The sequence below is a fragment of the Lampris incognitus genome, chromosome 18 (genome assembly GCF_029633865.1).
Source record: "Lampris incognitus isolate fLamInc1 chromosome 18, fLamInc1.hap2, whole genome shotgun sequence".
NCBI lineage: Eukaryota > Metazoa > Chordata > Actinopteri > Lampriformes > Lampridae > Lampris > Lampris incognitus.
In genome coordinates, this window is record NC_079228.1 from 26,034,105 (window position 1) to 26,106,193 (window position 72,089).

Consider the following 72,089-nt stretch of genomic DNA (forward strand, 5'->3'; position numbering starts at 1 on the left):
TGAAAAAGGAAAACAGGGAACTGACACAGAAACACATGCAGCTCAAGTGGGAACAGAAAAAAACCACGACAAGGTTGCCAGGAGTCTAAAACCTCTTACAGAACATGACGTGGTCAGAATCGAAGAGCCCTCTCTGCATGGAACAGAAAGGCAATGGTCCTGAAAGAAGTAAGTCCAAGGTCATATACCATTAGGACTGAAGATGGACAGGTACTGCGGAGAAACCGCAGAAGTCTGCTTAAAACTCAGGAGACATTTCAGTAACAGGCAGGTGCAGAAGTGACACCTCCTGTCATGCATCCTCCTGACATGCACCTGACTGAGTTTCCTCCAACTACCCCAATGACTGAAACACCAGTCATGCGCAGGTCTAGCAGGCCTAGAAAACAGAAAGTTATAATGGACTTGTCGGATAAAAAAAACCCCAAACAAAACAAAACAAGAGACTTTGAGTTTGGTTGGAGATATCCTATAAGACATCGGGGTGTGGAGTTATTTGAAAACTTATCAGAGAGTTACATTGAGTTAGGATACTTGAAAAGGAAATAATGTGACTTACCTGGTTTGTTATATATTGTTTATATACCTGTACTGAAAAGAAAAGTGTTACAAATATTGTTTAATGTTTAAATGACTAGGTGTGGCGATAGTTTAATGTGACTTAACTGTTTGTTATTTTACCTGAAAAGCAAAGTGTTAAAATGTGGTGTAATGTTTAGATGACTAAGTTTGGATATAGCTTAACAGTCTCTAGTATTAATACTTACCTTGTATTCTTATTCTTATTATTTTTTGTATTAACTTAAAAGGAAGGAGGTTGTAATGATATGTGCCCACCAGGCCAGTAGGTGGCAGTATTGGTGTATGTTGTTTATTGTAGAGGGTTAAGGTTCATGCGCAGAACGTTCTCGGGTCAGAACATGTGACAGCCATGGAGCAGACAAGACGTGATTAAATACACAGAGACAAGATTTACTTTTCAGCTTGATTTATTACATAACTGAACATTACAGTCTCTACAAAGTCCGGATGCTTATGATAATTGGCAATTCTGGGCTATAATCACAAGTATTTCCATATTGCTAAATCAGATTGCAAAGTATAATTTGATTAGGTCATCCACTGCAGGCATAATGCATAACAAGCGGCGGCATCTGTGGTGTGATGAGGTTGATCCAACCTTGCAAAGTGAAGCGATATGGTTCCTTGACAACAACAAAAAAGAAAAGTTTTTCTTTCGTAAATTTGTGACTTTAGTATCAGAAATTCTGAGTTTTTTCTCGGAATATTTCCACCCGTCCTCGGCTCCATAATTTCCTTTTATATTTTTTAACCTACGATGGCCCCAATATGCTGTCGCATCTGTCTGTAACATTGTGTGTGTAAGATTGCATGCACTGTTGTATGTTACATAGCCTCAGATCCCTGTGAATAGTCATCAATAGCCTGGTTCCTATTACAGCATGAAACAGTGCTGACCAGGGCTCAATTATTATTCATATGACACAATTTAACCACATATAAATTTCAGTGACCTACATTTTATCACACATCTTATCAACAGAGCTTTAGAAAGTAAGCAATATTTTCCACAAAAACAATTTTTCATATTGATTTGGTTCCGGTACGTCTCTAATGGCTCTACATTGGAAAGGAGCCATATTTAAGAGAGACATTCTGCAGGCAAAAACATAACTATGGGATTTATTTTTTTTAGCTTAAATTTACCTGTATGAAAATGTTTCTGTTATGACAGAACTCGAATTCTTGCCACTAATTAAAATGAAGGCCAAAATTCCAATCACTGTTATTTTGTAAATGCCTGGATAATATCAAGATGCGCTATTCTCCCAAGTTTTAATCAAAATCAGGTATACTGGGAGAAGGATGCTGAATATGGAGCTGCCAGGGAAGAGGAAAAGAGGAAGGCCAAAGAGGAGGTTATGGATGTGGTGAGGGAGGACATGCAGGTGGCTGGTGTGACAGAGGAAGATGCAGAAGACAGGAAGAGATGGAAACGGATGATCCGCTGTGGCGACACCTAACGGGAGCAGCCGAAAGAAGTAGTAGTAATAGTAAGAGACCGGTGGTGTCTGATTTTATTTAATTAAAAGTGTGAACACAAGATGGCAGTATAGCACTCAAGTAAAATTGCCTGGCCTCGTTTTGAAGAAAAACTTAACCAAAAATTAAAAATTTACATATGGCATTTCTTTGATTAAATCTATCCTTAAGTCTGATTAGAATAGGATTAAAAAAAACAGATGACAATTTTAAGCAATCATTTCTCATTTCTTCTTTCTGGGGATGTAAGAATTACCATGCTCAGACTTGAGACTGAAAGTATGTGATGGTAATTATGCTGGGAGTAGAGACAGATGGTTAAGTATTGTTGGTTGATGGCTTTAGTGGCTGAACATAGTTGAACTCCTACAGAACTACGTTGGAGGGAAATTTGAATAAAAGACAACATAACAACTAATTTCTCATTAGGGATTATTCATTTTAATATGGCCTCGCGTTAAAAAAGTTTGGTTTAGTTTGCCCCCTTTCAAACAAACATGCTTCTGAAGTCTCTTCAGAAATTTGACCGCAGCTATTTTCCTATTGTTTTAGGGGAACTGGCGTCACAAAACCAATGAATCACAAAATTTGGAGATGTATAAAGAATAGGTTGGTGCAAAGTTGCTAACCATTGCCTCACAATAAGGGACCTGAGTTTTGGTCACATCTACAAATTAAGGTGCTTTAATTGTGTTGCGCTTGACCCAGTTTTGACATGACCTCCATAAAGATGATCAGATCATAACATTGAGTAAACATTGTAGAGTCAAAGTATTATGTTTATCATTTTATGAGCACACCAATAGCCTTCATGTAAACACGCTCTGTATGGTATTTGCACTGGTTTCCTTCAAGGACTTTGGAACGCCACAAATATATTTGACTGTTGGCTATATTGTTTTGTTTGCTACAGTGTAATGCAACAAATCACAGGTTGACTCATGGTTTTTAAAATAGAATTCTATGAAAAATAGAACAACAGTAAGAACAGTAAGTATATTTAGCATTTTTATTTGAATTGAAACTACAAGGGCCTTGCAGTTTTCTTTTTAATTGTAAGGTACTGTAGTACCTGCTTTTAGCCTTCACAAGACTTGGGGGGGGGTGCACATGCATGCATTTGTTTTAATGCAACTACCAGCTCTTTTCAAATTTATTATTTCTAGTTGATTTCCTTTTCAGAAGAAATTCAGATTGGCAGTTTTATACCAGTAACACATTAGTTGTGTAGAAATAAATGTGATGCACTCAGATCTGACTGAGTACATTTCAAGAGCTACTGTGTGCAGATGGGGCCATTTTAAGAGAGGAGGCCCTGTTGAGCTCAGAAGCTGTAATTTCTCAGCCTGCAAATACTTCACAGGAAATGGCTGTGGTAAGCCAAGGAAATGACATCGACTCTCCACTGCTCTTGTGACTCTATATATAGTGAGAACCAGGATCTCTCTTCCACTCCTGTGCTCAGGTTAAAGGTATTGCACCACGTTCGCTCTGAAATGACCCTTTGGTGTTTGTTCACTTGACAGACTGGCCAACAGCTGACTTTTTAATGGCTGTTGAACAGCTCCTCTTGTATATCACTGTAAATTTCCATCCAGGCAGTCCCACACCTGTTTGGTGTTTCTTGCCTTGACTAGACAGCATCTTCCTGTGGAGATTCGAGACTGCTCCAGGGAACGGAGGCAAAAAGGAAAAGTTAAAAACAACTTTAAACTTTCTGCTTTTATGGCACCTCGCTTGACTGTTTCTAGCATGGGGCTGACGTAAACCAGAGGCAGACATTTATGAGATATTTGGGATGCTGCCCTGTGTGAGAGACAGAAGCTTTTGCTGCTGTTTTGCTCCACTGATGAGTCCAGGACCATTCGTCTGTTTCTTGGTGGATGTTGCTGCCAGCCTTTAAATAGCTCATTGATTCATCAAGCTCTCCCCAGGTTGCATGCAATAACTCCAGCCCAAGGGCCATTTCTCTCGCTTGTTTGGAGTCACAGGTTGCTCAGTTTCTGTTATTAGCAGGGAGATAAATCTGAGAGAGATTCTTCTCAGCATTGTCTGGAATCTGAGTGAGACATCTGCTGATTTACTATGTCTAGCTGCAACTTGGGTTAAATGAGCGCCCCATTAAAAGTCATTCCAATGCAGATTCCTTTCTCTCTCATCTCCCAGGAGAGCGCTGGAAGGAATGCAGTAGATAATAAAAACAGTTAGATTGCTTATAAGTGCCAGCCTGCATGTGTGCTCAGTGGATTTTTAATGAGTTTTTCCGATTGGGGGCTGATGGGGGGTGGACGTCTCCTTGTGGTCATGGGCATTTCTTCTTCACCCAGTCCCATCTATCTATAGAGCAGCTTCTCCGCAGGGAGAGACGATATTTCAGTCAGATTATAATGAAAGAGAGGAAACAGGGGCAGGCAAGTAGGAGGGGAAAGAAAAAGGAAAACAATGGCCATTTTGAATTGTGTGTTACTGCCAGTTTGCAGTGCACACCCAAACCTCAATTTACTTTCCCAAGGGTCTGTTGCACAAGACGCCCTGCCATTCTAAATGGTTAATCAGTTTAGTACTCTGAATAAAAAATATGCTTTGTTTTTGTTAGGGTAACACTGGAGACATGGTTTTCAGACTAAGATCCAGAGGGCACGTGGACCACATTCTCCTGCATACTCACTTCCTGCACTTTGTTACGAGGCAGCATGAAGAGTTTGTTGGACATCATGGTCACCTTTCAGCAAGCCCTATACTGCTAACTGTTAAATCCTTTCAGCCGAAACTTTAACCCACCCTCTCTCAAGTTCATAAAGGTACAACTAACACTTCAGAAATTCAGAAATTAATTGAAAGTGTCCCACATAAGTTCACAAGATAAAATTCAACAATAAAACCATGCATGGTTATTCCAGCCATCTATTCAGTGAGTTTTTAGACGTAGCAAAAATGCTGAATGCAATGATCTACCTGGCAGAATAGCAAACCAGCAAAACTGGTGGCACCCAAAGACCGGGTTGAAAATAACTGTCGGAGCTGATTGATGTCCTCATCATGTTACCGCTTTGAAAAGCATCCTTCTTGTTCATTGGAAGCAATCTCTCACTTCAAAAAACACCAAGAGGCACAGCCATATGGTCAAGAACAATCCTTTACTTTGTCTGTGGAGAGCCCCATCCCCCGCGGGGAAAGAGTAAAACTGACATCAAATGATTTACACAGAGATCTACTGTCACATCCAGCAGTAGGGGTGCATCAACAACTTTCTACGGGTGAAAATGAAAAGTAGGACATCTCATAAGGTGCTCAGTAATATGCAACGGGAATGTTATGAAAATATGTCCAAGCCCTCCAACAGAGACACGGATACTGCATCTATGCATTCATCCTATAATCATATAAAACAATCTACACAAAAATAGAGCAAATATTTACAGAACAGAAAAAAAAGTCTATTTACAACATCCAAAAACACTTTAAGATTAATGAAAAGCAATACATATATATATACATACACATATATATGTATATATATATAATAGATAAATGTACACACAGGTGTCACAGGTGGTGAAATAGATAGGACCCGATGGGTTATTCAGGTCATGACTGAAAGTCACAAAGCGGCCATTTGCCGTAACTGCTCTTTGAACTGCTGTGCCTGGTGTGAGAGATCAGTGACTCTGTCCACCATTTCCTGGACGGCAGCAGTGTTGGGGTAGTTCAGAGCGGCCGTCTTGGTTGAGCCAACGACAGTTTTTAGCAAGTCACATAACACATTGCTGGAGTTCATGACCCTGTTGGCCACCTCTGATGTGGCCGCTTGCCTGGACAGGGTGTCTCCAATGAAGACAAGTTTGTGGGCACTGAGGATGACGAACTTGCTGTGTGCCACGAAGATGCGCGGGGGCTGCCCGGCACCGACGCAGCTGAAGAAGGCGTCCACAGCGTTGAGGAGCGTGACAAAGTGCTGCTCGCACTGCTCGGAGTAGAAACCCAACAGCTGCCGGTCCCGCCCACACAAATGGGCCCCGCCTCCACCCAGGGAGGGGGAGGGGGAAGAGGAGGAGTCTGAGGGGGAGGAAGAGGTTCCGGCCAAGTGTTGGTGGGAGATCCACTGTGTGATGTCATTCTCCACCGGTTTGATGACCTCCTGCTCCAACTTCTTAAACTGGTTAATCTGTTGAGGGTGAAAACATGCAGGATGATTTTCAGTTCATATTTTTAGATGGGTAGCTCTTCATGCACCTGGCTTCTAACACACTAATTCACTAACTCACTCACAAACTGACATTTATTAATAATGATAATAATAATGATGATACATTTTATTTAAGAAACCCTTTTCAAGAAACTCAGACACTTTAAAGAAAGAAGTCTCATGTCCACATAACTGCACCATCTGATTCGGATGGGGGGTACAACTCCAAAAAAGTTTGTAAGAGTGCATTTAAAAATATATATGCTATGGTAAGATGTTAAATATTTTTCTTTTATTCTCTAAATAACATACTCCTCATTGGTAAGAAAATTAGCAAAATATATTTTTTCTGCACCCCCACCACTATTCTCTGTCTCGCCCTCATATTCCATCACTTATTATTGACCATGCGGTTTCATTTGAGGTAGGATTTCACAGAAATGCCATCAACAGAAATGCAAGCAAGACCTCTAACATGCTCAAACAAATCAACCTTTTGCTAAAAGGTTCTAATGAGCTTGTCTGGGTTGTTGGTTCGGCAAAAACATGATTCAGATGAGATAAATTTAGTTCTCTTGAACTGGTGCAACGAAAGCATCCAATCAGTACGTGTGAAATAGACATTGGCTCCTCAACCGACAATGTGCAGTCAATACTAGGCCTACCTCCAATTACTAACTTAAGACAATGATCCCTTATCGCTCTGTTCACAACCAAGTTACACAACAGTTGTGTGTTGAGTCTGACACCATTGTCCTTGTGGAATTTATTGTGTACCGTATCGTTCTAGCTTTGCGGTTGTGTGAGTGAGATAACAGTCATAGCCACCACGCACACTGCAAAAATATGACCAAGATTAACAACGTGCCCTTTGCTGCAGTACTATCAAAAAGTGAATTTCATTTCCATCAACCAACAGAGAAACAATTGTCAGGGAGTGTGAGTGAAAAGGTTAATGTCACAATTCCCTTTTCCATCTCTGTGTGTTATGAGGTACAATCTAACCAGGGCCACAAACAGAAGGCCCCAAGTGTTTGAATCCCTTGCCTGGCTTTGTTTTCAGGGATGTTTGCCCTTGTACCTCTGATACAAACGTCGACAACTTTATGTGTTTGTGATTGTGTTGTGAATTGTAAATCCATGAGTATGTATAACTGTGGCGGATGGAATGAAAAATTGAACACAGGCAACAAACCTCCCGCTCGCCTCACCATTGTTTAACTGAGGATATTAACAGAGAAAACTTACCTGTTCCTGTCCCAGCTGAACTTTGCTCTGCTTGATAATGTTTTCCTTCTCCAAAAGCTCTTTCTGCTGACGTTCAAAGTCCTCCTTACCCTGTCGGAGAGGATGAATATGTGTGAAAAGACAGCTAAACACTCTTTGCCCATGCAAACACCTACACACACACAAAGTCTTTCAACCTGGGATAATATGCTGTGGTTCTGATAGAGAATGTGTTTGCTTTGCGGGGTATGTAAACCTGCTAGGAAAAAAGCAATTCTAGTGGGTCATTATCCTTTCACAATCTGGGTTAACAGATTGACTGTACAAAGCTCAAAATGCAGCCAGTAACACTGCCCTGTGTCTCTGGGTTAAGCACTCTGCCACCATACAAAGCTAGCAAAACTACCATCTAGGGATTTTGATTCAGTCTCTCTGGGAAGGATAAGGGATCATGTCATGACAAAATAATCCTGGATGGATGTTGCAGAATTGTGGTTTTAGTGCATAATTGAGACCTACTTGCAGGTGGACGTAGTCGTAGTCCTCCATCCAGCTCTTAACACACTTTTCACTGTGGTTCATGTTGTCTTTATCTTGGCTGGACGGTACAGGGAAGGGCTTGGTCTGACCGCCATAGCTGTCATCTGAAGACGGGGAGGTTAGCGGGTTTTCATCAGGCGTGCCTCCTCTGGAGAAGGACCCGTCCATGGGTGCCCGCCTGAATAGCAGTTCAGCGTTACTGCCTACTGTTGAGGCCAGTTGCTTAGTGTCATCTGGCACAGTCCTGGACACCATGACAAAGCGATCCAGGTCGTCGCTCTTGTTGTGGTGTTTGGCTGAGCCCGAGGAGGCCAGAACATTAGGGGCCCAGCCACAGTTCTCCAAGGCCTGGTACGTCTGTAGCAGGATCTGTTGGGAGTCCTCCAGCCGTCCCAGCTGCCTTCTCAGCTTACTGTGGAGGCTCGGGTCTGACAGAGCCGTGGCATTGGCGGCAGCGCCCCTTCCAAACACCAGGAAGTCTGCCAGGGCAGCCCGCACCCTGTCCAGTACTGTGCGGATGTCGTTGGTGTGGCGGTCCATGAAGGGGTACGTTCTCCAGTGTGGGGAGGCTACCAGGGTCTGCAGGGCCCCTACCGAGGCCTCCACCGTCTGCTGGAGGCGGTAAAGCCTCTGGACAGCGGTGTCAAGGTCCAGGGCGAGGCGGCCCTCGGCGCTGGAGCCCGTGGAGGAGGAGGAGGTGGACATGCTGCTGCGTGTGCTGCCCGTGCTGGAGAACGACAGACGATTCACACTGTCAGTCACGTCCGCTATAGCACGGGCTTCCAGGGGGGGGATGTCGTACACACCCTTGTTTCTGTCTCTGTCAGCAGGCAAGGCTCTGTGCTGGGAGGGCTGCATGCCCCGGGGGATGTCGTAGAGATCACTGTGAGAACCTGCCCCTGACTGAAGGGCGGGCGGAGGCACGTCGTAAATGCCTTCGTTGTCACTAGGAATAGGGTGGTGGTGATGAGCAGAGGGCTCTGAGCTGGGGGGAAAGTCATAGTTGGATTCGGGGCTTGGTGCAGGCTTGGTGTGAGTGGGCGGTGGTACGTCATAGATGCCCTCCTGTTTGTGTTTGCTTGGCTGGGGGAAGTCATAGTTGCCCTCATGGACAGCAGGGTTGGCTCTGCAAGGCGGGACAGAGTACACCTGTTGGGGCGCAAAGGGGAGACAATCATTAGGTTTTATACACCATGCAAACACACCCACACAACAGACTATTAACATGTCATCACAGGAATTGAATTTGAGTTTATTTATTTTAGTGTCTTTCATCGTAAGATGTTCACCCACATGGGCTTACAAGACACTACCAGTCGAAACAAATGTGAGTGTGACACTGCATAAAACCCAAACAGAACAAATATTCAATATTGGAAATGTATTAAAATAAAATACACCCTGATGTACCCGCATGGCCTATTAATGTGCACACCCATATGAACATATAAATATCACCAATTACAGAATTACTAAATAGCAAAAGCCATCTCTAATTACAGAAATACATAATGTATATATGCATGTATAAATTAAGCGAAAAGTCTATAGTCTTTTTAAAAAAAAATTCTCCCTTTTTCGCCCCAATTATAAACCCGGCCAATTACCCCACTCTTCCGGGCTGTCCCAGTTGCTGCTCCACCCCCTCCGCTGATCTGGGGAGGACTGCAGACTACCACATGCCTCCTCCCATACATGTGGAGTCGCCAGCCGCTTCTTTTCACCTGACAGTGAGGAGTTTCGCTAGGGGGACGTAGCGCATGGGAGGATCACGCCATTCCCCCCAGTCCCCCCCCCCCCCCGAACAGGCGCCCCGACTGACCAGAGGAGGCGCTAGTGCAGCGACCAGGACACATACCCTCATCCGGCTTCCCACCTGCAGACACGGCCAATTGTGTCTGTAGGGACGCCTGACCAAGCCAGAGGTAACACGGGGATTCGAACAGGCAATCCCCATGTTGATAGGCAACAGAATAGACCGCTATGCTACCCGTTTTATTTCTAAAGCCTCCTTTCCCTGGCTTTAGAAACAAAATTTGCTGTTTTAAACACTGCATGTTTAAACAGCCACTCCATCTTAATATTTTCATCAGACCATCTCTGTTCATGTTCCCTCTTCTGACACGGGATATCCTTTGTTGAACTGAATGTTAAAATTTCAAGGAAGTGAAAGGCCTTCTGGGTGAGGACAGATACTATATTTGCTAACCTCAAAGGTTTGGTCCCCAATTCCTTCCCCTTGACGCAGGGGCAGTCAGAAATATTAAGTGTCAAGCACCAAGGAACTGAAAAGGCCCTTGACAGTGTACAGAAAATGTGTTCTGACGTAAATGGCACTGAACACTGGACAGCAATGGGATGAATAAAATGGTGGCCTGCAAGCAATTTCCATCAGACTAGAAATCCACTCTCTGCAGCTAGACAAGCCTGCCCAAACTGTAATTTGGAACGATGCAAATAACAGGTCCCGGCATATTTCAGGTTATTACAAACAAACTGATGGCCCTAAGCCTGGCTGGGTCAGGAAGTCTGGTGAAATCTTAGAGGGTCTGGAAAGCGACCATTTATGTCCTTGACTTTTCCCCTGCTAGGGAGTTCACAGGCACACAACCACACTCGGGGAGGTTTGGTTGAACGCTATTGGCAGGCAAGGCCTTCATTTAGTGCAAACACAAGAATGTCATAAATATGATCCTTTGACATATTATTCATTTATTACAGCCAATTAAGATCAGCACTAGGAAAAGCATCAATACGCACATTGTAACTTTTTCCGGACATTAAGTGGCTACCACTTCCCTATTTTGACTTTATTGGAGTGACTGACTGATGTGCCCTTTCATTGTGGTGGTAGTTACACTAGTTTTGTTGACAGGCTCTTTTACCCCTTGTGTAGAAGGAGGTACGTCGTACACCCCTTGTGTCCTGGGGTCCATCTGAGATGGCGGTACGTCATAAACCCCTTGGCACCGGGGGCTGCCGTGATGTCCAGGGTAAGGCGATCCCATCATTTTACCAGCTGGAATATCATACACCTGAAATATGAACATTACATGTTAACAAAGGTGAGGAGGACACGAACTTCCAACTGTGTGACTTCCAGTCATCCATCCATCCATCCATTATCCAAACTGCTTATCCTGCTCTCAGGGTCACAGGGATGCTGGAGCCTATCCCAGCAGTCATTGGGCGACAGGCGGGGAGACACCCTGGACAGGCCGCCAGGCCATCACAGGGCCGAAACACACAACACACACACATTCACACCTAGGGACAATTTTAGTAAGTCCGAGTCACCTGACCTACATGTCTTTGGACTGTGGGAGGAAACCGGAGCACCCGGAGGTAACCCATGCAGACACGGGCAGAACATGCAAACTCCACACAGAGGACGACCTGGGATGACCCCCAAGGTTAGACAAACCCCGGGGTTCGAACACAGGACCTTCTTGCAACGAGGCGACCACGCTAACCACTGCACCACCATGCCGCACCAGTAGTTTTAGTCTTGTTTAAATTTTCCTTTACTCATTGTATAGCATAATGTATGCATAAAGTATAGCAAAAGGCAACAACCCTGTACTGATTAAAAATTCATGACTAATTACTGTACCGTGTGAAAGTATTATAGGATGTGAGATATGATAAATTGATTACATGAAACTTTAATCGTCCCCCTGGGAAAATTCAGTCATTACAGCTTTACAGGGGTGGATTTAGAAAGAAAATAGTCAAGGAGAAATACAACGTACTGAAAATAAGATTAATACTACTTGTTGGTGCTGCTGTATTTATTTGAGCGCCTGGAAAACTTGACAGAATTCTGTCTGTGTTGACTTTTGACACATTTACAATTTAATAGATATCTGCAGTTCAAATCGGACTGAGAGAGAGCAAAGTGGCTATCCACATTTAAATCTAAATACCAAACGTGCAAGCATGCATAGTTAGCCGTATGAACCGTGTGCAGTGTAAGCAGGGTGGTAAAACTGAACGGGTGAATTGTGTGTTGTGGGACGTCCTACCCCTTGTGCTCTGCTGGGTGGGACGTCATAGAGGTCCTGTTGGTTGTGTTGGCCTGGGGTGTAGGTATAGGACTGTCCCGCTCTGGTCGGGGTCACCACCTGTTTGTGCACAGCAAGAGATGGCATAAGGAAAGCAAACAATCAGTACTGATGTCTAAGGTGACACCTGGTGCATGACAGCTCTGAACAGACACTCGCTATTGTCACAGACACACTGCTCTTGCTCCCGACTGTAAAACTTGTGTACATCTGCCCTGGCTCTCCATGCCCTCACCTGTTTCCCATTCCCGGTCCTCAAGTGACCCAGGGAACCGCTAAGTCGACTGCAAGAAAACATTTGAAAGCAGCCAACTACAACTATGCTCTGTGTATTTTTCGTCCTTGTTTTTTTGTTTTGTTTGTCACATTCTTCCTCCCACTTACGGGTAAGTGTTAATCAGTCCACCCACATCTCTCTCTCTCTTTCCAAACACTCCCCACGACTCCCTTCCTTCCCAAAAACTGCGTCTCAGTCCGTCTGCTGCGTCAGACGGACTGAGGAATGTTTGGTATGCTGTTTTCTGAGCCCCCCCCCCCCCCGCCAATTCTTGTAGTCAAGTCAATTTTATTTGTATCAATAGTAATAGTAATAGTAGTACAAATAGCAGTCAGTTATGGTCTCAGAGAGCTTTAGATTCATGTTATATCCAACTCACATTTCTACAAAAGTGTGCAAACACAGGTAACCATGATGTACGGCACCCCCTATCCTTAGACCCTTAATATGAGTGGGGAAAAATCTGCCATCGCCGCAGTCACACTGCAATGAGCTGGGTTCATTAACAGGCTTGAAAATAGGAGCCATACGCATGGCTTCCTGGCAGAGAGGACCAAGTCTCCAGGGAGGTATGAGATGTCACCCCCCACACCCTCCCCTCTCCGCCACCCTTCTCGTCCTATACGAGTCCACATACAGCCATGCTAATATCCTAATACACCCCCTTGTTCTACGCTAGCATAATAAGTGTCTAAATGATGAGGGCCGTAACCCTAGCATAAGATAATTAAAAAGACCTGATCATTTTCAATGAGCTTAATGTCTCTGTGGAAGGAGGGAGAAGTGGGGGCAGGGTGTGAATAAAAAAAAAGAAGAGATTTATTGAGGAGAGATGTAAGAGGTAGGATGGGGGAAAGTGTGAGCGAGCACACAGCCTAGTAAGGGAAGGAATGCCATTCATCTGAGTGGAGGTACCGAGGAGCATCACTAGTCCATGTGGTTCTCATAAGGCTAATCTGAAAACCCCCATCACTGATTTAAGGTGTTCATTGTTGGCATTCCAGTGCGTACATACATCATCCCAGAGGGCCCATAGGGTCAACACTGAAACATAGACTAGGCCAAGGAGCCTACTGGGCGCTCAAAGAGGGACACACACACACACACACACACACACACACACACACACACACACACACACACACACACACACACACACACACACACACACTTCCCCCCCCCCCTAAATTTGTGAGGACCCTCCTTGATGACATTTCATTCCCTAGCCCTAACCTTAACCGTCAGACTACATGCCTAACCTTAACCCTTACCCCGGACTTAACCTAATGCTAATTCTAAATTTAATTTTAAGGCCAGGTCCTAAAATAGGACCGGCCAAAATGTCCTCACTTCATAAAAAATGTCCTCACTCTGATAGTTAAATAATCAAATTGGTCTTTACAAACATAACACACACACACACACACACACACACACACACACACACACACACACACACACACACACACACACACACACACAGAGGCCTCTGGTTGCGTCAAAAACAAATTCCCAGCACATGAAACCCGACACATCAGACAATGAGCTACTCTTGTAGCAAGCAACAAAGGAAAGGTCCGGAATAAAAGGTCCCTTTAGCCTCTCTGCTCTACTTGTAGCATGGGTCCGCATGGGAAAATATCAGGAAACACGCACACATGGGGATCTCTGGTTTTGGATTAGCCCTTCCATTGCAGATGGCGGAGAGGGCTCCTCGTCCTTATCCACAGGTACATGTCATTCTTGTAAAGTCGTGCTCGTCCCATCAGCTGCTCCTCTCACTTGCTGCCAGACACACACCACTCATTTATTTCCCATCTCCACCCAGGCTGCGCATCCAGGCCACTCGGCACTCCTATAATCTCTGAAGGGTAACTCTTTACTGCGGCGATGAGTTATGCACTTTTTTTTAAAAAGCGGCGGTGACATCATTAAGAGCCAACTGAGCAAACAGTTGTTTCTTTCCACATAGGTGACAGCCTCACAGGATTCCTCCGTGGAAGAGTCACAGGGCCGCGTATGACTAAATAGGGATCAGGTTCAAACTAGTGCCCCGAGGAGCCAAATAGAGGTATTGTTAGGAAGCCTCCTACTATGATGGCTATAGAGATATAGTGAGTGACTCAGGGCTCTTTCAGCAATACCGTGTTTGCTTAGCATGCTAGCCAGTTCTCTTTTTTTGGCAGGTTAGATTTTTTGCCCTGTTGTCTTAGAGGTGTTATTGTCGTAATGTCAAGTGTGAGCTCACGACTTTGGTATATAAACGCTTGCTTAAACTGGATTTGCGGTCTAGAGTGTCTACGCTTTGCCAAACTACAGCCATGTGCCATTACTGTACATCTGCCTTTATCGTATCATATGGGGGGGGGGGCTGCCCTTAAAGGGAAAGAGTCATGATTTTCAACAATGATCTCTCGACATATGTATGCTGTAGGGATAATACTCCTTTAGCAGCCATAATGCTTAGTCGGCTGTGTGTCTCTGAAACGCTGTTGAGATGGTGTCCACCAGTGAGGTCACTGGCAGACAATCAGTGTTTGCTTAAACACTTTCCTATACGGCTGTATGTACGTAGTGCTGTTATTCACAATTTCTGGCATTACTGGTGGGCATTTTTCTATGCAATTTTGGCAGCGCTTCAGAGACACACAGTGCCAAGACTGCTTAACATTATAACTGCTAAGAAGGGAGGGTTAACTCTGCTATCTATCTATCTATCTATCTATCTATCTATCTATCTATCTATCTATCTATCTATCTATCTATCTATCTATCTATCTATCTATCTATCTATCTATCTATCTATCTATCTATCTATCTATATTGCACTCATTAGTTGAGCACTCACAACATCATTGACGGTTTCAGAAAAAACGCTATACATATACATACATACATCCATCCATCCATTATCTTAACCGCTTATCCTGCTCTCAGGGTCGAGGGGATGCTGGAGCTGATTCCAGCAGTCATTGGGCGGCCGGCGGGGAGACACTCTGGACAGGCTGCCAGGCCATCACAGGGCCGAGACACACACATACGCACACGCGCACACACACACACATTCCTAGAGGCAATTTAATGTGGCCAATTCACCTAACCTACATGTCTTTGGACTGTGGGAGGAAACCAGAGCCCCCGGAGGAAACCCACGCAGACACAGGAAGAACATGCAAACTCCACACAGAGGACAACCTGGGATGACCCACCAAGGTTGGACTACCCCGGGGCTCGAACCCAGAAACCTTCTTGCTGTGAGGCGACAGCGCAAACCACTGTGCCACCATGCTGCCCTATATATATATCTATATATATATATCGTGAGAGAGAGTGAGTGAGAGATAATGTTGAAAATCGTGACTGTTACCCTTTAAACCTGGTACACAAAGTTTAAGCCTGCATGTAAGAAAGCATCCACCCTGTCCTTGAAAAAGTCACTGAATCCCTTACGGATTCAGTGACTGGATTCTGCAGCTACTCTGTAGTAGCTGAGCCGGTCGTCTGACCTGCCCAGAGGGGGCGAGCGACAGAGGATTTCCCTGCAGGGAACAATAAACTATCACATTAGGCAGCATCTCAGCAAGATTTGTGTGTTTGTTTTTGTGTGCGTGCACAGGCTTTAGGGCCTGTGTGTAGAAAGAGGTGCCAGGAAATCATCATTTCACACCTTTTTATTGGCGACAAACACGCAGCACAAACGACATGGTGACATAAATCAAACACCCCATCCAGTTAGCCACCAAAGATCAGGTTGCAAGAACCCGGTGACAATGACTCTGCTGGCAAGATGGCAACTGAGCCCCATTGAAATACCTCCCATTCATCCTATCTATCCACTCTCTTCCATGCGCCCATCCTCCCATCGCTCTTCTTGTATTGCCGTTACCACTGCCCTCGAATTCATCACTGTGTGTGTGTGTGTGTGTGTGCACTGACAAAAGTCCAAGACATCCATCTCTCATTATTCCCACCCTCCCCCTCCAATCTACCATTTGCCTCTGTCAGCACAATGCTGTTGTTTCAGCTTTGACTGGCGGTGGGTGGGCAGCAGGGAGACCTGTAAGAAGAGACACCGGGGTACAGTGAAGGTGAAATCTGATCCCCTTGTGTACTATGCAATTCACGAAACGGCTATCTTGTTAGTTGTTTTTTTTCTTTTAGAATTTGTTGCTATTTCTTCATTTTATTTGCTTCACTGTGATCATTTTTACCATTGAGCGGCACTTTGGCACCCCAGCTACACCGGAAGCTGCTTATGGAGATCATATAGGCCTGGTTCCCAGTGTGCATAAATAAGGTTACTTCGGCATGTTTCACTTCTTTAAAAATTCGGCCCTGCCATCTGTGCTGAATCACAGTACGAAGATGGCGCTTGATGGACCATTTATCCCCGGCCCAAAACACTTTGCTGCAGTGCTCCTCAGAGCTGCAAGATAATATTGCCCTCCTCCGCTCGGAGCCGAGCTGGTCTATTAACAAGCCAAACTAATTACTGCAGGTAATTAAGTTTTGAATCCTGTGAGGCCCTCGCCGTCTCAGTAGCGCCACCGAGCCAAACCCAAACAGAGAGTGGGTTTAATGAGGGGCATTAAAGGGGAACACGCTGCTTCCAGCACTAATAAGGATCATTTCTCATTCCCGCTGATCAAAGAGACTTCTTAATCCGCGGCACGGCCAAGTTTCCTTTAACGTGATTATCGGAGCAAAGGTGATTCTGATGATGCCTCCGTCATTCGGCGCATTTACTTACAAATAAAACACCTATTTAGACACAGTCCCCTGAGATGTGGGGAAGTGTACGTAGTAAGCATTAAAGACGAGAGCTGAAAAATTTCCCGGCTGACCCCCGGCTGCATAGATCTTACGGGGGGGGGGGGGAAATGTTACCTTTCAGCAAAGCATTTCCTCTCCCCTCTCCTCCATCTACTTCTCCGCTACGCCCTCTCAGCCTTTGCTCCATACTTTTAAGGGTAGGGGCCTTCTCTCGGTGGGCAGACGGCAGAGCAGAATGCCTCCGATTCAAAGGATTTATGACCTTGCCCCCTCGGTCAAATCTCACAGGCCGGCAATTCATCACGAATGCAACAATGGTGTGCAGACGGGTGTCTGAAGGGGTCGGCATGCTGAAGAATGGCGATACTTCCCTAATCTGGTGCCGAGACCGCTCCGCACGTGATTAGAGGGAGAAAAAAAGAGCCCTCAGCTCAGTAAACAGGACATTAATTACAGATAACTCGGTTACTTCCAAAAGCCCAGTCTTATCAAGGTAGTCGGCACTCCCTCAATAGTCTAGCCCATAAAAATGTCTCAGGGTACTTCCTTCAGTTGTGTGGGCGTTTATTAGTCCTCCCGTGATTCCCCTACGTTTTTAAGGTAGGGCCAGTAAGATGATTGGATCCATCTATGACTCAATGACAGAGGAAATGCCCATAGAAGGAGTAAGACCTCACAAGGCAGGAAGTGAGGAATAAAAAGACCGCCTGGAAGGAGTAGATAAGAGGTTCAGTGAAGGCCTTTGAACTCTGAACCCGTCCCGTGTTTGAGCTCTGTGACCTGTGCGCTTGGCTCAGAAGGGGGTAGTGGATATGAATGAACAAGGACACACAGTGTCATTCATATATGTGAAGCACACCCATTGTGTGACTTTATTGTGAACAGACCGATACAGGCTCGCCGTCTTCAGTTTGTATTTGGAGGTAGGCCTTGTACTGACTGCACTTCTTTTTTTTGGGACCCCCCTCCCCTTTCTCCCCAACTGTACCAGGCCAATCACCCCACGCTCCGAGCTGTCCCGGTTGCTGCTCCACCCCCTCTGCCGATCTCTGCAGACTACCACATGCCTCCTCCGATACACATGGAGTCGCCAGCCGCTTCTTTCCACCTGACAGTGAGGAGTTTCACCAAGGGGACGCAGCACGTGGGAGGATCATGCTATTCCCCCCAGTCCCCCCACCCCCGAATAGGTGCCCCGACTGACCAGAGGAGGCGCTAGTGCAGCGACCAGGACACATACCCTCATCCCAGCTTCCCACCCGCAGACACGGCCAATTGTGTCTGTAGGGACGCCCGACCAAGCCGGAGGTAACATGGGGATTCGAACAGGCGATCCCCGTGTTGGTAGGCAACGGAATAGACGGCCACGCCACCCGGATGCCTTGACTGCACATTTTTAATTGAGTAGCTAACGTTGCATATCATGTATACTACATCCCATTGGACGCTTAACACTGACATTGTAAAAATAGATGCATTTGCACCGGTTCAATGGCACTGAAGTTAGCTTGTCTGAATACTGTTTTTAGCTAACCAACAACAAAGAAAAGCAAGCGGACATATCTGTCTTTATGCATGCTCAATAACCCAGGTAAGAAAATCAGATGAATCAGTTCATCTGACATATCAGAAATCCTTCAAAACTTTTCTCAAAAGACTGATTTGTTTGGGCACGTTTGAGCCCACTGACAGAATACAAGCGAGGCGCTAAGAGAGAATAATGGTGGGGGTGCAGAAAAAATATATTTTGCATATTTTCTTACCAATAAGGATTATAATTTTGATCTAAAAAAAAGAAAAAGCAAAATCTTTCAGATTCTACAACAGTATACATTTTTTTTGGAGGGGTCGTGCCCCCCCCCAGATTCATGAAGTGCTTTGACTCTAAAGCTATAGAATGAAACTTGAGTTTGGGAGAAACAGGCGTACCTTTCAGAGCTGTGAATAAAGAATAAACCAAGGGCAATGTCAGATGAGTGATGGGACTCCAACAACAGTTTGATATAAGCGGTACAAGGCTTCTCCTGGCTTCAGTGTGAGGAGGCTCTTTGTGTGGCCGAGAGCCTCAGGCATGTGTCCCACACTGGCCCGGCTCTGGGGCCTTGAATAGGCCAGCTGTGGGGCTCTTTAGCTCACCCTCCCTGGAGGGTCACACAAGGACATGGACGCGGCACCAAACCAAACAGCTAGAAAGGCAGCGAGTGCCAAACCTCAGTGTGCCTTTATATACCAAATCCCTACACCACATGAATAGAAAATAACCAGTCACCAATCTGGATTTGCACAGTGGCATTGGCATGCAAAGCTGCGGACACACACTGGAGGATGTGCTGTGCAGACAAGAGTACATGTGTGCATGCACATGTGTGCACACTACACATGAGGACACACACAGAGCGGGTGAAGGACGTACGGGAGGGGACGAAGGCTTTAGGGTAACATGAGAGGGGCTTATCAGTCTAGGAAGTCTGTCATGTCCCCGTAATGATTTGGGAAATGGGTTGCAGCATCTTTACATGTTCGCGTGTGCTTATTTGCATGGTGCACTTGACAACAGGAAAATTACTCCTTTCCGGTCCACTACATCAGCTCTTAGCGCAGTACAGCACAGCACACCGGGTATGGCAGAGCCGTCCATGTGCAGCGCCTGTTACCAACGGTGCCCCGCAAAGGCAAAGAGCAGCAACTCCTCTCTTGAGTGTTTTTGTTGTTTTTTAATTTATTTCTGATTTTTCTCTTTTTCTCCCAATTGAGTGACCAATCGCTCCCTATTCTAATTCAAACACCCACCCTCGTACTGCATGCGTTCGCCAACTGCATCTCCTGCATCTCACTGCTTTTTCCGACACACCCAGAGACACATTCATGTGATGAACACAAGCCGACTCCGCCCCCCTCCTGAAGACAGCATTGCCAATTATTGCTGCTTCATCGAATCCAGCCATAGTCGGATCTGACGAGACCTAGGCGCGAACCCCGGTCCCCAGTGGGCAACTGCATCGACACAAAGCCGATGCTTAGACCACTACACCACCGCGGACCCCCCTGAGTGTTTTAATACAATAACTGTAACAGAAATCTCATTAAATGATATACTTTCTACTCTTGTAAAAATAGAAAGGAACAGAAGGAGGTGTTGTCCTCGCCACCCCCTTCATTTACTTTCACTACTTGTACATGTACTGTTATCTGGAGTGGGATGGCTGCAGCCATGGGGACCAGCGACGCGTCTGGCGAACTACTGACGTCACACAGTCGATGGAAAACAACAGAAGCCTTGTCAGGCCTCCTGGAAGACAGACTCATACTCAGAAATGTGCGCACATGCATGTACCTTCACTCATGGGCACTTGGATGCACAAACACACAAAACGCACGTACGCACAAGTGAACAAACAGAAAGGCGCACACACTCCCAGCCGCTCTCTAATGGACAGAAACACAGCTGAAAATTGCACCACTTTGATAACCACAGATTGGAGGGTTCGTTAAATGTCCAAGACTTAATTTAATCTCTCAAACAACAAAATTATAGACTACGAGCACAAGAAGTGCTTTCATAACAGCCACATTTCATTTTTCCATGTTATCACAGAAGTAATTTTAATACCGTGCCTTGGTTAAGTCCTGTGGGCTCTTAGTGAAGAGGAGAGGTGTTGGTTGGTAGGACTGCTGTTTATGTGTGCGTGCAAATATATGTGTGTGTGTGTTGCTTGCACTTGTGCATAGGCATAGACGTGTACAGGGTGACTGACAGGTCTCCCATCACCAGTTCTGACCCCCCCCCCTCCGCCCCCCGCCTGATGGACTTATCAGAGCTGTTTCCATACAGTGGATTTCTCAGCCTCCTAAGCTCCAGGCGCCTGCTTCCCATTTAACCTACAAAAACCCACAAAACGCACACCTTGACTCATTTCCATGACAGCTTAAGCTATCCTGTTTTAAAAAAAAAGAAAAAGTACCCCAGGATATAAAAAGCTTTACTGGGGTATAATTACTACACGTCTCCTATGGGGGATGATCTTGTTGTGAGGTGCTACTGCTAGTTAAGCTGTTGAATAAACGGGAGTCTTTTTCCCTTCTTATTTTTCACATGCGCTCATGTCTGGACACACCCTCGCCAAGGACTTCCATGTGTTGAAACAATTTCCCTGCCTTTGTATGGGAAACGACGGGTAGCTAAAAGGGGTGACTAAAACGACTCGTTTCTTTTAGTGCTACTCCAGGCCACAATTTCTGCGACGGTTCGGGACGTACGGTACCGCTGATGATGGGACTGTCCAGTTCAGATCTATGAAAATATACATGACGGACACGCTTCTTGGAGGGTACCGTAAATAGCCGTACACTGTAAATGACCAAGCCAAATTCTATGGGGTTTTGCTGGAGACCTATGTACAGGATATGAATACAAAGCAACCTACATGCAGGCTCCACCAAAAAAAAAAAAAGAAGCCCAAAACAGCCTTGTGCTGTTTGCTTTTCCATGATTTCTTCCCCTGTTCAGTGCTGTTCTGTGGCTTCATCGGCTTTGCTGCACAGCGTGTGCCAACGCACAAGCAGAGCCAAATGGGAGCCCTGCATAAAAACACTACCCTGCTCTGTGGCCAACGCCAGCGGAGACACACCCTGTCCACAATGTACATTGCAGACCCACAATCCCTCTGGCCTCTGGATTCTGTCTGCACAATCGGACTGATGCAGTGTCGTGGCAGACTGGCAGGATAACAGGTCGCTGTGTAAACACGTAAATGCCATGTCCTATCACATCTAATACCCACACATGTCAAGTCTAGGCCACACCCACCTGCATATGCATGTTCTCCTCCCAATCCTTTCTGATCCCACAGCTCTTTTTTTCCTAATTGTAGGTCAGTGAACACGCTTCAGATGAACAGTCTGTTTTCTCGCCCCCATTCTGTGAAACTAGGTGGTGGGTGATATGGGGGGGGGGGGGGATCAATATTGGAATATTTTTGTTTTTTTCCGTGTATTGCAATATTAAAGAATCAAATGAAGTTATATAATTTTACCAGATATATGAAGCTTTTAAATTTAAAAACTCAATTTGCAAAGAATTCATCACTCAAAGACTGATTAGGTTGATTCTACAGGGAGGAATAAGACAGCTGTCCAAGAAGTCATTAAATCCGACAAAATTATATTGTTTGTCAGATGTGCCAGAATATTTTTCTTCAGGAGCGGTCATAAAAAGCGGACCTTGCAAGATTTCGTTTTCTATCAAGCAATAAGTGTGAGCATGACTGACATGGATAAATTTGCCTTACATTGCATCCTTTGCAGTGGGACTATTACATGTGTGTATATTGCGATGTTGATTCAGAGACAATAGATTATTCAGCCCTAACACAAACACACATGCACACACATAAGCCGATATATATATATATAAATATATACACACACACACACACACACATACATACATATATATATATATATATATATATATATATATATATATATATAGCTCCACGTACGTATACATAATGCTAACACTCCCTGTCATCTCACCTTACTCGATGGGCTATCAATAGCAAGAGCGTTTCTCTGGGGCACTTGGTAGACCTCCTGCCCAGGCGGGACCTGGTAAATTCCTTGCTGCCCCTGTGGGCTCTGAAGAGACTGGGGTACTTGGTACAGCCCCTGGGACGCTGCTGCCTTCTGCTGGTAGGCCGAGCTCTGAGTTGGGGATTGGGCGGTGGTGGCGGCAGCGGCAGCCTGGGACTGAGCCTCGAACATGGGCCCAATCAGTAGCTTCAAGCGATTGCCGGGTGCAATTCCTTGGCGTCCGTGCAGAGAGCAGAGCCACCAGCCCTCCAGACCACCTGTGTTCTGCTCAATGACGGTCAGGATGTCCCCTTTCCGAAAGGCCAGCTCCTCGGGTGACTCGGGCACATTGTCGTACAGCGCCTTTGCCATCAAGTTCTGCGGAAACAAAGAAAAGAAAGTCAGCGGTTAACATTGTAAACCCTCTTTGGTAGTAGTGATATTACAAGAGGACAACCAACTTGTAAGCGACCACCACATACATACACTATTGCCTTTTGAGAAGAACATGATGAATGATACAGCTCTGGCTGAAGTTGAGATTATCGTGCAGAATTGCATTAGCATCCAGCCCCGCACCAGATGTTCTTTAAACTGATTTGAACCAAATAGGATTTTCTCGGCCTGTACCATACTCCAGGGTACAGCTATCTACCAGGCTGGTGAGTGGCTAGATATACGTAATGACTCAAAACTGCAGATGTGGTGATAAGAAAGCCCTGGGGGATGTCACTTCCCCGTCAGAGGGAGGCACTTGTAACTAATTTCCTCAGTAAATGACGTCATCTCTTTGCGTAGCATGAGGCTTTGATTACAAAAAAAGGTGGGACTTCACAAGCCATGATTGCTCTTTTTCAGCCATGACATGCTGAAATAATAATCACACCCACACAGTTACATAAATGTATGCCCGGAAGCTGCCCAACACGACCACATTTTTCCACTGTTGACCAACAAGCTTCTCCACAAGAGCTCCTGGTTCAACCGCACCTCAAAGGAAGGAGGGAGGAGAGCTTGTCCTTCATTCTCCCTGCTCAGGCTTTCCCAGTTTGTGCAGGATTTGAGACAATGACCGTCTTGTCACCAACCCACCCACCTCTCTCTCTCTCTCTTTCTCTCTCTCTCTCTCTCTACATTGTAGATAACATTAAATATGCAACGTGCCCTCTTTTCATGCACTATGATTCTGCTTCTGCATTAAATTGGTGAAAGGGTTCCTTGTAGCATAACAAGAGACCAAATCATAGAGGGACCGTGGGATTGAGGCTGCAGTGATGGTCTGCAATTAGTGATGCTGCTGTTAGACCTGCTTTTCGATTTTGGATGAGCTGCTTTTCATAAAATGTGATTCCTAATCTGCTACGATAACATGCACATTTGGAGCAATAACAGACTTTTTTTTTGCAGAATGGGGATGAACAAGAAAAGCATCTAACAAGATTTAGTATGCTTAAAGAGGTCAGTGGTTAAAAGTCCAAATTAAGGTTGCCTGCAGAGATGAATATATTACGTAATGACTTTTCCAAAAGTACACTTATTTCTCCTTTTGGGCCACCTTCTACTCTCTTTTGTGCAGTATGTTATCGAGACTTTCTCTATCTCGCTGTGGGAATCAGGAAGCCGACACGGTGTGCCTGCTACTGGGCAGAGCCTCTCATGTACGTTCACTGGCCTTTCCCTTTTCCTACCGGGACCCACTCCAAAAGGTTCCCATGTGAACCTCACTCCTCTAGTAACATCCTTATCTCCCAACGAGCCCGGCCTCTCAGGCCATTGTCTCAGTGCACTGTCATGGCCATTAGCCAGCAGTACCCGACACACAATTGAATCCCCACAAAGAGCCCCCCGCTGGCTGCTGGCTTGCCCGCAGGACCACAAAGCGCTTGAACCTGACCCCGGAGGTCGCCGTGGGAGTGGCTCCCAATGGCTGTTGATTTCAATAACGAGATATAGGCTGGCAGCATTGCTATCCAAGAGGAAACAAAATGTTGATTATTTTGACGATGACCAAGCAATTCTGCTCCCTTGGTTTACAATGTAGTGATACATTTACCTTGTGAAACGAGGAACAGGGCAAAAACAAACCCGAGACGTTAATCTGTAACTGTCTGCAAGGCAGCGGTTCACTGTGACCTTCTGGTTGCATGAGACATCAGTTTGTCAAGAGTAACTCCTTAATTCTTAAGACTCATGAGAGAAAGTGGTTCAATTACCCACTCCACAAACACAAACATACCACTAATACAATGATCACTATAATCAACTGTCAAAACATCACACACACACACACGCACGCCCCCCCCCCCCCCCCCCCCCAGGGACAGCTAAGCTCAGTACAGCCCTGGTCTAGACTTTGTGAAGATGGGAGCTGATGCTGGACGGTTTTGAAAAACACTAAATATTTCACAAAACCACACTGCCTACTCATGTCTACTAAGCATTTTTTGATGTCGACGGCTGAACAACATATTCACCCAAACATGCTCTTGTACTTTGCAAAACTTTGTAAATTATAAATCAAACGAACATGGAAAATGATGCACGTTTTTTTCCTCCCCCCCTTTTCTCCCCAATTGTATCCGGCCAATCACCCTACTCTTCTGAGCCGTCCTGGTCGCTGCTCCACCCCACCGGATCCGGGGAGGGCTGCAAACTACCACATGCCTCCTCCGATACATGTGGAGTCGCCACCCACTTCTTTTCACCTGACAGTTTCACCAGGGGGAGGATCACACTACCCCCCCCAAACAGGTGCCCCTACCGACCAGAGGAGGCGCTAGTGCAGCGACCGGGACACATACCCACATCCGGCTTCCCACCCGCAGACATGGCCCATTGTGTCTGTAGGGACGCCCGACAAAGCCGGAGGTATCACGAGGACTCGAACCGGTGATCCCCATGTTGGTAGGCAACAGAATAGACCGCTACGCTGCCCAGATGCCCAAAAATGATGCATGTTAATATGAAAGGAACACAGATCAACCCCAAAGTAAAAATCAATATGGTAAATTTACTTCCACTAGAAGTAGTTGACACGTTCAGCTCGTATCTGCCGTGCCAATTAGTGCAAATCAATGAAATTAGGTCTACAAGGACCACAATCACATTAGCAGAGTGGCACTCGCAGACGTGACAACATCTGCAGTCAGTGGATAAACCACTTTTCATCTGGTGGCTGGACATTTGCAGAAGTGTGACATCAGAAAGAACAAGTTTGTGGAAAAAGTCTGTGTCAAACATGAAGAAATTTCATCTTCTGCAGTTTGTCTTTGGACCACAAAAAGAATCCAGAAAGGAACTGGTGGACTCACATTCACACATCGCTTTCTCTCAAAGGTTGGGCTTTGTGGGATTGAGGCTTGTGGATAAGGAAACAACAGGAAGTAGATCATGGAAATGTGAACCACGTTTGCTTTAGGACTACAGAGAGGATCAAAGAGTGTTACACGAGGTGGGGGATGAAGTTAACATCCACTTTATTTACTGAAATCCTGATGTTGAAACACTGATTTTCTTGAAATCAATAAATGGACTGTGCAAATCTGACAGGCCATCTGAGCCATTAAAAAGAATCGCAGGTATCAACTTTTTTTTCTCCTTTCAAATATCTCATTATCGAGAGTCCAATTGAACCGATCTCTCACAGGTTGCTAACCATAATGGAAAACAGAAACGTGAAGATCCGTTTGAAGTAACGCAGGGGCAAAGAATCAGCTCCTGTTTGCTTGTTTTTGTTTGCTTCTGACCACCTCGCATCTGTGACCAGGGAAGGTGAAACTGACTATTACACCAGGCGTCAGAGCTTTGGAATAAACACTGGTTAGTCATAATGAGGTGGCTGCATTGCTTGCCACTGATCCCGATGTAAACACATATGTTTGCCATTTGTCAAAGGGCAGGGAGGGCCCCCGTGCTCTTGTCTCACCCACAGATGGGTAGGAGCTTCCAGGAAGTTGGCTCCCACAGGCTGCTGAGCATCTAGACAAGATTTATTCCCCTGCCTCACCAGAGACCAGACGACGGGGTGTTTTTGGCTTTTCTCTGAAGTATGAATGGTCTATGCAAGTGATGGAGGGAATATTTACCCCATGCATTCACAAACAAACACTCATATACAGACAGACAGCACCTGCCATTGGCAGATATGAGGATGACAAACATGACGTTGGTAAACTGTAGGCCAGGTAAAAAATAAAGATTGGGGGCATCCAGGTGGCGTGGTGATCTATTCCGTTGCCTACCAACACGGGGATTACTGGTTTGAATCCCCGTGTTACCTCCGGCTTGGTCGGGCGTCCCTACAGAAGCCGGATGGGGGTATGTGTCCTGGTTGCTGCAGTAGCGCCTCCTCTGGTCGGCTGGGGTGCCTGTTTGGGGGGGATAGAGTGATCCCTCCGCGCGCTACATCCCCCTGGCGAAACTCCTCACTGTCAGGTGAAAAGAAGTGGCTGGTGACTCCACATGTATCAGAGGAGGCATGTGGTAGTCTGCAGCCCTCTCCAGATCAGCAGAGGAGGCAGAGCAGTGACCGGGACGGCTCGAAAGAATGGGGTAGCTGGCCAAGTACAATTGGGGAGAAAAAGGGGTAAAATAAATAACTAAATAAGTAAATAAAAACGATTTGGGTAGAAGACATATTGTGTTATCACATGGTTGTGTCCCTTCTGTTGGTGGCACGAAACAACAAGGTAAAAAAATGTCATGCATACAAACATACACGTGCACACACACATACAATTCTTGTTGGACACGGGCCTCCCAGGGCTCGTTCTGTTGTCGGTAACATATGGTCTGGGAGAAGCTCTCACAGCCTCGTGTGTTTTTGTCATTAGACACAGTGGAATAACGCAAAGCTGAGTTTTCCAACTTCACACCTGGAGCAGGATATAAACACACACACAAAAAACCCCACACCCAAACCAATTTGTCTAGCCTCACTCCCCTTAACCCCCTCCCTGGTCTCGGAGACGTCTATGACTCATAGAACCGTAATATTAAATGGAGTTTCTTCCACCGGTGTCTCGTCTGCCACAAATGTTAACCGTCCCGTTTGTGTGGAGAGCACATAGCCTGTGCCGGGGCAAGCCAAAAATAAAAAGGCCTTACGTAACATGTACACCGAAACGCGCCCCACCTTTGCTTTCAGTAAGAGCTCTCTGGGTGGTTTTGGCGCAGCCTCTGGAGGACACATCAATCTACGGATGGCGGCTCTTTGGGAAAATGAGCTCACAAATACGACAGGCGAAACTCCCCTGTTACTGCAGCCAAAATCACAACCATGCTGCAGAAATCTGGGTCCCCGGAGCCGCAGGAGTGGCCCTGCGTGTAAAGAGAAAACAGGAATATATTGCAAACAAGTGCCCCCCCCCCCTGCTCCCAAAAAAGTGGTAGGCTCCAATTGTGAGAAAATGGCTCTTCTCCTATAAAAAAAAAAAAAAACCCAAAAAAAACCTATGGACCACATCAGCAGTTGGCTAGTGTGAAAATTAGAGCCATACCACTGTAACACATGCCCTGGGGTGGTGCACAGAATGGGTGAACCAGCACACTCATTTGGCCTTATTTCACATAGGTAAATATAGAAAATAATTATGGTAATGACGGTAATGAGGACCTGATGACTTTCGTGGGCCATTCCTCTGAGTGCAGGCTGCTGCGGGTGAGAGCCAGTTCAAATAAATGGGCCGTGTGAAGGGTTCTGGTTAGAACAGGCTCATGGGAAGTGGTTCAGAGCTCAGAGTACATGGCAATTTCTTCATTTGGACCGATTTCAGGCAGGCTGACCCACTGATTACAGCCTCTTTACAGGCCCTGCCAGTGGCCATGTATTAACATAATTACACAGCAGGCTGGCGAGGACTTCACCTCCTCCATTTCTGAAATGCTCCCGGTGCCAAAGGACTGTGTTATAAATTTAATGTTTCCACATTCAGCAAGCAAAACTCATCCTCATCCCTTTGCCTCTCAGCAAAACGTGATCTGTCACGTGCAACGCTGCCTCATATTGACCAGTGCCTCGTGTGTAAATCAAATCCCACAATCGGGCGACAGCGACACAAAAACAAATGGCAACTGTTTCTAATCAATAAATGGCTTATTCTGAGCTGAAGCAAACCCGATAGTTACATGATGAGGGGGAAAAAAAAGAAGCCATTTGATTGGTTGTGACAGTGATTCTGTTCCTGACTAACCAGTCATAGTACTGAGTTGACACATTGTTGGGTTTCAATCTACGCCATGCTCGCATTGGGATAAAACACCAGGCTTGAGACTTCAAAGTTAGAGAGTTAGAGTCGATAGGAATACAAATGGCTCCATTTATTTGGTCAAGTATTGAGTAAAAGGCCTCTGTGTCCATCCCCTGTATACAAATAACACCCACCACCTTCCCCTTTTCATCTATGATTCACTCAACTTTGGAGCACTCAACCCTGCGACCCTGACAATAATATGACTAAGGAAACCTCCCTTCCGTTTTACCACAACATCTCTACACTCACAGCATGGTGACGATAACTTCAGTCGGGTGTTCATGATGTGAGATGCTGTGTGTAATATGGATTTTCCCTTGCAAACTTATTTCCGGCAGATCTTGCAATCAAATAGGCTACCGGCAGTATATTTCTGCTCAAAGCACCCACCAGTAGACGGTCCTTTCGTGGAATCAAGCCTCCAAAGCCATCACATACTAACCTACTTCTACCAAGAACGGCGTTACATGTCATTTGAGCAACTTCTTAGTAAGCAGCGGCTCATTCATCTTCCTCCATGTACCCTCTCTCTGTTTAGCAGAACTACATCTTCTGTCACATTCAAAGGAAACCTGATGTAACACTGTCTTCTGTTTTTAAAGCCCTCCTAAACTGAAAGCAGTTCCTGTCCTCTGCAATGCTTTACGACACTGCAAGCTACCGCACTTTACTGTGTGCATGTGTTACTAACACCTCTAAATGTACTTCGCTCGTCAATTCCCGCCAGAAGGACAATCTAAAAGCCGGAGGTGAAAGTAACACAGGATATATTCTTTCAAGTGTGCATCGAATTCTGCGAAGTGGAAGCGCTGTTGAGCGATCAGTTGACACCATCTCTCATATTTGTAAGTTGTGCCAGGACTGCCCGGACGGCCTTCTGTGTTACGGATGGCATTCGTGGGCCTCCGGCCAAGAGAGGTTCAGTTTTAGTGGGGAGAGAGAGAGTGAGAGCCGGAGGAAGGGGGGGGGTGTTGAGGGGCTGCCAAGTGAGGCCCCTTGAGTGCGTTATTGTAATCCCTCGGACTGCAAGATACTGGAAAAAATACCAACATTGCGATATTTTAGTTTATCGCGATATGTATTGCGATATGAATGAATAGAAAGGAGTTCGATAATTTCACCAGGTATATGCAGCTTTTCAATTCCAAACCTCCATTTGCGAGGAATTTATCACTCAATCGTAAATTCCTATTGAGGCAGTTGTCCAAGAAGTCATTAAATCAGACCTAATTACATGATTTGTCAGACGTGCTAGGGTATTTTTCTTTAAAAGCAGACCTTGCTAGATTTCATTTTCTGCCACGCAGTGAGCGTTCTAGCCTTACGGTGCACCCTTGCAATGTGACTACTGCAAATGTCGATTCTGAAATGATGTGCGGTTCATCCCTAGCAGCCCCTGAGACGCATGCTAATCCCACATGGGAGTACTGGCCAAGTTGCGCAGTATGCCGTACGGTATCTCTTCAGGCCCACGTTTGATGGTTTTACATATAGGAACGGCCAATGAGATGCAGATTTGCCTCACTGTCGTCCCGATTTCACGCTACACTCATATCTCATACAGACACAAAAAGATGCATAGCAACCAAGTCTGCCATCCTCCCCCCCCATCATAATCACTATTCCAGATTTAGAAGGGGTAATTTGTTTAGCTGCAAAATGCCAGATATTACAAAAGGATAGCACTCACTTTCCATGTTATATAAATAATATGTAATTAGGAATAAATCTTTTGTACTTGCATATTTTACCCCAGGCTTAAGAGTGCTGTGCCGTTTACGGCACCTATTGAGCAGATAGGTGCTAAACACTATGACAGACATCCACACGTCCAACCCCTGCAGGCTTCTGACCTTTCATAATCTGTTTACAGCACAGTATCTCTGATCACCTGGCTATGAAACATGCCATTAGCAAACAGATATCTGTCACTTCGTCAAGTCGACGACACACCATATCATGACGCACATAATTGCAGACCGTGTTTGAAAAAGACTTGTTTCAAAGCACTGACAACATTGTGCTAGTGGCCTGATTCAAGGTGCAGTTGGATGGGCTGAGGTTGCCAAGGCTCTTCTCACTTGACATTAGGATGGGCTCTTCATAGGGCTGAACTGAGTTAAACGGGGGTCCACGAGGTCTGAAAAGATGTCCCCCGAGCAAAATACTTGGCATTCTTCTTCAGAAGTGGGGTGGCAAAAGTGCTTTCTGCCAAAGATCAAACATGGGAGCGACTGTGTGCATTGTTGCTGATGCTAGACCGGTCTTCACTCCTTCTACTTTTTGGTGTGCTGTGAACTTGCAATGTAGTCCATCTCCCTGTGGACTGTTTTGAAATGGTAATACTTGGCCCACGGTGCAAGGGCACAGCAGGCGGTGGTCGGGGGGGGGGGAGACTCCCATTCATTGACTCACTCAGTGAAACTCCTCTGCCAGGGTGGATTGGGGGAACAGGGACAGAAAACTGTGAAATATCTAAGACAGATGCAAGCGAATACTGGTGACGACACCCAAACATTGTTTTGAATATTACGGAGCTGAAAATAGTGCTATAATGGCACTTGATAATCTTTTCTTTTTGAAATGGTCGAATTCATTCAGCGCCTGTGATTAGTTCAAAGTAAAAGAATAACAATATCCAAGACTTGGTGGTTTGAAACTGAAGGTCACACGAAAAAGCCATTTTATTGCTCAAGAATTTGTAAGACATACCAGTTTACCCCACACTGAGAGGCCGGCTGGCCGTGTGAGAGAGAGAGAGAGAGAGGAGAGAGAGAGAGGAGAGAGAGAGAGAGAGAGAGAGAGAGAGAGAGAGAGAGAGAGAGAGAGAGAGAGAGAGAGAGAGAGAGAGAGAGAGAGAGGAGAGAGAGAGAGAGAGAGAGAGAGAGAGAGAGAGAGAGAGAGAGAGAGAGAGAGAGAGAGAGAGAGAGAGAGAGAGAGAGAGAGAGAGAGAGGAGAACTGTTTGCCCACTGGCTGAAGTTTGCTCTGTAAATAAACCCTGATCTTTTTTTAAGGAACACAAATGTCTCTTTAGAAGAGTTCTGCACAATGCCAACCCTTGCATGACCACACACACACACACACACACACACACACAGAGAAAGAAAAGGCTTCGTATCCTGGTGTGCCCCCTTGCCAGACTAACCCTGGGTAACAATGTAATGAGGCACCTTGAAACAACCATGTGCATCTTCTGAACAAGCTTCCCATGTACGATTGCCTGGAATGCTGTTCATTCTCATGGGTCTCTCCACGACACCCCCCCCCCCCGACTCCCATCCCCCAGTACATCCAACTCTGTTTGCCCTCACTCAACCATTCCTCCACCCTAACAACTTCCCATCCCTTTCATTTTCTCTCCCTTTTCAGTTTCACAAGTCCTCCTCCTCCACCTCCCTCCCTCCCTCCCTCCTTGATCGCTGGCTCAGAGAACAATGTCTGCCTTGCCCCCCCCCACCCCTCTTCCCTGGACTGCTGCCTAGAACCTGGACCCATAAAAGAAAGACTGAAGAAAACACACAGACACACACAGACACACACACACACAGACACAGACACACACACACACACACACACACCAAGGCTTGGGTTCACCTAATCACTCTCCATTGCGGTCGCGAAGCTATTTCTGCTCAGTTACGTAAGCCCCAAAAGAATGAGTTAAAAGAGGTGGGAGTCTATGGGTATGTGCATGTGTAAGTGTTATTATTGGTAAATGGGGGGAAAAAAGTGTTAGAGGCAATTCTCCTCTCCCATTGCCCCAGAAAACAAAAGTTATGTTGTAGCATCCCAATTGCCAGAGGCAGCATCATTGTCATATCTCCCTCTCTCGCTCATTCAGAAATCCCCGGGCCCCACGGTGGCTGTTTTTTTGTTTGTGTGTGGTTTGTCTAATAGAAAAAGATCCGTCTGTGAACGGACTCATCAGGGGGATTATACGCATTAGATGACCTATAGAAGACAAGCCATCCCTTCACACCTGCACACCTGCTGGAAACCATCTCTGATGTCAGCAAGAGCGACAGCGTCCGGGCAAGCTAGCTATCCCCCTTATACCCCTGCAGCCCCCACCCCGCTCCTCCGGCCGGGTCCGCTGCCCGCTGGAGTCGGTGGCACCATGCCTCAGGACACATGACATGGCACCAGCAGCCACCGCACTCGGTTAAGCCTCGCTGGAAACATTACCGCTCTGTGCTCAGTGAATGGCATACTTGCCATGTCTATGAATAAGTCACCTCAGCTATGAGGAAGAGCAAACCTTGAGACACAGAGAAAAAAAATGTAAATATTTAACAGACTCGAACCAGGAGAGACAGCAGGGATTAAATCTGTGAGCGACTGACTTGGGAGGTAAAAGCAGAGTAGATATGCTGACACTGGTACAACGGACAGAATGTGCAAGTCAGCGAGAGTCAAAACCGCCCTGGATACCTGATTCAATCTCTCTCTCTCCCTCTCCCTCTCTCTCTCTGCATTGCATAATGCAGATAGGTTATCATAGGCAAGAAACACATTTCATACTTTCACTATCTCAAATACGGGCAGAGAAAGAGGCAGGACCAGGGTGTGTAAGTACAGTATGTGTGTTGTACTGGTGCCGTTCAGGTTGCTGTACTGATTCAGTATCTTGACATACGTGTGGCAGGACTAATATGGACCCTTCGACCTAGTTTTCTCGCTGGGCCTCTCCGCAATCAGTTTCAGGAGGCGTTGCAGTTTTGTTTGTCTACCTTGTGGACAGACATGACATAATCAGGCCAGCAACATCAGTATTATCTTTTAAGGCTTTTTCCATAGTGTTTCTTAATTCCTTCTGTCATGCTTTATTCACTTATCTAACCTATTTTTCCCCCTCTTTAATCCCTGTTTCATCATTAAGTCCTCATTTCAGGCTGGTTCGGTAAAGCACTGTAACCTGGTTTTGAAAATACTGAAGAAAAAAAAAGATAATTAAAGTTTATCATTATGTATGTCATGATATATACACGTATATCCCACCTATGGGTATGCATCATAATACTTGTAAAATTGTGCTATAATTGTTTGTTTCATATTGTTGTGGGCCGAACAATTAGAGCAGTTAATCAAGGTGTTGAATTAACTTTTATTTCTGGGCCATGAGGGCCAGAAATAGAGCCGTTTTTCAGCTACAGGGAGCCACAAAAGAAGAAGAAGAAGAAGAAAAACGGACTGGGACCTCATTCCAGGAGACAGAACGTACAAGGGAAGCAGAAAAACTGGTGTTCATTTACAGGCATCCATCAAAATAAGAGCCTGCTAATGAGGCGGTCTGAACGCCCCAGATGCCGATGAATCCAATGGTCAGCGGCACACGGTCGTAGCTGTACTCCTTGATCAGTACTCCTATTCTGGGAGGTTTGCTAAAACTAAAGTCCAGTCCAGCTGGACCTGTGCCCAGACTACCACCACCACCACCACTTACGGTGCGCCTGCTCCCTTCACTGAACCGGACAATGAGTCAGTTTAGAGGATGACGCAGACGCATAGCACACACGCCCACAAATCACAGGGCCCTCCGAGAAACCACGCTCAGCTAGACACGGCGGATAAGAAGCACCCAGACCCCTGTGACAGATTCAACCGGCGACACTCGAGGTGGGTGAGGATTGGGGGGGGGGGGGTAAGCCATGACAGCATCGATTTGAGAGAAGAGTCAGGGGGAAAACCAAAGTTGTCCCCCTTTTGACATCCCTCAGTCATCCAAACACTTCTCGCAGCTTTCACTGAGAGAGCAGACTTCTCGCCCTCCTAATATGGTATGCTTAAGGAGCTCGGAGCACATGCGTCTCATTATGATTGAAATGAAGGAATGAGATGGCGCTTAAAGGGAACGCATTGAAAGGATGTTGGGGGGAAAAAGGTGCTTTGGGCCTTTAGTTTAAGACATTCTTTCGAAAAGCTAAGAAAAGGAAGCATCGCATGCGCCTGCTTATGCATGGAATGGCATTATCTCTTGCTGACTACCCCATATTTCCCAGATAGTGTTATGCAGACCAAGGCCAATCTGCGGTTGTCAGAAGTCAGTCTTCCCTACTGCTTCGCCTCTCTGGCGTCACGGATGCACAGAACAAAAGGGTCAGAAATTGAAGATGCCAAGTTTACATAGGAGCCTATCACAAGCTCCCTGTGACTGCCCACTGCAACAACAAAAAAACAGACCTCTGTGGCCAACCCTGACGTTCAACATGAGCCTACTGAGACTATCTGCAGAGAGAAACTGTGGTCAACAAAATATCCCAGGGCTGTTTAGACCAGTACTCAATACTGAATCGACATGCTGTGTGGAAACGACCCAACACCACCACTCCTTTAAATAAAGGGTGCCAATTGAACTCAAGTGAATGTCTCTCTTGTGCAACAGCCCTTGAATGTGGACTATTAAAATAGTGTCCAAACAAAGCTGAAGTCTCACCGGCAAAAAAGGTACAAGTAATGGACGTCGCCCAGCAGTAATAAACGTGTCATAGCATCTTCCCACTTCTCAGTGTTGAGTCAAAATGTTTAGACCTGATAAATATAGGCCTGCAATAAAACCAGTCCTCAGCACCGAGGGCACTGGTGAAAATACACTAGTAAGGAACAACATAAGACCCTGAATATGGGTTCAACACTTAATTCTCTGTTTATACTTTTTGGTTTTGGCAGACTGTTATAGGGTCCTTTTCCTCAAGCAACACCCTACATGCAATGGTAGAGAGAAAATTTACCCCTGTCTTCATAACGGAGTCATATGAGAGAAAATCACCCCGTCAGACAGGAGAGTGGATTTAAAACAAGCTGTCGAAACTTGAGCCTTTCACTGCATCGTATCCAACCTGACACAGTGAGGGTCCTCAGATTTTTATCACAGCCTCAGCGAAAACTCATGAACCCCACTTCCCCCATTTCATTTCTTTTTTTTCCTTTCCTTTTTCTCTTTTTGTTCAAACAACACGATTAGATTCGCTGCTAAAGCTAACACCGTGAAAACTAAAGCGATTCCGTTATTTTACACAGACGAGCTCGACTTCGTATCCGGGGGAAGTGTTTTCAATCGCGGCCATCAGCGTCAAGACGGGGGGGGGACAAGGTAACAGGCACAATCAGAGGCAACGCTGCCTCCTCGCACGCGGATGCAACTTACTTTGTATTTCATTTTGAGCTTCAGCGCCTCTTCTCTCTGACTCCGGGAAAATGTGGGATTATCCGTTTATCGCATCAGAGAACACACATCTGAAAGGTGAACTGGCGGGGACTCTGTGCAGTTAAATAGCCATCCGGATAAGCTGCCAGTCTCTTTCTCGGTAGAGGGCTTTTGCTCGTTCTACTCCTTTCACAAGATTGCGTTTTACTACAGGACGGTCTTGTAGTTCATTTGCATGAAACACATCTGATTGGTCAGAGCAACGTTAGTCCTCGCCCCCTCGCCGAAAGAAAGGTGACGTCATTAGCACTTTGAATCGTATTGTTTGGTGCTTGGTAGTAGACCTTAACCTCTCAAGAGCTGTAAAGCCAGTATCGAAAATACGTTTGTTTGGCAAAAGCATCATCTAGGCTACATGTTTACATGTTCACGTTGTTTTTCATGTTGACTGCGTCCGAGGTAAATTATTGCGACTGAAGCAGCGTCGGATGAAACGGATAAACGAGAGAGCGCGAGGAAGTATGATTATCAGCGCTCTGTCACGTAGGCGAAGCAGTTTACTTATGAAAAGCTCCCATATCGTTCACATGGAAATTCACAAAGCCCTCTGCTGTCCAGCAAGCTTTTCTTACGAGTTTTGTCTATGCTTTGAATCAAATGACATAGTATTTCATTATGAAGAATCAGACAGAAATAGATAATACACAGTATGCGCGCGCGCGCGCGCACACACACACACACACACACACACACACACACACACACACACACACACACACACACACACACACACACACGGCTTGAGCACCTGTGTTGTGTGTTGGCCCTTCAGAGTACCGCCCTTGACCACAAAATGTTTGTGGTGCGTCACAGCTGAACTTTTAACTTCGATAACCATCAGTCACATGGCTAGATAACCTCTGAATGCATTAAACATGGACATGATTTACTCTTGACGAAATCAAGATGATCCACGCGGTGAACAAAACGGGCTTGAAGCTGTATATAGTTAGGCTGATTTCTGGAGAAAAGATACATTTGACATCGATGTGGAAATAAATTCATCTGCCACATTTCACAAACGTTTCTTCACCCCAACGCCAGCTCACAAAACCAACTAGACGCCTTGTTGGTGATTAGCATAACCTAACAAATTCAAGTCAAAGTTTTTTTTAAGTCTACGGGGATTTTCCAGATGTGCAGACAACTTCACATAACTTGCAAGGTTTATTTTGTTTCTGTTCTTGATATTCGATATCTAAAGAAGGGAACCCCCCCCCACGAAGCCATAAAAGACATGAATCTTTAGCAATATATACAATTTGAAGTTTTTCCACATACTCAGTTAATTGCACTGATATGATAAATCAGGGGAAAAACCAAGGAGGTGAGATTCTTCACCTAGAAGCTGATGTGGGCCATGAATATATAGTGCACTTCACTTTTCGTCTTTTGTGATGAAAATGTTAATGTGACTGACGCAAGACCTAATACAATTAGCAACAACATTAGGTGGCAATCAATACAGAGCAATCCTGTCTAGTGTCATCCGCTAATTGATTCTCTACCCTATATTCTGCCTGAGAAACAAGGCAGAGATATCTGTGAATGTTCTCCTTCATCCAGGTCATGGTTATCCAAAGGAGTTGAATCAAGTGCAGCTGGACTTGGTATATATCCGTGAAGACGTTTCGCCTCTCATCCAAGAGGCTTCCTCAGTTCGTGCCTTTCTAACTAGACCAAGCTAGTCTGACTGGCTGGTGATGAGACTCAGAATTTATCCTCTTGGAGTCGTTGTCAGAGCTATAGATGTCCATGGCTCTGAGTCTTCACGGATATATACCAAGTCCAGTTGCACTTGATTCAACTCCTTTGGATAAGGCAGAGATGCTGTCAACCATGCAGGGAAACTCATGTTACCTTATTTAAGTACTTTTTGCAAGCTAAATTTTAGTGCAATTGTAAATCTCTCATAAAAAAAAGCATACATTTTTGTTGAAAAAAAATTCCATCAAGACATCACGGATGTCAGCAGGGTTGTGACCACAATGCAGAAGGTGCAGAAATGAGAGAGATTCAGGAGAAGTGAGAGGTTAACACCCTGGCACATCCGAATAAAGAAACTGGCAGGAAGGCCCTCCTCTGTATCTCCCACCGTAGAACCAAGCTAACATTTCATATATGCATGGAGGTATCACATGCAAAAACATTCACTGCACCCACCAGTAAATCAACTTAGCTGCTATCATAGTGGGTAATACCCAGGAGTATCTGAAAAAACAGCTGAACATCCTGACCTGGTTGTTTTGGGTTTTTTTTCAGCTGTTGTTGTGCCACCATCTCTTCCCTCTATTTCATGCACAAATAGGCCCGAACTGAACCTTTATGTTTTTTGTTTAGGATGTTTCCATTGTCAGTGCCCACACAATCCACAGGGACTTGAAAGACGGACGAAAACACCCCTGATTAGCTTGTGTCTTATCCGTTTCGCAACGTTTTAATTTGTGTCAGCTCACTTATCGCGGCCCTAAACTGGTCTCATTGTCTTCGCCGCTCAGTCATATCCTCATATGAATGCCTCTTGTTGAGCCCCTCAAAACAATCATTTGTGTAATGTACACCGTGCCCAGCTGGAGCCCATTCTCTGAGCCACAAGTGGGTTAGAGGGGTATTCTTCTCTGTGCATGGCGCGGGATTATGTCAGTATACGCACCTGTTTCCTATGGCAAACACAACATCATTTTCCTTGGCTGTTTATCAGCACCAAGAAGAAAACAACCTAAAACAAGCGAAAAAGTTTGTTTGCACCCTTGGCAAAACACTTGGTGGCCTCCATCGAGTCCATTATTAGTCTTTGGTGTCAGAGGTACGACATGTGCAGTTGTAGCTGCATAATACAGCTGTAGTGCTGTTGGTAACGGTGAGAAGTTGAGAGAGGCTCTTTTTGCCGAGGCCGTGTTGTACAAAGTATTTAACGGTGGCTTTGGCAATGGCCCTAACTCCCCTATGCAAGATTTTTTGTGCAGAGGTCAAATAATTGGTGGCCAGTGAAAGATTGGCATCACCGCAGAGGCTTTTGACATTTTAAACCTCACGTCGCCATGACAACAGCCACCGCGGCCGTAGCATCTGTGGCCCCATGTCTTACTGTATTACAGGAGCAGGAAGGCAGTCGGTCTTTATAACCGCAGAGCTCACTCACTGTTATTATTATTGCATATTTCAGCGCGGAAATAGCCGGTAATAGTCCCCAGTGAAAACGAAGTGGCCTTGCTTTCATCTCTGCCAGGTGTCTGTGATGTTCGGCTTACATAAGCGCCCCCGCAGATCTAACCCCTGTATTGACAGAGGGCAGACAGGCCATACGTCTTCCATAAGTAGAGATCACAGCATCCTGTGAGTCACGCCAGGCTTGCCCGAAGCAGAGATTTTCACAGGCGTTCGGGCCCCGCAGAGGGGACTGACAGAAGCAGGAGGTCCCCCCGAACACAGACGGCCCCTCTGTGCGGCGCAGGGTAGCGGTGGCCCCCTCGCTGAATCCTGCCCCCCCCCCCGTGAGTGAGTGTTCCTCACACTCTCGCAAACCAAGCAGATTTATTGGTCTGCCTGTATTACCTCCCCTCCACAGCCGGGCTTTAGACAAGCTAGCCCCCCCCCCCCCGCTCTTCCTCAGTGTCTCCCTCTTTGTGCCCTGTGACCCTTTGTGTCCTTGTGGCTTGGCTGCAATGTAGTGGAATGCACAATACAGCACACACACACACACACACACACACACACACACACACACACACACACACACACACACACACACACACACACACACACACACACACACACACACACACACACACACACTCACACACACACAGGCACATACAAAAGGCAAAGACAGTGGAGTGACAGCTTATGACTCCAAAACACAACTGGGGCTCATATTGTTTCAGTGCCATTTAGCAGAACACCAGACTGTGTAGACGAGCCTTGACAGAGGTGACAACAGAATTAGAGAGAGTTTTTTTTGTGTGTGTGTGGCATCCCAGTCAAATCTAACATTGGACAGGATATTTTATCAGCATGTTCCTAGGACACAAGAGACCAGACAACATATGGTTTGTAGTTACACAACTGGGACCAGTCTGGCCCTGCCTCAATCTCAGAGCTGTTTACTTTTCCTCAGCTCGTAAAATCCGGGCATTTCTGACCCACACCACCGCTCGCCGCTTTGAAACCACAGATTCAACTCTCAGTTGTTTATTTTCTCGTCTTATATTTTGGGATAGGAGCTACAATAGATAGAGCTACGATGTCCTTCAGTGTTGCATTGTTTTTTTTCTTTCTTCAAAATTGTCATTAGATTATTCATGTCATTACATTTCCCAGCCTCCTGTTTCAGAAAAAGCGTGCGATGCAATGCTTAGTGTTCTCTGTCAGGGAGCAAAATGACTTTAACGACTTTCTCTCTGAATGATCAGCTGAATATGTGATAGTTCGGAGAAAGCCGTAATGGCCCGATCGTACCGTAACTGCTGGGTCCGGCTCCAAGGTTTCAGTCGGACCAGCCTAGTTAATGTGAAGGCCTTGATTTAGGTCTGATTGTCACAGTTGTAATTCAAAGCCCTTGAATGGCTCCTTGTCTGCGTCTGAAGGCTTTGCTTTATTTGGCCTTTTGACTCGGAGGTGGTATACGTGATCCGCAACCACTCAGCAAAAAGGCTGCAATAAAGTCCGTATCAGAGTTTGATTGTGCAGGACACGTAAACACTCCCTCTGAACGTGAATTACACCTCACTGGACGCCGAGGCAATCTTTTAAAAAGTAAGGGTTCAATGTTCACTCTGTTTTCATCCCCCTTCACTTGTTCATTCATTGTGCGTCGCTCAGGCAAACCTTCCCCCCGTGAGTAATTCACCTCTAGATCGTTCTTGTTTTCTGCTGCAGAACCAACTGTTCATCATTCTGTCACCGGCTCCTGCAGGATAATGCCTCAGTGTCAAGCACAGTGTTAACATTCACACGACATACCCCGTCCCCGCGCGGACACAGCCCAGCCCTGTACTATATGAAACAAAGAAGAGAGCACTATCACAAGTTTTGGTTTACACCTCAGTTTTATGCAAGCCCATTAATATGACACGCGCGGTACTAATACAGAGGGTCTATGTCTTGCCTCCCATCATTCACTCCATCTAACATGAAGGCGACTCACCACTCAGTGCTGGGAGGGCATAGCAGTCGGTCCATCCAGTAGCTGACATGGCGCCATCGCACGTGAGACTGTGCACCTTGTGACATGGGCGCCGTCCCAGTGGCGAGACATGTATGATACTGGGCCAGAGGTGTGATCAGTGTGTGGTGATGGTCAATTAAATGTTGACGCTTACATTTCCACTGCAAGACACCCTGTCTAGGTACAAGAACCATGAGACAGACCATGTGCCTTGAACCCCACCCCACCCACCCACACACACACAACCACCATGCCACCCCACTTCTCTGCTTGATGAGTGTGCGTGTGCGTGCGTTCGTGTGTGCGTGCATGTGTGTGTGTGGGCATGCATGTTAAGGGGATATGTTGGTGCAGTCTAGCTTTAATCAGGCCACTAATCCCATAGTGCCTTAAACCATCACCATTGTTGGAACAACAGTAGGAGTGAAAGCAGACACTTTGAGCTGTTTTAGAGAAGATGAGGGCCTAGTCTGTGTGTATGTGTATGTGTGTGTGCATGTGTGCTCATGTTGTGTGTTGGCTTCATTGCTGTTTGACATGATGTTTCAGTATTTTGATGTCCTAACCAAACTCAGCCTGCTGCATAATTACAAGGTGTTCTGATTGGCATTCATGGGCCCTCGAATTGACAAGTCATTTTAATCTCATCGCAGCAAGTTCCGCTGCACGGCTTTCTCCTCCTCTCCCAGCCCCAGATTTCCGTTCTTATTATTTTCATGACTTTAATTCAGACTTGCACTAAAGAACTCTCCACTTGTGTGATGGATCCAGAGCATTTCGGGCAGCTCCTCTCGGATGGGGCTGTCCAAGGCTTTGAAACAAAGCATGGAGAGAAAAGCAGTGGTTTTGGCCTAGCTCTGCTGGTTATTTATGGAGAGGATCCATCCATCCTTTGTTGCTCTGTGGGCATGAACGATGCGGGTGGGAATTCTGGGAAGCGGGATCTAAAAATGAGGCAAATCTCCCGGCCAACCCCCCCCCACACACACACGATTCCCCCGCCCCACCATGATTCTGGGTGATGTGGACGGTGCAGACAGTCAGTGCCTCTGGCTTTGGAAATGCATGCAGACGCAGGCACACACACAAAGACACACACACAAAGACCCACACAAAGACACACACACACACACACACACACACACACACACACACACACACACACACACGCATGTGCACCTATACACATGAACCACATGTGCACGCACCTACATTCACATGCATCACACACACACACATATGCACGTAACAGCACACACATGACATGCCTCAGAGGTATCATAGAGACACAAAAGGGGGCTGGCAGACCCGCATACATACACTCACAGGAGACATCTCAGAGGTGCTATTTTAAGACAGTGTCGCCCCTCAAACGCAACACAAAAAATGCACAGACACACGGATGCATACACACGGACACACATGTACGCACAAAGAAAACAAACACAATCTAAGTAGTAATTCTTTACCTCTCTTCCACTTCCAGTCCTGTTACTCACCATTTTCTTGAGAGACAAACAGCCCCGTGCCAAGTGACCTACTTTTGGCGTCTTTTGACTGCGCTGTACACATTAACCTTCCCTCTCTCTATTTAACCGACCTTCTCATGTTCCCCGTGGCTTCTTTCCTCTGTGGTCATCCTTGCATATGTGTAAACCCCAGGCATGTTTTGTTAGTTTAATCTTCCCCAAACACATGGAATAAAACAAAATCATGCAAAAGAGCTCGGACAAATATGTGGGAAAGAAAGACAGGGGTACAATGCAAGCCATCCAACACTGGACCGATTGTGCTCGTGTTTGTGTGTGTGTGTGTGTGTGTGTGTGTGTGTGTGTGTGTGTGTGTGTGTGTGTGTGTGTGTGTGTGTGTGTGTGCGTGTGTGTGTGTGCGTGTGTGTGTGTGTTTGTACCTCTAGTATGACTGTTGGTTCACATGAAATGGAGGTTCTGGTTTCCTGCATACCCTGGTGACTGAGATGAATGGGTGTAGTGTGGGTAGGTTGTTAATGAACTCATAGCAGGGTGTAGTCTGCGGACTGGACGAGAGGAGCGTCGGATTGCTCAAGACACAGACTGGAGCGAAACACGGCAAATCTAATTGTGGCTTCAGAAAAAAGGGTCTGTCAGGATGCTGAACTCTTCCTGGGCTCAGCAGGGAATGGGTTAGGGCAGGCATTTGACTTACATCTGGATTTAGTGTTGGTGGTGGGCAGAGGATAGGGGAAGAGAGGAGAGGAGATGAGACGTGCTGAAATAAGGGACATCCACAGTGTTACTGATGCAATGTTTTATCGGCTTGAATCAAAGGCAGATAGATGACATCAACTAGCTCTGTAGGAGTACTTTGGTTCTTCTCTCTCTCTCTCTCTCTCTCTCTCTCTCTCTCTCTCTCTCTCTCTCTCTCTCTCTCTCTCTCTCTCTCTCTCTCTCTCTCTCTCTCTCTCTCTCTCTCTCTCACACACACACACACACACACACACACACACAGAGCCAAATTGTGGTGAGTGGTGCGATTCAGTTACTGCTCCCAGCCATCCGGAGTGGTTTCATTTCAGTGTCCATGTTCCAGTGCAGCCAGAATCTCCACTGAATGGATCAGGCTGAACTTCACTGGTAGTTACTCACCGTCCTCTGAAACGCTCACAGCCCATGTCTAACTTGTTAGCCATGTGACAGTCGTTTTTTTTTTAAAAATTCGAGTAATATTAACATTAAAAAGACACAAAGTTTGTCGACGCCGAGGCACAGCCAAATACACATGTCAGACATTATCATTTATAACACAGCTGCAGGATAACGAATAAACAAACTGGAGCTGCTGCGTCGAAAATGATATACTGTGCACTAAGTGTCCTCTCCGCAGTGTACTATTAGCATGTGAGTAAAAAGTCTGGTGGTTTTTCAGACATATTACGTCACCGCAGAGCTGCGTCATCTCCTTTCAGCCTTCAGAATATCTATCTTTTTTCAAAACACAGCAAGAACCAGAGACAGCTGGTATAAATGGGTTAACAGGGCTAAGCCCTCCCTATCTTTTACAATAAAGGTGAGAAAATTATTCTTAAAAAACCTTAGAACAGATTACTTTTAATTTTGGTGGAACCTAAGAGCAGCAAAAGCACTAAAGACTCACAAGAAAAACACAAAATACATCTAAATGGGCTAATTTTTTACAGCCCAAACACAATTGTATCAGTTTCCATTCATCTTCGTGTTACGTGAGTGACAGGTGTCTTGACACGTCCCCCTTGATTTTCTGACCATTTGGGCTAAATTCAATCAGCCCACAGGCACTGACTTTTGACCAATGGCAGCACAGACAGTACAGTGACGCGCTACTTGTGTGCGAGTGGGCGCGAGAAAGGTGAGCGACTGTGGCAATGGCGGCCGCGGGCGTTCGTAAGAAAGAGGTTGATTATTTACCTTCTCATCCATTTTCTTCAATGTTTTTGGAGGAACATTTGGAAGTGAAGAGACTGGGGACACATCGTCCAAAACGATGTTCAACTAACACAAAAGGACAAATGTCAAAATCGTAAATTTTGTGTTACTTGGTTTCAACGAAAGGACTGGCTAACGGCAAGTGTAGCTAAGAATTCACTTTTCTGCTGCCCATGCTTGCTTTTTGGGGGAGACGCGGCTTGGACCCAGCAAGGAATTGTGGATTTGAAACATCTATCCGACAAAATGAGGAAACGTGAGTGCAGCACAGGTCTCATTGGAAACAGCGTAAAGCTATTGTAACGTGCATGGATAAGTAGACACGCTGGCCGCCGGCTGACGGATCTGACCCTTTAGTCGAGCGGTTAGCGATGTCGCCTGCGGCGCGGGCGATACGGGTTCGCTTCCCGGCCGCGGCAGTTTCTGTGGTTGCGTGGCCCCCTCGAATTTGCTACACTATGAAGGCTGGGTAAAGTTAACATCTCCTGTCAACTTGATGAGGGCCACCGCATTTCTATACAGAGACACGACGAGCTGGTAAAGAAAAACAGGCATTCATGATCACGGATTGTGGGCTGTATTTAATTTTGTGGGGCACGCGAGCTAGCTCTGCGGGGGTCTGACGAATCTCCGACTTCACTGCAGCGGGGGGCGTGTTTCTGGACCTTGTTGACCAGTTCTCTTTTTTTTTGGATAGCCAGTTAGCCAATCACCTGTCAAACACACAGGTTGCCAAGTACACGTCTCAGACAAGCCACAAATGAGTTGCTTCACTGTATGTTGGCTGTGTATTGACAAAAAGTGGCTGATGAAATATCGCAGGCACCATTTGTGGCTGTGCAAGCTGACGAGACAACCGATGTGGCGTGTGTAAGCCAGTGCGTGATTGTGCTCAGGGAACAAGAGCGTTGAAATGAACACTAATAGCCATCACAACCGCCATGACATCTGGAGAGTCAGAGAGGTGTCTCAGTACACTTAAGAGGATCAAATCATTCCTCCGAAGTATTGTGGGACAGGATAGGCTGAACGCCTTGGCTATGCTGTCTATTGAGCGGGACTTCATCCCAAAATCACCGGACTTCAGTGACATGGTGATTAACCTGTTTGCATCCCAGAGAGGTCGTCGATGTGAGTTTCTCTTCTCTTCAGATAAGGTAGGCCCCAGCCTATAGACCTCTTAAAAGACCGTCAGACACGTTTAGCTTTCCTGTCTACATATTGCTTGCCTCTCTTCGGTAATGACCGTTATTTTTGCTGTGCTTACCAAATTGCTTTATTCGGGACATGTTTGACACAATGTGCTGCAAAAACAGTTGTGGTAAAAACAACTGCAGTATTTATTGGCCGTCGTTTCAGTTGGGACACGTTTTGTTGTGCATCCTCAGGGGAGCCCTTTTAGGCTACACGGTTCTGCATTCTGTTCTATCATGCTGCATATCATTCCACCACCCCTACATATGTTGTTCTTGTTAAAATGGCGCGTGCTAATGTGTACAGAGAAAAATGGTCAAATGGAATGCGTGTGTGTGTGTGTGTGTGAGAACGTTTTTTGCATTAGCCCATACTTATACTTCTCAATAGTGTTGTTGTAGAGCACTTGCTATAACAAGGTGTAAAGTGTCGTTGCTCTAACTTGGTATATCTCAGATGTTATGTTGTTGTTGCTGCAGCGTGAACTATAGATGGTTATACTATATTTGTTAGCCCATCCACCCATTATCACCACCAGCCGCCACTGGCAAGGACCATAGTACTGCAGTAGTACATACATTTAAAACGTCCCCCCATTCTGCCACTCGGGTTTGAACTGCACCCTCCACCATTGTTGGCTGTTGTTGTGTAGTATCACAATGCATTATGGGACGCTGATGCCAGTGTAGCGCCGAATTCAAGGAGTAGGCGGGAATCGAACCTGGGTTCCCCGCACCACGGGTGACTGCGCTAACCAGTCAACTAAAGGGCCCGAGTGGTTAGCCAAGGGCTAGTACTGTTACACCAGCATAATGTCCAGTGGTTGCCTACTACGGTGTTTTTTGTTTGCACACGTTTCATGCATGTGGTTTTGTACATACTAAAATCACTCGTACTATTTTGGCATGCTAAATAGTGTATGTGTGCAGTTTCGGCCATTTATTTTCTCCAAACTGGTAATGGTCATTTGTATTTTTTATTAGATGTACTAAAGAGTAATTGCATAGTTTCTTGCACCCAGTGAGAGCTATTTCACTTTTTGTTAATGGACTGGCTTGATAATGAATGGAAAGAGCTTATTTGTGCTGCTGTTGTGTGAGAACCTTGAGGCAACAAGATTGTTTTCTTTCATTAATTTTGTTTTACTAGAAATAAAACGGTTATTTATACATTGAGGAAAAGTGTGTAATGCCAGGGGTCATTAAACCTTTATGTAAAATAAAAAAAAAACAGAGAAACAAAACATGGCTGTCAATGTGACAGTATGGTTCATTTGATCAAGTTGTCCTCTACAGAACCACGAGGTCACGTGCTTTCAGTGAATCACATGGGAATTATTTACCACTAACTGTAAATTAACGTTACTTAGATAAAGTTCAGTTTGATCAAATCCACGAGTACTATTCTATGGGAACACATTCTTCTCATTTCCTGCTGGATGATTTTCCAAACCATTCATTTAAAATACTAATTCCCCATCATGTCTCTATACCCTAGAATTGCAGGAAATTTTCCAGAAGCCTTTCTTGGACTCCACACAGGTACTGCATTTAGAGAGTAAAACAGACAAAACCTTTACAGCAGATGAAAAAGTCATTGGTAAAGGAATGCATATCGGGCACCGGGCCCGACTCAAACAACCATTTGTTTTTGCTATTGAGTCAATCTGGGGGCAGGAACTTAATGTGATGTTTATATTCCTAGTCCTTTAGCGTAGAGGACGGGCCTTGAGTTTTTATTTGAGTGAAAAATGTGCCTCATCAGAAATGATTTCATATTTCAAGTCATGGACAAAACAGCTGCAACTTGAGTCAGAGCTGTAGGCTTCCTAGGAAGCAATGTTTTGCAGTATTATCCTTGGGTTAATAATTAGGTATTTGGAAATTTTAAATTATATGCCTTTTGATGTGAAAAAGGCATATAATTATCTGCTTCCTGCAGTACTACTAGTATATAATAACAAAACTCCATTGATTGTGCACTCATATTGCAAACAGACACACACACACACCCACACATACACCCACACACACACACACACACACACACACACACACAGCCAAAGTAAACACACACACACTTGCAAATACACGCAGATGGGCACACAAACCCTCAGAGATGCACACACACACACACACACACACACACCAGTGTTAGGATTCACAGCATACCATACTGCTTATCATGGCCAATACAAAGACCCAGAAAAGGCTTTTTCATTTTGTTTCATTCTGAATTTTCCTAATAAATACAGCTCATAGTCTTCACAGAAACAAAACAATTCTCCACCACAGAAAACAATGGATGGGAATTGTTTTTCCTCTTAATGCGAGAGACTTGCAGTTGTCGACTGCCAGACGACAAAAACCTCCACAGTTTATCCCGAAACTACGGAACGTTTTCTCGTGGTTAACTTATCTGCGGCGCTGTAAACGTGGACGAAAATGAGATGCAAAACGAACGCTGCAAAAAAAAAAAGAAAAGAAAAGGGAAAGAACGTGAACCCTCTGTTACACAGTCATAAAGTGGGGTTTAACAAGCTAAGGCTTTAACAAAATGCCGGGGCTATTTCACGGAACAGCAAAGCGCAGACATCTCCGTTTAGCTGAAAATACAGATTCCACTACCCCGGGCTAAACCAATTCCACCAGGTCTGCTCCCTGAGCGGCTGGCTGGAAGAGAGAGCTGGAATGAAAACAGGGCAGGGAACCAACACCCCAGGGCATCCAGTATCAATCCTGACCTGATGCAACCTGCCTCCCCGCTCACCGCTCCCCAGAGACGCTGCTGTCTCTCCACTGCTGCTGCACTCGGCCTGCCAGCGATTTCATTTCCCCCCCTCACCTACTCACTCTGACCACACTTCTTCTCATTAAACACACACACACACACACGCACACACACACAGTCTGTTGTGAGGCCGGAGAGGAGCCACGTTGTGCTTTAAGCCGGGAGAGAAAGGAAAGTTGAGTGGTAAGAACCCTGAGGAGGTGCTGCTGAAATCTCCAGAGGACCATTTGTTTTCTTTTTTTTCTGTATTAATTTAAAGGCTGGAAACCATGGTATGTATTTTCTTTTTCAATTGCGTGATCACATCTGTCAGCAGCCCATTTCTTGTGATCGATTCCTCCATCTGCCAAAACGAAGTTCATCACAATGTCAGCTCATATGCTGACACAAGTGGTTGAAGTCTATGAATTAAACGAATGGCCTGTGCGTCTATTTCACATTCATATTGTACTTGTGTAATTTGGGCTGTGCAAAATATGCTTGTCATGGATTCCTAAATCTCACTTGATTGGTTGAATAACTCAAAAGTGAAACAACTTGTTTCTGTGTCCTGCTATGTCTGTCTAATGGCATCAGTTTTGTTTGGACTAACCAGTGGACAAGCCCATCGTTTGTTTATTTCGTTGCTCCGCTGGGCTCATTGGAACAATGGAGAGTTTATCGGCTGAATTTCCCATACACATATTATGCAATACTAGGACTGGAGGTGTGCCAAATACAGCCACAAATGGCCACATCCTTTTGTAATAACAAGTCTGGGGAGCCGTGTGCTCCCACAAATCAGTGCCATTCTCTGCTGCCTGCGGTAGCTGCGCTCAGCTTGCAGGAGCCTATATGTCAGTTTCAGGTTAGGTGCAGATTTGTCCGCCATTTGGGAAACAACATGACCATTTTGAAGTGTTCTGGGCCTGTAGTTGTCAAGCATCTCAAGTTCCTTGGAAAACACAGCACAAGTATGACTAAGGCCGAAACTAAAACTACTACTTCAGAGCCGGACGAGGGACGAATTTAGAAAGCTCTCTAAAATGCACTCTTTGGACTAGTAGGACTCCTCCTACGAGATGGGGAAATAAGCAGGGCCATCACGGGGGGTGCGGGGTGGTGGTGTTGCGAGGCCCTGCTCATTGACATGCATGCGCATGAATCATGGTCACACGCACATATCTATTCTAGTTCTACTGCACGCAGCTATTCTAGTCCTACTGCACGTGTAATCTTGGTGCAATACATTTTTAACAAGTAGAATAATACACCATCATCATGCACATATTCTCAGCTAGGACTTTTTGCTATTATAGTCTTTCAAAGGTAAAAAAAATATCAACTGTAAAACTAATGGCTTTACATCATCAAGTCAGCTCAGCTGTCAATTTATTTTGGCATGTTGAAGTATGACAGTATGTTACAGTTCAGTATGTCAGGTCTATAACCTACATTTCATTCAGATTTTAGATCATTTGTCAGATCGGTCATTACATGTAGCCTACGGTCACATGCACCTGCTTATAACAGAGGTCTAGGGCCTCTACAGATGCGCTGAATAGAGCTGGCGAACACTATGGCGGTGTGACTCCGGTCAGAAAATCACGGAGGTGGAGTTTCAGTTTGAGGATATTTATTCGAAGAATGTGTGGTCATATCGGTCATTGACTCACAATTTCCTCGAAATGGAAGAGGCAAACTGTCGCTCACTAGCAGACAGACGGACTGAGACAAGCTGGTTAGAATCAGTTGGAAATGCCCTGGTCAGAACCGCAAAGTCTCTGCATCTCTTAAAGGGCCAGTAACCTGACCAGTAAACTCAAGCGAGTGCAGAATACTAGTAATACTAGCGGGAGCCAAACTAAACGCCTCTTCTTAACAAGGGCTTTCCTACACGCTCGCTTTGGACACCTGCTCAGCCACCACATCTCTGGAAGGGTTGACAAATTTATCCAGCGATCTTCGCAGCGATTTATGAAATGCTTCCTTTTTTTTTTAATTTAAATTTTCTCAGCACCCGACTTATGAAATCGGTCACGCTCTCATGCAGCCGACATTGTTTCCCCTTCTTCTTCTTCCTTGCAGCGAGCAGCGAGATGGAGCATGCGCTACATAACGACGCAATATCAAAAAAAAAACAAAAAAAAAACCCTGATTAATTTGTTAGATTTTTTTTCGTGTGAGTTTGACTATGGTCTAGATCTGACCAATGTGTATTTCCACATCTCAATTTTGCCCGGGGGGCTGCATCTATCAATATTGATAAGGCCGATATCACCGTATGCCGCAAACAAAGATTGCATTGCATTTGCATGCTGTCTCTTTTTCTTTCAGCACGTGAAGAATTCTTCCATGAGCGGCCGTGGGTACTCGGTCTCCATCTTTTCTTCATTATTTTCACTGTTTTCAATGTTATCCTCTGTCTCCATTTAGTTTCTGTTTCTCCAAATCTTCAGTCCTAAATTACTCCCAACTCCTGCGCTGGTCAGTGGTCATCTCTCCAAACCTGTGCCTGCTGCAGCGTTGTATTTTGTTTTTTGTTTTTGTTGATTTCATGGTTTTCATTGACCCGTTTGCGATCGGTTGACAGCCTTATTGGCTACAAAAATGCAGATATGATTCAAATTGTAAATTCAAAATGTTCTCAATAGCGAATTATGATTTTAAAAGTAGTGAAGTAAGGGGCATCCGGGTGGCGCGGCAGTCTATTCCGTTGCCTCCCAACACAGTGATCGCCGGTTCGAATCCCCGTGTTACCTCCGGCTTGGTCAGGCGTCCCTAAAGACACAATTGGCCGTGTCTGTGGGTGGGAAGCTGGATGTGGGTATGTGTCCTGGTTGATGCACTAGCGCCTCCTCTGGTCGGTCGAGGCGTCTGTTCGGGGGGGAATAGCGTGATCCTCCTACGCGTTACGTCCCCCTGGCGAAACTCCTCATTGTCAGGTGAAAAGAAGTGGCTGGTGACTCCACATGTATTGGAGGAGACATGGTAGTCTGCAGTCCTCCCTCGATCAGAACAGGGGGTGGCACAGCAACCGGGACGGCTCGGAAGAGTGGGGTAATTGGCCGGATAAAATTGGGGAGAAAAAGGGGGGTGAAAATAAAAAATAAAAATAGTGAAGTAGATTATATAGTGTAAGAGTAAAATTACAGACTTGGAAAAATTATGCATAGAAGTACAAGTACCTAAAAAAATTACTTAGTTACAGTAATGGGAGAAGTTGTAATTCGTTACTTTCATCCCTGGCAAAGCCCTAGAGGCGTGAGGCCCTGTGCGGTTGCACATTTCGCTCAGCCGATGTGATGGTTCTGGAGATAATTATTTTACCACATCTTAAGATGCAAAGTGAATCTGAAATGATGTATTGTAGTTTTCTCTGCAGTGTGCATTATGCAGTCGGACTGCTTACACGTAGAGTAATTTATAGACATAATAGGTCACATCAATATCTTATTTGTTAGTGTAGCATATTTCTGCAGGTCGAGCTCTTTCAAACACTGGTGAATTACTTCTGTTCCTAGAAAAGAGATGTTGATTTGCCCTTTCGCCTATTGCTAAACATAGGCTAAAATTGTATTACTCTGAGAAATATCGGACCATTAGGACTGATTTCCTACTCTGAGACGCTTGACAACTAACCCTGAATTTGTTTCTTATAAGCCCCGGTTGTCTGCCCCAAACTATACTAAAATTCATTACATGGTGTTTTCATGAGAAAAAAGAGCTTATTGTGATACTGCAGACGTTCAGCCCACGGTCTACTTACAATTCAGATTTATTGCTCTCCTTCTCACCTCTGCTCTCATCAATTCCCATGAGTCACTTTTTGCTTATTTCTCCTCTTTTTGTTGACTTTGTGCAATGTGGAGGCAGCTGTATCTTAACCTGGCAGCCCTGTGGAGGTATGGTACAGTATAATACCACCACACCCTGCAGTTAGCACAACCCCGAACAACAAAAGACCTCCGTCAGGGAATTGTACTATACAGGATGTACCGGATTCAAAACAACATGGTTAGCTTTTCAGTCTCTTTGTTTTCTTGCCTTGTTAAATAAACGCGACAGGCAACATGAGCAGTTTTATGACCCCCCCCCTCCACAGCTCCAGCTTTAAGAGGTGAATGTCAATTTGTGTCTCTGGGAAGGGGGTGGTGGTGGTAAGGGTGTGGGTGGGGGTCCTGAGGATAAGATTGTAGGATGTTGCATAGATGAAAACATCTGTTGGAGTTAGGTCGGCCTCTGTTCTGTGTCTGTTTGCCTCGTTTCAGCATATCAAATCCGGAGACAATGACCGTCTACACGAGGAGCTGAAAAGTGGGTCATGGCAGCTCCATTTTTAACCAGCCAAACCTTAGTCCCACCGGCACAACAACCTCAGGCCTTTTCCACCACTGCTACATTTGGGTTAGAGCTCTGAGGGACAGGCTGTCTTTGAAATCCGTTCTCTACCTTGTCACAGAAATGGGAAAAATCAATGAAATATTGGTCAGCACTTTGGTAGAAGACTGCAGAGGGACTCAGCAGAGTCCTGCTGAAGTTCAGAGCTGCTCTCCTGCTGCTCTCCGGTCCATCTCTGTCTCCAGACATAGATGCAGGGCTATTTGACCAGGTTGTCTGCTTGTCTATAAGAGAGAAACCTTTGGCTTTCATTTTTGAACTGAGTCATGTGGGCTGAAATCTGTGCCACAAGACAAGTGAAGGCAGCGTAAAGCCAAATACATAAAAACATGTTTCAGTTTTTTATTATTATGGTAAAGTTACATTACATTAAATTAAATTATAGTAACCCATGCAGTATTGGTAATAGCTGTAGAGGATGCTGTGCTGGATGATATTAGGTAAAGCAAAAATCCTGGAAATTCAAATGCAAACAAATGTTTGCATTTGCATTTGTTTTTGATACGTTCTATCACTGCTATATTAAAGATAATCCGGAATCAGGAACACTTTATTTGTCATTTCACTTCATGAACTTGGTGTACATGAAATGAAATGAAATATCATTCCCCCCAGTCCACAGCAGTGCAACACAAAGACAAAAACACATATCCAAAAACTAAAAAAATAAAATACAAGAACACATATATCCAAACTAGAACACATATATCAAAACTAAGAACACGTATATCAAAACTAAACCCATACGTCCAAACTGAGCAACAAAAAAAATCATTGTCCAAGAGAATGAACGCCAGCCAGGATGACTGTTGGAACTGCCAGTATTGCAAGAGGTAGCAGTTAGCTTAGCCTGCCCCGCTTCTGCGTCCTGTCAGACCGCCCTTGGTGTTTCCTCTTTGGGTGCAGCTCTGGGCAGGGCCGTGGTCCTTTGGACCAACAGACGCAGCAGACCAGGTTCCCTCAACCGATCCAATGCCAGCTGCCCCAGCCAGACACTTTCAACACACCTCCCCGCACACCAAACGACGACACCAAAAACACAGTCAACACTAGGCGAGGTCACCTCCAGACTGCCCTTGGTGTTATTGGAACTGCCGGTCTGCATGGGCTAGCAGTTAGCTCAGCTTGCCCTGCTTCTGTGTCCTGTCAGACTGCTCTCAGTGTTTTCTCTTCAGGCACAGCTCCGGGCAGGGCCATGGTCCTTGGGCCCACAGGACACGGCAGATCAAGCTCTCCCAGCCGATCCAGTGCCAGCTCTCCCAGACATCAAATATAGACACAAACTTAGACGCAGACATGGACAAAGACACTGCATGGACAGTACTGGGTGAGGCCACCGCAAGCCTAAGTTCACACCACCATCTTCCCACACTGGTACGGGGTGAGGCTGCTGCAAATGTGAGTTTGCGCCACCATCTTCCCACACTGGAAGCAGAAGCTTAATTAATAGCTAGCCCATAAATATCCAAGTCATTATTCTTTTTTAGTTGCCCATTTTAATAGTTACTGTCCAGTAGGACTTTTCTGGGAATAAAAATGATGTGGAACATAGCATTTTACATCTTCCTCCGTGCAGGCAAAGTTGTGGCTAACAAGCTAATATGTCAGACCAAGCAGTTGTAGTATCTCGTAAAGGTTTTCTTTACCAACAGAAACTACAACATCAACAGCTAAAACTGGGGTGCAACCATGCACCTCCAAATGAAAAAGTGCTGACACGGCACTGCTTCATTTCACATGGATCTCTGGTGTTTGGAGCAGTCAAACACCAATCCATTTACCAGAATCTGCCAGAGGGGGCAGTAAGTTAAACTAAAATGACAATCTTCCCGATCGTAGCTTTAAAGCTGAAATCTGTGATATTACCTCGATCTGTTCCTCCTCCTGGCACTGAGAACTACGGATGAGGTGTGGCAGCCTTATGTGCCATCAATTCAGCAGTAAACAGTTCCCTTTCCCTGTAAACATGGCAAACACAGCCAATCTAATGTATTAGAAGCTATATCAAGCTATATGGGAACACTGGTGTGCTGTAATATTGATTATAGAATTGGTAGAATTATCTGTCCAACAGAAGCATCGCCAAATTGTCATCACGTTTCAATTCATTTCTTGGTCGAGTAAGAACATATTGCTGCTGCACCAGTGTTTGTCCTATGTCAAAATATTCAATAGTGGTAGATGGAGAGTGTCTCCAACCACAGTAAATATCTTCTTCTTTCAGCTTGTTCTCTATTTCTCAGGGGTCGCCACAGCAGATTGTACAGTTTCCATCGGTACCCTGTGAGGGTGCAGCACCAATGGCGGCCGTTGTTAACCCGGGCCTCAGCCGATCCCGTATACAACCTCAACCAATCCGGTATGGGCTTGTCAATCCGCATAATGATTTGGCCAAATTTTACGTTGGATAGGGCATCCAGGTAGCGTCTATTGCCTACCAACATGAGGATCACCGGTTCGAATCCCTGTGTTACCTCCGGCTTGGTTGGATGTCCCTACAGAGACAATTGGCCATGTCTGCGGGTGGGAAGCCAGATGTGGATATGTGTCCTGGTAACTGCACTAGCGCCTTCTCTGGTTGGTTGAGGTGTCTGTTCAGGGGGGAGGGGGAACTGGGGGGAATAGCGTGGTCCTCCCATGTGCTACGTCCCCCTGGCGAAACTCCTCACTGTCAGGTGAAAAGAAGCAGCTGGCGACTCCACATGTATCGGAGGAGGCATGTGGTAGTCTGCAGCCCTGCCTGGATCAGCAGAGGGGGTGGAGCAGAGACCAGGTTGGCTCGGAAAATAGGGTAGTTGGCCAAGTACAATTGCGAAGAAAAAGGGGGAACCCCCCCCCCTTAAAAAAAAACCAAAAAAACATTACGTCGGATGCCCTTCCTGACACAACCACTAACCCTATGGGTGGGAGCACAGGTAAAGCACCGGATGCCATCCCAGTGTTCATGGACTTGTGCCTGTGCCCATATTTACTGTGGTCTCCAACCACAGTAAATGTGCCAGTTAATATTGTGTAACTTGACTCCGTAGCCAAGATAAAAGAAACAAGTATGCGTGGAGAAAAAAGCCTGGATTTCAGCTCTAATATCTGTTGTGAGTGCCTGAAAGTAAGTGTGTGTGTGTGTGTGTGTGTGTGTGTGTGTGTGTGTGTGTGTGTGTGTGTGTGTGTGTGTGTGTATGTCTGTGTGTTTATTTATGTGTCTGGTTTGTACAAGTATGTGTATGTGTGCCATTCTGTAGACATTGGGAAATCCCTCCAACCTCAAACCTATAGCTAAGGTCATTGACCCTGTCTTCCTTCCACACACTCATCTGTCCCAGACAATGTGAATGAGACCCAGGGGAGAATAGAGGTCAACCATTATGTATGCCTCCAAGTTTTCACTGTCAACATACCCTGGCTGGGGACAGGGCTTCATGTCTCTGTGACACATTCAAGACTTTTTAGCTGTTTCCTTTTTTCTCTGCAATTTTTTTCCTTTTCTGGAGAAGAATGATGGGGTAGAGAGTCAAGGGAGGACATGCAACAAAGGAGCCGGGTTCGAATCCAGGATACTGGCGAAGACCCGAGCCAAAATAGTGTAAGCTTAAATGGTGGAGCCAGCAGACAGCCAGACTCTTCATCCAGTTCAAATTCATAACTCTGCATTAATCTTTCGATGATGCAACCAGCAGCGGCTACATCTGGGTATTTATGAGTGCATCTTGCTTTTCTTTGGATTGTGTTGATTCATCTGTCTGTCCGTTATAAGGCAGAGATCCATATGTCAAGATTGCAGGTGAGGCAGTGGAGGATGTGTCTGTTTCCGCCGGGCCCGTGGCGCCTGGTGGGAACCTGTGCGTGGTGTTTAGGAAACACCTAGAGGCTGTTTTGTGTTGATGGACTTTTTAGGTGAACTGTGACTTCACCCATGTGTGTCCTCGTAAAGCCTGCCAGGGACAGCTTAACCCTGCAGACCCTCAGCTAACCTTGGTCTCTGGATCAGATAACGACAATGTGTCTGTCTGACAACCTCTAAATGCGCTGCTTGATGTTGCCATTGTTGTTTATGACTGCAGTTCAGCTCTTATTATACTACTGTCAAGTGCATATAATTGAATATACATAATACTACATTAATAAATGCGGGGTAATGAAGAAAAATGTTATGAAAGTATGCTAAGGGCGAATGTCGTTATGTATGCTCAATAATCCAGGTTAGGAAATCACAGAAAGTTGAATCACTTCATCTGGACCCGTTTATTGGGTGAGAAACGTTTCATCAGTCATCTAAGGCGGCACAGTGGCGCAGTGGTTAGCGCTGTCGCCTCACAGCAAGAAAGTCCTGGATTTTCACCCCGGGGTTGTCCAACCTTGGGGGTCATTCCAGGTCATCCTCTGTGTGGAGTTTGCATGTTCTCCCCGTGTCTGCGATGGGTTTCCTCCGGGTGCTCCGGTTTCCCCCACCATCAAGAAGACACGTTAGGGTTAATACTCCTGTCTGTGCCCCTGACTGAGGCATGGCAAGACGAACTGGAGTTGGTCCCCGGGCGCTGCACTAGCGGCTGCCCACTGCTCCTAGCTACACAGCTAGGATGGGTTAAATGCAGAGAAAGAATTGCCCCACGGGGATTAACCAGACTCGGAATCGGAATACTTTATTCATCCCCGAGGGAAAATTGGGTTCTATTACAGACAAAGAAAAAACTAAAAACTAACAAGATAACAAGAAAATAGAAACAAACAGAAACGAGAAAGTCAGAAACTAAATAGAAATAAGAACAAAATGTATCAACAAGCATGGTGCACATAACACCCTATTTACAAATATACTGCACTACCGCAGCACAAAACAAACAGCACAAACTAAACCCGACAGGGTAAAACAAGTCGAAGGGCCAGTCCAATGACCATTAACTCCAAGTGTCTGACACTCTGAGGGAGGAGTTGTAAAGTTTGATGGCCACAGGCGGGAATGACCTCCTGTGGCGCTCTGTAGTGCCTTTTGGCAGAATGAGTCTATTACTAAAAGTACTCCTGTGCCCAACCAGCACGTCATGGAGTGGGTGGGAGACATCGACCATGATGGCACATAATTTCAACAGCGTCCTCCTCTCAGAAACTGCCACCAGAGAATCCAGTTCCACCCCCACAACGTCACTGGCCTTGCGGATCAATTTATTGAACCTGTTTGCATCTGCTACCCTCAATCTGCTGCCCCAACACACAACAGCAAACAGGAGAGCACTGGCCACCACAGGCTCGTACCACATCCTGAGCATTGTCTGGCAGATGTTGAAGGACCTCAGCCTCCTCAAAAAGTAGAGAGAGCTCTGTCCCTTCTTGTAGAGGTCACCAGTGTTCTTAGCCCAGTCCAATTTATTGTCTGTATACACCCCTAGGTACTTGTAGTATTCCACTGTGTCCACACTGACCCCCTGGATGGAGACAGGGGTCACTGGTGTCATGTCTCTCCTCAGATCAACAACCAGCTCCTCTGCCTTAGTCACGTTGAGCTGCAGATGGTTCCGCTCACACCACGTGACAAAGGTTCCCACCCCAGCTCTGTACTCAGCCTCCTCGCCCTTACTGATGCAGCCGACTGTAACAGAGTCACCAGAGAACTTCTGAAGATGGTAGAACTGTGCGGTAGTTGAAGTCTGTGGTGTAGAAGGTGTAAAGGAAGGGAGACAGGACTGTCCCCTGAAGAGCTCCAGTGTTGCTGACCACTCTGTCTGACACACAGTGTTGCAAGCGCACATACTGTGGTCTACCAGTAAGGTAGTCAACAATCCAGGACACAAAGGGGGGGGGGGCATTTACCTGTAATAAAAGTAGTAAAAATCACATATAATAATTATAATCAATAATAAATAATTATAAATGATAAATAAATTGTCCATCCATCCATCCATTATCCAAACCGCTTATCCTGTTCTCAGGGTCGCAGAGATGCTGGAGCCTATTCCAGCAGTCATTGGGCGGCAGGTGGGGAGACACCCTGGACAGGCCACCAGGCCATTACAGATAAATTATAAATAATCAAAAATCAGTACAGTGGCATGGCAACCAAAAACAACGAACAGTTTCACATGCAAATTGCTGTGACCATTAACAAGAGTTACAATGGTAGTGTGTACTATTCACGGAGGATTTGGGAATAGGTGCAATCACAGCATTGTAAGATGGCGACAAATGTACTCTAAGCGCCCCCTCGGTTCAGTGATGGTCGGTTGCTTTCAAACCCCAAAACACTCTGCACCAGAAATTGGTCCTCCCCAAGGATCAGGTCCCCCGGCACAAACAGCAACATAGTGTGCGCTGTTAAGTGCCAGGAGGATTGCCATGACTTGTACATTGGGGAAACAAAACAGATGCTGGCCAAGAGGATGGCACAACACAGGAGAGCTAACACGTCAGGCCAGGACTCCACAGTCTGCACCCATCTACAGGCCAGTGGCCACTCTTTAAGGATGAGGATGTGCACATCCTTGATACGGAGGAACGCTGGTTTGAACGGGGAGTCAAAGAGGCCGTCTGTGTGAAGAGGGAATGACCATCCCTGAACCGGGGGGGGGGGGGGGCTAAGAGTACATCTGTTGCCATCTTACAATGCTGTGATTGCAACTGTTCCCTAGTCCTCTGTGAATACTGCACATGGCCATTGAAACTCTAGTTAATGGTCAAGGCAATTCTCATATGAAACCAATCGTTGTTTTCGGTCGTTATGCCGCTGTATTCTCTCAATAAACGTTGCGTCCAGATGAACTGATTCAACTTTTTGTGACTAAGGGACAATTATAAACTTAGACGTAATACAGTACCATTTCATTAATGGTTATAATATATTTTACTGAACCATAGTTGGAATATTTCTGCTGTATTTCCCAAAAGAGGATCTGCTCATTCAGGTGTAGGCAGTAGCTACCGGGTCCTTTAAATTTCAGAATATCACTGCAGCTAATGTGAACACACAAGGCGAGGCGCAGGTACAATGCTCCCTCAGTCCTGGCCAACGTCTCTGGTTTAACCTCAGCTGTCACGGTGTGAGGAATGCCCTTTATTCCCCGGTGGAGTTTATTGCATGACAAAGCCAGAGAATAAGGCGCTTGGTTTTTGTTTTCATCCACCTTTGTCATGTAAGAGAGGGGTCTTTAGAAACCCCGCTGCAACAAGCTGAATTAACAAGCGCGTTTCCCACGTACCACTCTTTCTTCCCAGAAGGCCGTTAGCAGCGACAGGCAGCACTTAGGCGGGCAAACAGGAAGCCTTATGTAGGTTAATTCCTCTAGAATTTGTTCAGTGGGGAAACTAATTGTGTATTGCCCAACTCATTGAATGACTCCGTCAACAGGAGCGGGTGCGGGGTGGGGGTGGGGGGTGTCATTTTCATTTTGTAGATGGTGGCAGTTGTGATGGGTACTTCGGCTTCGGATTTTCCGAGTCACGTTATATCATCCATCTGATGCAGCCATTGTAGGAGTGAAACTTGTTAATGCTACACTTTCGCTCCACGTCCAACGCAAACTGCTTCGGCAAAAAGCCAGCGTTCTTTATTTCTAGTCATCAAAGCTAACAAGCGATTGTTGGAAAATATTTGGTTAGGAGACATAACTGTTTGTTTGATCTCAAACCATACGTGATGCAATTAAGTTGCTGTGTAGATAACTGTGTAATAAATGCATAATACTGAGTTGTTTCAGCAAAGACACAGCAAGGCCATTAAACCTCTGACTGAACTCTTGCTCTCAGATGTGGTGACAGCAGCGAACATGGAGGCCAACACACAGCCTCATCCACACATTTACCACCAGAAAGTCAACGCAAAAACACTCCGTTTTGATACGCCACGCACACACACACACACACACACACACACACACACACACACACACATACACACGACCCCTCATTGACTACATCCATTCCCTAGCCCATAATGCTAACCTTAACCATCATAACTACATGCCTAACCTAAACCCTTACCCTAACCTTAACAGAATCCTAATTCTAACCTTAACCTAATTCTTATCCTAATTAACAAATTAACAAATTGATAATTAATAAATAAAAAATAATAATTATTAACAAATAATTAGTAATTAAATAATTAATTAAATAATTATTATCATAATTAACCTAATTCTTATCCTAATTCTTACCTTAATACACGCACACACACACACACACACACAAACACACACGACCCCTCATTGACTATATTCATTCTCTAGCCCTTAACCATCATAAACATGTCTGACCTTAACCCTTACCCTAACCTTAACCTAATCCTAATTCTTACGTTAACCTAATCCCAATTCTAACCTTAACCCTAAACCCAAATCCTAACCCTGAAATAGACCATTTTCCTCATGGGGACCCATAAAATGTCCCCACAGGGTAGGTGGTTTCAGGTGTTTCTATCCTAATGGGGACATTTGGTCCTCATTAGGATGGAAAAACCTGGTACACCCACACACCCACACACGCACACGCACACAAACACACAGTTTGAAAGGGCTACTGAGTTCAGCTTGGTCCTTTTACTCCTCTTTCCTGTCTCTTACACAGAAAAACCCCCCCAGCCTCATTGTGCTGAGCCACAAGACTCCCTGCTTCACATTAGGAACCACAACACAGTCTGTTCCATATGCTCAAGAGGTGGCTGTACCTCTTCATCATACCAACAACAGAAGGATGGGATACTGTAAATCCCTTACATGCAATGTTGGTCTTTAAACATTTCACGAGCTCTTTTTTCAAAGAGAAGGCCTAACCTCAACATGTTTATGGGCGGCACGGTGGCCCAGTGGTTAGCACTGTTGCCTCACAGCAAGAAGGTCCTGGGTTTGAACCCCAGGCCTTCCTAGGTCCTTTCTGTGTGGAGTTTGCATGCTCTCCCCCTGTCTGCGTGGGTTCCCCCTGGTGCTCCAGTTTCCTCCCACCATCAAAAAGACATGCATGTTAGGGTTAATACTCCTGTCTGTGCCCCCGAGCAAGGCAATGGAAAGAAGAACTGGAGTTGGTCCCCGGGTGCTGCAGCTGCCCACTGCTCCTATACAAGAGGATGGGTTAAATGCAGAGGACAAATTCATTGTGAGAATACAATTGGTTGTAAGAATACAATGTCAAATAAAGTGGCATTCTTTCATTTATTTCATATTTGGCATTACCACCCATACATTATTGTCCTACTGAAGATCTGAGCACCTGCCTCTTATAAACAAACAAATAAACAAGCATCAGATAGATGACTAAATTCTTGTTGCGGTTTATATTTCAGTTGTCCGTGTAGACCATTGTCTCATCCAGTGAGACGACAGTGGACTGCATGGTCTCATTGGCCAGTGATGGAGCATAAGCTTTGCAGAGAGGATGAAATGTTGAGAGAGAGAGGAGCTGCGTTGGTGTTGAGATTGAAAAACCTGATGGCAAAAATATCTGGCTACTGAGGACTGGGCTAAGTAGGACAAAACTCAGCCCAGTTTGACTTTGAGACTAGATATGATAAATATGAAATTTGGTCATTTTGATTGGCTTTATTTTGGAATTCACATTTTCCAAAGTTTCCAGCTATTGATCATAGCGAATTTTCTAATCCCCCATAACAGAATGCAAGTTATGGATTATATTTTAGGTTTTGATTCTTAGTGGGGTTTTTTTTCTTTCGGATTTTCCCCCCTTTTTCTCCCCAATTGTACCTGGCCAATTACCTCACTCATCCGAGCCATGCCGGTCACTGCTCCACCCCCTCTGCCGATCCCGGGAGGGCTGCAGACTTCCACATGCCTCCTCCGATAAAAGGAGTCGCCAGCCACTTCTTTTCACCTGACAGTGAGGAGTTTCACCAGGGGGATGTAGCGTGTGGGAGGATCACGCTATTCCCCCAGTTCCCCCTCCCCCCCGAAAAGGTGTCCCGACTGGCCAGAGGAGGCACTAGTGCAGCGACCAGGACACATACCCACATCTGGCTTCCTACCTGCAGACACAACCAACTGTCTGTAGGGACGCCCGACCAAGCTGGAGGTAACACGGGGATTCAAACTGGCGATTCCCTGTGTAGGTAGGCAGTGGAATAGACTGCTACGCTACCCAGATGCCCAATTCTTAGTGTTTTAGACATGCATTTATGAGCCTGACACAGCAAATGCCTCAGGTTTTTGAATCGCGGCCACTACACTGACTAAACTTTACCTGTACTCTATAACACAAGGTGGTATGACCCACTTGTAATGACACATTCAGATAAAACCTCCGTTTGACATGAAAGACGACCTCCCCTGTGTACTCTGCTCTCCTCCGTCTCCAGTTCTGCTCCTAGTGGGGAATGGGGTATCTGGTTTCCAGTCTTACAGCCGTGATGACAGGAAATCAAGCCCCTCTGTGCTCAGAAATTGTGTGGGAAAACAGGGAACACAATGCAAGTCGCTCACTCCCAACGGAGAGTGTAATCTGAGACTGAACCACTTAAAACTCAAGAGGGATAAGGCATATCCACCACCTTGTTAATAGAGGGTCTATGGCTTCCCAGGGGAAGGTCGAAAGCACCAATAATAGGCATGACATATGCCACTGTTGAGCTCAGTGGGCCTGTGACACGTGTGGCCCTATGGAGAAAAGGGGTTGATCAGGTTTGGTAAGGAATATGGATGGTTGTCACGTAATCAGGCTGAATCGACTGAATACATAAGCATTGCATGACGCATTTCCAGGATATTAGTATAATGGTCACATGACAATTTCTATGAATCACAGGAAGCACAAAACCCCTTTATGTGTCATGATATACTGACTGGCTACCATATCACGTTTACAATGTGCAATGTGTGTGAAAGACTCATCTCCAGTCTGATCCCAGAAAGCATATTCATCCCCTTTCTCTGAACTGGGGAATACTTGTGGGGATACAGAATATAGAGGCATCCCAATGAGCAAGAAACACCGTCCATGGGGCGTCCGAATAGCGTAGTGGTCTGTTGCCTACCAACACGGGGATTTCCGGTTCAAATCCCGGTCTTACCTCTGGCTTGGTCGGGTGTCCCTACAGACACAATTGGCCGTGTGTACGGGTGGGAAGCTGGATGTGGGTATGTGTCCTGGTCACTGCACTAGCGCTTCCTCTGGTCAGTCAGGGCACCTGTTCAGGGGAGAGGGTGAACTGGGGGGAATAGCATGATCCTCCCACGCACTACGTCCCCCTGGCGAAACTCCTCACTGTCAGGTGAAAAAGAAGCGGTTGGCGACTCCACATGTATCGGAGGAGGCATGTGGTAGTGTGCAGCCCTCTCCGGGTTGGCGGAGAGGGTAAGAGCAGCGACCAGAACAGCTCAGAAGAGTGGGGTGATTGGCCGGGTACAATTGGCGAGAAAAAGGGGGGGGAAATCCATTTAAAAAATGAAATAAAATAAACTTGTCCAGTCTCTGGGACTGTAAAGACCATACAAGCTGAAACAGACCTGTGCTGTTTTATGATGTCGGTTCGAGTTACAAGCAAGAAAGACAAACTTCTTTCTTCACACCAGTGTTCTGTGGTTTGGAGCCTTCTGCAACTAAGAGTGGGGTAATTGGCCAAGTACAATTGGGGGGGAAATAAAAAACAAAAAAAACCAAAAACACTGTCATCAGTGCATACTTTTGAACCTATCCCAGGCATGTTTACCTTGTCCCCTCCAGCCATCTTGCATGTTTGTGTGATTATATATGCGACATCTGAGGCAATACAAGGACCGGCACAGTGTACATTTAATACACAAAGGGGAACTGCCATGAAACTGACAACCCTCTGCAAAATGCCTGTCTTCCAACCCCACAGGCCCCTGACCCCCTAGACCTGGCCTCTCAACACCTATCTTTCCCTCAGACAGCTCCTCTTCCGGGCAGACCCCAGGGGGGGAGCCGTCTGAGGAGGAACGTTCGGCTCAACATGTTCTCAGAGCTGCTGTGGGAAGTGGGACGAACCTGTGGGGTGCTGCATGGGGGCAAATGTTCTCTGAGCGCCGTGTCAAATCTGTCAGACGAGAGAGACATTTACTGTCTGATTTGTCACACTGGAGCGTGGTCTGGCTGCAGATGTTGCCATGGAGATATGAGAAAACGCATCAGCCTTTCACAGGATGCACTTTGAGTCCCGTTGCTCCATTATCAACTGGCAGTGATGAGTTCTTTAACTTTCTTTGTCATCTGCGTTGCTACATTTTCAAATCAAGGGACATTTGGCATGCAGTCAGATGATTCAAATGTTTTGAACAAATGTTTCTGTTTGGAAACAGTGTTTTAGTTGCAGCAGAAGCTGTTACTGACTTTGGCTGTGAAACTGAAACAACACTGTCATGGGAGTCTGGGTGTGGACTATGGGGAAGTTGTGGGGAACTCGGCTGCTCATGGAAATACAGGCACTCCCCTGAAAACATGATTTTGGAAATAATCACTAAATTTTGCCACAGTTTTGCGATGTATATTTCGATATTGTTTTCAATAGCAGTAGATTATATTGTAATGAGTTTAATGGAGGCTATTCACCACTCCTTCACTATGAGGGTCCAGCTGTGCTATTCCTACCATCACCATCCAAATGTGATGGTGCAATAACAAACTGATCATAAGAGAGGAATTTATTCATCTCTATAAATTCCCTCTTATTCTTATTTATTTCTTTTAGCTGATATTTACCATGCTCATTCGTCATGGTGTTATATAGGCTGTTTGACTGTTGCATGGCCCTTGCGTTTGACCTATTTCTTATTTGCAGGGAAATTATTGTGCTCTTTTCTATTTGACTGTGTTATATCATAGGTGATGTTTTTTGTGCTATTTGTTATAAGTCCTCTCTCAGACACATCCCCCGGAGCATAAAGTGAGCTCCCAGCTGAAAGCTGCAAAATAGTTTGCACCCTGATGTCTGTTTATGATCTCACAGGTTCACACTCAGGGTACGGTAGCTATTCTCCAACCACCGTAAGTGCCCAAGTATAGGTTGCCTTGCTATCTCACTATCTGTCTCCTTCACACCATTTGACATTCAGTTTTTCTCTCCAGCAGACATTACACAGATGTGTGCAATCCATCATTTGACAAGAGACTGGCTAGCATAGCTCAATGTGATTTATTTAGCCCAGGTTTAGTCCAAGGGAACTTTTAGTTTACAGAGATGCGCACAAAAACAAGATGATACAATAAAAATGAGATGCACTCTGTGAGGTCACTGGTGGAAAGGTATTATTACAGTATAGCTTACTATTATTGGGTGTGGACAAAGAAATACTGACATGGAAGCAAACTGACATAAACAAAAAAAAAAAAAAAAAAAAAAACTTGCGGAAGGCTCAACTTTTTTAAGCTAAACCAGCAGGTCCTGCCTCTGTATCTGGGGACTTTTCCCCCTCCTGTCAAACAGTCTCATAGAAATGCATGAGATGTCTTCCCCGTGTGTGTCTTTCCAAAGGCATCTAATTCATTCCAGATGGGGCCTCATTCGCTGCGCAGTGCGTTTGCTCGAGGTTGCGACGCTGAAGTGTGAGCTATCTCGCGAGACCCAGCGAAGCATGTCATACTTAGAAGGCCACCCCCGGCTTTGGGGTGACTCTTTGCGTGACTGAATTCACAACCTGGATGAATATTACAGGCAAAACGTATGCCTAAAAGCTGTGTTTGGCAGGTGTTAGCGATTGTTAAAATCTTTTACAAGTTCTCTTTCCAAATTGGAAAATACAGTAATGAATGAACGTAAAGTGCATGTGTGATTTAGAAATAAACTTGTCTGGGGGCACCAGGGTAGCGTTGCGGTCTATTCCGTTGCCTACCAACTTGGGGATCACCGGTTCAAATCCCTGTGTTACCTCCGGCTTGGTCGGGTGTCCCTACAGACACAATTGTCGTGTCTGCGGGTGGGAAGCCAGATGTGGGTATGTCCTGGGCACGACACTAGTGCCTCCTCTGGTCGGTCGGGGCACCTGTTCAGGGGGGGAGGGGGAACTGGGGAGAATAGCATGATCCTCCCACGCACTATGTTCCCCTGGCGAAACTCCTCACTATCAGGTGAAAAGAAGCGGCTGGCAGCTCCACATGTATCAGAGGAGGCATGCAGTAGTCTGCAGCCCTCTCTGGATCAGCAGACGGGGGGGGGGGGGGGGGGGGGAGCAGCGACCGGGACGGCTCGGAAGAGTGGGGTGATTGGCTGGGTACAATTGGGGAGAAAAGGGGGGAAAAATACGTAAAAAAAAGAGAAAAAAAAGGAACCTTGTGCAGTGTCTGGGACTGTAAAGACCATACAAGTTAAAACAGACCTGTGCTGTTTTATGATGTCGGTACGAGTTACAAGCAAGAAAGACACACTTCTTTCTTCACACCAGTGTTCTGTGGTTTCGGAGCCTTCCGCAACTAAGTCACCTTCGCTTTGTATTGACAACAACTGACGTGTTTATTTTGACATTGAGGAAAAGTTAGTTGAGATAGTTATCGACTTCATTTTGTCGTTTAGCACCACACAGTGGTATTATAAGTAGCTCAGTAGTGTGTGTGTGTGTGTGTGTGTGTGTGTGTGTGTGTGTGTGTGTGTGTGTGTGTGTGTGTGTGTGTGTGCTGGAGGTTATTGTAAACGCCTCCTTTTTGTTTTCTGAATCGTTGAAGTATACACCTATTTTTAAAAAAAAATTTGTTTAGTGTGTTTCCTTCCTGAAATCTCCTCATAGGGCTGGCAGTCTACTATAACTGCTGCTTTTCAGAAGTGGGGAGGATTGGTAAGGACTTCAGCGACACAAGGAAGCTGCACAGGGAAGAAGCAGAATTCATCAGCATCGATTAGATTACTGTTTATACTGTTGATAAGCATCGACTCCAGCAAATGCTTGAGCATTTGAATCCTGGTTATCAGCTGCTGTGGAAATTTATTGGACTGTTGTTGTACATACATGCATGCTGGCTCATCTGAGAACCAGTTTACATACTTGATTAATCTGCAGTGATTTTGTTCTACTTCCTTATTTCTCGGTTTATAGTAACATGCTCTTCAGTTCCAGGACTGTGTTTTCTGTCACGTGGCGAACCACAACCTAGACCAAGCAACTTTCTTATCGGTGTCATATTTGACGTGAATACTTAAATACTATCACGGGGAGTTTCCTTTTCTGGGAACATATTTTCCTCTCAGCCTCCCTGGGAAAGTCTACTCTAGGGTGCTGGAAAGGAGGCTCCAACCGACTGTCGAACCGCGGATCCAGTAGGAACAATGCGGATTCCGTCCTGGCAATGGAACAACGGACCAACTCTTTACCCTTGCGGACGTGCTGAGGGAGGCATGAGAGTTTGACCAGCCAGTCTAGATGTGTTTTGTGGACTTGGCGAAGGCTTATGACTGTGTATCTCGGGGCACTCTGTAGGGGGTACTGCGGGAGTATGGGGTACCGGGGCAGTTGCTACAAGCCCTCCAGTCCTTGTATAACCAAAGTGAGAGCTGTGTCTGTATTCTCGGCACAAAGTCAGACACGTTTTCGGTGGGTATTGGACTCCACCAAAGTTGTCCCTTGTCTCCGATTCTGTTTGTGATATCCATGAACAGGACCTCAAGGTGCAGCGAAGGTGAGGAGTGTGTCCATTTTGGGAACCTCAAAATTGCATCTCTGCTCTTCGCAGATGATGTGGTTTTGTTGAGTTCATCAGAACGCGACCTCCAGCATGCACTGGGGCGATTTGCAGCTGAGTGTGAAATGGCGGGGATGAAAGTCAGCACCTCCAAGTCTGAGGCCTTGGTTCTTGACCAGAAAATGGTGGATTGCTCCCTCCGGGTTGGGGATGAGTTGTTGCCTCAAGTATGTCAGGGTCTTGTTCATGAGTGAGGGTAAGATGGAGTGGGAGATTGACAGGCGGATTCGTGCAGCATCAGCAGTAATGTGGACGTTGTACCGGACCATTGTGGTGAAGTGGGAGCTGAGTCGGAAGGCAATGCTCTCCATTTACCAGCCAGTCTTCATTCCAACCCTCACCTATGGTCATGAGCTTTAGGTAGTGACCAAAAGGGTGAGATCGTGGCTACAAGTGGCTGGAATTCGTTTCCTCTGTAGGGTGTCTGGGCTCAGCCTTAGAGATGGGGTAAGGAGCTCGGACATCTGGAGGGAGCTTGGAGTAGAGCCGCTGCTCCTTTGTGTCGAAAGGAGCCAGTTGAGGTGGTTTGGGCATCTGATTAGGATGCGTCCTGGGGAGATCCCGGGGTAGACCCAGAACTCGTTGGAGGGACTACATGTCCAGTCTGGCCTGGGAACACTTTGGAATCCCCCTGGAGGAGCTGGAGGGCATTGCTGGGGAGAGGGATGTCTGGAGTGCCCTACTTAGCTTGTTGCCACCGCGCCCCGACTCCGGAGAAACGGCTGATGATGAGACGGGATGAGATGAGATGTCACAATTGTTACTGTTCATAGTTATTTTATTAAAAGTGGTGGGATTTCATCACATTAGCATTTTCTGCTGTGATATGACATTGGGGATTGAAAGTTGTGGAATTTCCCTTGTATTGTGATGTTATTACCTGGGACAGTGATTAAGGCAGCATTCACCATCTAGTTAGCCTTACATGGTATTCTCAGTCATAATTACCCTCCACGTTGACACACAACCATTTTGCTTTCACTTTCACCCAGCTGGTATTTGGCAATGCCTGGTCTTGTCTCTCTCTACTTTGTCAATGTCCTAAATGCAGAAGGAAGTATGGTGAAGCAAGCTTATTATCTTGGAATACCTAGCAAGTTATTATCAATGCTCACTGTTTCATCAGAATGAATAAAATTGTATTATTGTGTCGTGCGTACATTACACCTGGCCTGGTGGCTGTGTCACATCTTAGACCCAACAGTATGCCTAACTTTTTCTTACGTAAAAATGCAAAAAAGTAAAATATACCTTATTTTAAACAGTGGGCTAGGGCTGCGTGGAGTATACATTTTTTTTTTGTTTTTGTAGATTTGTTTCCTCCCTTTTTCACCTCAGTTGTATCCGGCCAATTACCCCACTCTTCCAAGCTGTCCCAGTCACTGCCCCACCCCCTCTGCTGATCCGGGGAGGGCAGCAGACTACCACATGTCTCCTCTGATACATGTGGAGTCGCCAGCCACTTCTTTCTACCTGACAGTGAGGCGTTTCGCCAGGAGGACGTAGCATATGGGAGGATCACGCTATTCCCCCCAGTTCTCCATCTTCCCCGAACAGGCATCCCGACCGACCAGAGGAGGCGCTAGTGCAGCGACCAGGACACATACCCACATCCGGCTTACCACGCCTGACCAAGCCGGAGGCAACACGGGGTCTCGATCTGGCGATCCCCGTGTTAGTAGGCAACGGAAAAGACCGCCACGCTACCCAGACACCAGAATGTTTCCTTTTTTAATAATAGAGTAAACACTCCATTCTAAATCTGCTACATACGCACCTTACAAACAAAACAATGACATCATACTGTAGCGACCGGGGAAGGCGGTCGCTCTGACTGTCAGCGGTTCTGCACTGGGGGAGCGCAATGGCTGCTGGGACTGTTAATGTTAGATTTAAAATTGTGTTTTAATGATGTGGTGTTCAAGTTGTGGTTATTCTTGTGTAGTTGTTTTGGGGGTTCGATTCAGACTAAGTAGGAGACCGTTTAAAGACTAACTGACTGTAGGACCGTGACTGGGACTGATGTCACCACTTGGGATATGGGAGGTGGGGGGGAACTCGTTATGTTGTTGTCAGTTCTGGTCCGTTCTGGCCGGTCTGAATAAAAGAGCACTCCCGGGGTTGTATGGCATATGGGGTACGGGAGTTGCGATTAAAAAGAGATCCCTGCCTCTTGCCTCATTCTTCCATGCCGGCTCGCCACAATATTTTTCATTTCAGTTGGCAGCCCCCCTACTTGAAACATCTTCCCCCACGTGCCTGCTTACAAGACACCATAAATCCAACAAGCCAGGGCCAGTACAATTTATAGATTGTCAAACAACAGAGAACGATCGTCAGACCGTCCTTGAGTAGGACAGAACTCTTAAGTAACCGACATAGACTTAGCACGCATTACTGAAAAATCAAAATGAATACTGATTAAACAACTGACCTTGCCTTCTTTTCCAGGCATTTGTGACAAAGCTTGCAAAAACTTAAACCATCAAGATTAAGCAGCCATTCCCGTTTTTGCTCATCTGTACACCAGAATATTTCAGGGTTTTCTCGAGTGATTTTGAGCAACATTGACTCTGTTCAGTCATCATCATTTGTACAGTACGCCCGACCTCAACGGCCAGAGAAAGAACACCAGCTCTCAACTGTGCAACCAGAGATCTTTGACTTCTAGAAGAATGAGATGTAACATAATTCAGGGCCAAAATTTGGTTTGATATGCATATATGTCCTTAATTTTGACCTTGATGGAGCGTTTTCGCACCAATTTTCTTCAAATTTCACTAAGAGCGTTCAACATTATAACACAAAGTATTCTTGTAGCTATGCGGCATATCCACCTCCTTTCTTATTTATTCTCTCCCGTCTTATTTATTCTGTCCTGTGTCATTTTGATTGGACGGTTTCCACAATTGGATCATTTCACATGTTCGTTGTACAGACCCCAAATCTATGAAACCCCGGAAAACATTTTATAGCTCTATTCTGTATGGTGTCCACAGTTTTAGATTGTTTTAAGCCCTGCGCCCCCTGCAGCATAGTTCAGCATGGGGGAGACACATGCATCGTAAAGTTGGGTATAGGTAGACTATCCAAGCTCGTTACTTATTTTCACTTTGTTAATAACTGATCCCGGAGCTCTCCCAGCAGAGTCAACAGGGGACCCAATTCCAACCTCATAAGTCATACATTTATCAAGAAAGAAACTGAAGCATTTACATGCACCAACATATTGAGAGAGGGGGAGAGAGAGAGAGAGAGAGAGAGAGAGAGAGAGAGAGAGTGTAAAGGGATGGAGAGAAGAGAGGACACAGGCAGAGACAGAGGAGAGGGAGACAGAGATATATA

The 72,089-nt window shown here is 45.7% G+C and overlaps 1 protein-coding gene across 1 annotated transcript; it reads right to left on the reverse strand.

Annotated features, from left to right (window-relative positions):
• Positions 1-981: 981 nt before the first annotated feature.
• Positions 982-36,270, reverse strand: nedd9 (neural precursor cell expressed, developmentally down-regulated 9). Its single transcript, XM_056297841.1, has 7 exons — positions 36,099-36,270; positions 22,667-23,080; positions 12,043-12,141; positions 10,903-11,052; positions 7,997-9,166; positions 7,499-7,588; positions 982-6,229 (listed from the first exon to the last, which is right to left on the reverse strand). The coding sequence occupies exons 1-7, from the start codon at positions 36,108-36,110 to the stop codon at positions 5,666-5,668; spliced, it is 2,499 nt and encodes an 832-aa protein (XP_056153816.1). The 5' UTR covers positions 36,111-36,270; the 3' UTR covers positions 982-5,665.
• Positions 36,271-72,089: the final 35,819 nt, after the last annotated feature.

Bases quoted from the DNA above. Each gene is read 5' to 3' on its own strand.
- nedd9 (XM_056297841.1), bottom strand. The intron at 11,053-12,042 runs GTAGGACGTCCC...TTCATATTTCAG, and splicing joins CACCCAGCAGAGCACAAGGG to GTGTATGATATTCCAGCTGG. The intron at 9,167-10,902 runs GTAAAAGAGCCT...GCGCCCCAACAG, and splicing joins TACCTCCTTCTACACAAGGG to GTGTACTCTGTCCCGCCTTG.